Source organism: Solanum stenotomum, chromosome 9 (assembly GCF_019186545.1).
Source record: "Solanum stenotomum isolate F172 chromosome 9, ASM1918654v1, whole genome shotgun sequence".
NCBI lineage: Eukaryota > Viridiplantae > Streptophyta > Magnoliopsida > Solanales > Solanaceae > Solanum > Solanum stenotomum.
The window spans coordinates 14269085-14341173 of NC_064290.1; the positions used below are offsets into that span (position 1 = coordinate 14269085).

Consider the following 72089-nt stretch of genomic DNA (forward strand, 5'->3'; position numbering starts at 1 on the left):
ATAGTAAATAAGCAATTCTTGAATAGTGTGTTGCATGTATTGATAATTCTTTCGTTTAGAAGTCTTTTTAACGGTGGCCAACGTTAGAACTCGCCTTGTTGCTACTTGCCGGACCAAGGAGGTAATCAACAAGAAAAGAATTATCAACATAGATTTAGTGTGATACTATCTAATAGGCTAGTGTCGATTGGTGCGAAGTAATAACTAAGCCAAACATCGATTATGATGTCTAATATGAGGTAAAGGTAAGGGTTAGTAAATTATACACACGTAGTCGGACCAAGGTGCGGGGTGAAATTCTCTAGATGCCGGACCAAGGATTTAGAGATATCTAACTTATCACTTTGCATGTAATACAGTAGAAAAGGATAGATGTTACTAGGATTACTGCGTTATGAGATTGTGGGGAACACGTATACCCTAGTTATTTCTCTTATCTTGATAACAACCAAAGTTGAGTTTGATTATTGATTAGTTATTAAGTTCTTACTATTTGTTTCACACAAGCACAACTCCCCTTTTATTACCTGTTTGTGGAAATAATTTTACTAATTGAATATAATTGTTGGTTAAAGTAAAGTCTAAACCATTTTCCTCGTGGGATCGATCCCAACCTACAAGTTGGGTTCTTTACTTGATAACGATCGCTTATACTTCTGTAAGGAGGTGTAATTTGAGCGTATCAAATTTTGGCGCCGCTGCGGGGGATTCTGGCTTTTAGATTTATTTTTAACTACATTACTGAACGTTAGTCAAATATTTCCTAATTTTACTTTTTTCTTTTGTTTTTGTCTCTCTCAGGTTCGGACTCTAGTGTATGCCAAGTACACGGAGCCAAGGCGAACCACTTACTCCATACGATCCAGAGTTGAACAGAACTTTGCGAAGAATGAACAATCAAGGACTTCTAGTTAATCCTATCGTAGGAAATCTAGATGAAGCAGTTGAGTTACAACAGCCAAGAGTAGTTGGTGGGGAAAACCGGGGTCTAGCTGAAAATCAATTGGGAGATGCAGTGAGAGTGCATGGTCCACCAGGCCCACAACAACATGACAACTATCGGGGCAACATCGATATAGCAGACTCTGATGGACCCATTGTCCTACCCCCTCTACCTCTAGGGCACACATTTGTGGTGACTAGTAGTTTGATGCAGATGCTTACAGCAAGAGGCTTATTTTCAGGATCGCCATCGGAGGATCGACATGCTCACTTGGCCAAGCTAAGGGTGGTTTGCCAAAGTTGTGTAGGTAGACCAGACTTGGATATGAGTGTCATTGGATTACGAGTGTTCCCTCTGTCACTGACAAGCGATGCTGCAGTATGGTTCACTGAGCTTCCGTATAACTCAATATTCAGATGGGACCAACTAGCAGAACTGTTTAAAGCAAAGTACTATCCGGTGTCTAAGAAGCTCAATCACAAAGATAGGGTCAACAATTTTGTAGCATTACCTGGGGAGTTTGTGAGCAACTCATGGGACAGATTCACTACATTCGTAAGAGGTGTTCCAAATCACGTATTGATGATGAGTCGCTGAAGGAATATTTCTATCGAGGACAGGATGATAACAATAAAGCAGTTCTTGACACTATTGCTGGAGGTTCATATGGTGATTGTACATATGCACAGATTGCTGAAAAATTGGAGAGGATCTCTCGCAACAATAAAGCGTGGAGCACATAGAGGTCAGATACTGGGAGAAACACATTTGCCGTTCATAGTACAAATAATAACTCTGCAGACGATATTCGTGAAGAGATTGCCCAGATGAGGACCGAGTTGGGGTTGGTATTGAAGCATGTGAGCGGAGGACCAAAAAAGGTAAATGCTGTAAATTATTTAACTAGAACTCCACCACCAGCGGAAGAGTGTTACTATGAAGAGGATGCTTATGCTGTGAATAATCAGATGGGGGGTTTTCGACCAAATGCCCAAGGATCCAACACGGAAAATTGGCGCCAAGGTCAAGGAAACCAAGGTCGGAACTATGGAAATTACAACCGAGAGGGTCACTATGTCCGGGATGGAAACTTCAATCGTGACAACAACTACAACAGGAACAACTATGGCAACAGAAATGATCGGGTTGGACCTTATGTTCCCCCTTAAAATTGGGAATCTGGTGCTAGGGAAGCTGGAGGGAATATGATGCGTATTGAAGATATTCTATAGAAGATGATGAGAAGGTTCGATGCGACTGATGAGAATGTGAAGGAGATGAGCAACAACTTATCTGGTATTGGTCAAAAGGTTGATGCCCATGCAGTGTCAATAAAGCATCTAGAGCAGCAGATGACGCAGTTGTCTACTACAGTGAACCCGCGTCAACCTGACACTCTTCCTAGCAACACCATTCAGAATCCAAAGAATGATGGTCATTGTATGGCAATTACTATTCGAGGGGGTAAGCAAACCATAGATCCACCTATGCCGTCTGTGGTGGAAGTTGAGATTAGAAAAGAAGATGATGTGATAGAGGGTAGACCAGATTCTGAGAAAGCAACAGAGCAAGAGGTGGAGATATCTCAGAAAGTGGTTCCCATACCTAGACCTCCACCACCTTTTCCACAGAGGCTAGTGAAGAAGACTGAGGATGGTTAATATCGCCGGTTTATTACTATGTTGAAACAACTCTCTATTAATGTTCCTTTGATAGAAGCCTTGGAGCAAATGTCTGGGTATGCGAAGTTCATGAAAGATATGGTGACAAAGAAAAGATCTATGAGTTTTGAAGATGATAATAGATTGTAACATTGTAGCGCTATTGCTACAAGATCTTTTGTGCAGAAAAAGGAAGACTCTGGTGCTTTCACGATCCCATGTACTATAGGGTTGCTACACTTTGCTAAGGCATTATGTGATCTTGGTACTAGCATCAACCTCATGCCCTTGTCTATTTTCAAAAAGTTAGGTTTGGGGGACCTAAAGCCCACTGCAATGCGGTTACTAATGGCCGATCGAACTGTGAAAAGGCACATTGGTGTACTCCATGATGTGCTAGTGAAGGTGGAGTCTTTTATTTTTCCGGCAGATTTTGTGATTCTTGGGAGACCATTTCTTGCCACAGGGCGTGCGTTGGTTGATATGAAAAAGGGACAGATGAAGTTCAGACTGAACAATGAAGAAGCAACTTTCAATATCTGTAGGTCCATGAAGCAGAATGGTGAGCTCCAAACAGTATCTGCTATAACTTACACAGTGGAGAGTGGGTCAGAAGTGCAAATTGAAGAGCGACTAGGTGTTGAGGCACTAGCAGCAGTCATGATGAATTTCGATAGTGATGGTATTGAAGAGTATGATGAGTTGGTAGCCGCACTTGATAAGTGTGAATACCGGTCCAAACCAAAGAAGTATGAGCTAGACATGAAGAATCGCGAGTCCCCACCCACAAGACCATCTATTGTGGAGGCATCGAAATTGGAGCTTAAAGCTCTACCACTGCACTTGAGGTATGTATATTTAGGCGAAGAGAATACTTTGCCAGTCATCATTGCAGCAGATTTGAATGCAAGGCAAGTAGAGTGCTTGGTGACTGTATTAAAAAGGTTCAAGCGAGCGATTGGGTGGACTATTGCAGATATTATTGGGATCCCCCCCGGTATATGCTCTTACAAAATCCAGCTCATGCCTGATCATCAGCCCAGTGTTGAGCACTAGAGAAGATTAAATCCACCTATGCAAGAGGTAGTCAAAAAGGAGATCATCAAGTAGTTGGATGCGGGAGTTATTTATCCCATTTCAGATAGTAATTAGGTATGTCCTGTGCAGTGTGTGCAAAAAAAAGGTGGCATGACTGTGGTCCCAAATGAAAGAAATGAGTTTGTTCCAATGAGGCCTGTCACTGGATGGAGAGTTTGCATGGATTACCGGAAGTTGAATGCGTGGACCGAAAAAAACCATTTTCCTATGCCATTCATGGACAAGATGCTGGATAGACTTACAGGAAAGGGTTGGTATTGTTTTCTTGATGGGTATTCAGGCTACAATCAAATCTCTATAGCTCCAGAAGATCAAGAGAAGACCACCTTCACTTGCGCATATGGGACTTTTGCTTTCAAACGGATGCCATTTGGGTTATGCAATGCTCCATCAACTTTCCAGCGCTGTATGATGTCGATATTTTTTGATATGGTGGAGGATATTATTGAAGTGTTCATGGATGATTTTTCAGTTGTAGGTGAGTCTTTTGATCATTGTCTAGATCATCTGGCCGAGGTGCTTAAAAGGAGTGAAGACTGCAATTTGGTGCTTAATTGGGAGAAGTGTCACTTCATGGTTAAAGAAGGTATAGTGTTGGGACATCGAATTTCAGAGAAAGGTATTGAGGTTGATAGAGCTAAAGTTGAGGTAATAGAAAAGCTTTCGCCACCCATTTCAATAAAAGGTGTTAGAAGTTTTCTTGGGCATGCAGATTTTTATAGGAAATTCATCAAAGATTTCTTAAAAATTGCACATCCCTTGTGCAAACTGCTCGAGAAGAAGAGTAAGTTCTATTTTGATGATGCTTGTCTTAGAGCATTTGGAGAGCTGAAGGAAAAGTTGGTTATAGTACCTATCATTATTTCACCGAATTGGGGACAACCGTTTGAGGTAATGTGCGATGCGAGTGGAGTGGCGCTTGGTGTAGTATTGAGTCAAAGGCGCGAGAAAATTCTTCACCTTATTTACTATGCCAGCAAAGATCTAAATGTGGCCCAGAAGAATTATACTGTGACCGAACAAGAACTTTTTGCGGTGGTTTTTGCATTCGAAAAATTTCGATCCTACTTGCTTGGTACTAAGGTCATCGTGCATACTGACCATTCTGCATTGAGGTATTTGATTGCGAAAAAGGATGCAAAACCACGGTTGATTAGATGGGTATTGTTGCTGCAAGAGTTTGATTTTGTGGTAAAAGATAGAAAGGGAACCGAAAATCAAGTTGCCGACCACTTGTCCAGATTAGAGAAAGAGGCTATGCTAAAGCTTGGAGATAGGGCTGAAATTAATGATGTTTTTCCATATGAACAGGTATTGGCTGCTTCTAATGATTTGATTCTTTGGTTCGCAGACTTTGCTAATTATTTAGCGAGCGATATTGTGCCACCCAATTTGTCTTTTCACCAAAGGAAGAAGTTTATGCATGATGTGAAGAAATTCTTTTGGGATGAACCTTATTTGTATCGGAGTTGTGCTGATGGGATTATTCGTCGTTGTGTGCCTGAGGTTGAGATGTTGAGTGTACTTGAAGCATGTCATTCATCGCCCGTTGGTGGGCATCATAGTGGTATTCGGACTGCACATAAGATTTTGCAGTGTGGGTACTATTGGCCTACCATCCACCAAGATGCTCATGATTTCGTCAAGTCTTGTGATCGTTGCCAAAGAGATGGAGGTGATTTCAAAAAGGCAAGAGCTCCCTATGAATCCTATACTGGTGATAGAATTGTTTGATGTATGGGGCATTGATTTTATGGGTCCGTTTGTGAGTTCATATGGGATGAAGGACATTCTTGTTGCGGTTGATTATGTATCGAAGTGGGTGGAAGCAGTAGCGCTTTCCAACAACGAAGGTAAAAGTGTCACCGCATTCTTGAAAAAGAATATCTTCTCCAGATTTGGTACACTGAGGGCTATTATTAGCGATGGAAGCTCTCACTTTTGTAATAAGTTGTTGAAGGCACTACTTGAGAAATATGGTGTCCGTCACAATGTAGTCACTCCTTATCATCCACAGACTAGCGGTCAAGTTGAAGTGTCCAACAGAGAAATCAAACAGATATTGGCAAAGACTGTGAACGTCAATCGAACGGATTGGTCAAGGAAGCTTGATGATGCTCTATGGGCATATCGCACTGCACACAAGACCCCCATAGGTATGTCTCCTTACCGACTTGTATATGGGAAGTCTTGTCATTTACCAGTAGAGCTAGAACACAAGGCTATGTGGGCAATGAAGAAGTTAAATTTGGATTGGGGCACTGTATCTAATCAAAGGATGAATGACTTGAATGTGCTTGATGAGGTTCGCCTAAAAGCTTATGAAAGTTCAGTCTTATACAAAGAGAAGATGAAGAGGTATCATGATCAAAGAATTGAAAAGCGAGAATTTGTGGTTGGTGATCTTGTGCTGCTATTCAACTCTAGGTTGCGCCTATTTCCAGGCAAACTCAAGTCCAAGTGGACGGGCCATTTTTGCCCACAAAAGTGCTCTCGCATGGAGTAGTTGAGCTTGAAAATAAGGATGGAACAAGGTTTGTGGTGAACGGGCAAAGGATCAAGATCTATCTTGGAAATGCTGAAACTGTGCAAAAGGTGGTTGAGGCCTGCAATCTTGATGAAGTCTGAGTAATCAAGACACCTGCGTCGTGTCGCGACGTTAAATCAAGCGGTGCTTAGGAGGCAACCCAAGATGTACAATCTGGCCAACGATAGGGTTCTGTTTTCCATTTAGTAGTTTAGCTTTCTTTGATTACTTGCGTCTTTGTATCAATGTAGGTAGGTGTTTCAGTGTTTTAGTTCTTAGTGTTGGCTAGAATTAATATAGAGTCCATGTCTAAAAAGTGTCCAGAAAATGTAAAAAAATAATAGCCTATTGGTTGCTACATGTGCAGGTACACCACGCAATAAATCTGCAGAAAATGGTCTGGTGCAGAGGTCTACGGATCCCATCGACGGTCCGTCGATTGATCCACAGACCGTCAATGGTATCCGTAGATCCCAGGTAAGCCTTTAAATTTGTCCAAGTATAATAGTGATCTACGGTCCCTATCTACGAATTGTAGATCGACTCACAGACCATAGACGGGGTCTCGTGAGTCCAAACCCTAAGGTCGTCTGACCCGACTCGGACCCCCCTTACTTAAAAGCCCCCATGTTTCAAACCATTTCCCTTCCCTCCATTACTCCCAAAACCGTTTCACCCATTCTTTAAACTCCCTAAATCACTCCATAACTACCACATAATATCCTCCCTTCCATAAATTCCCAAAATCCCTTCCATACCAAAAACAACCCATCCCATAATCTAACAAAAAGGGTCCGGTGTTTGGTCAGTAACGAAGAGGTGACTCATTGGTCTTGCTAAGCATAGTATCATCACGTAATCACCCCACTCCCTGTTGCTTGTAAGGTAATAGACTTTTCCTTCACTTTGAATTTCGATTCATAAATTGAATATAGAGAGTCGGAAGTTGGGTCTTGACCTTGGGTAATTGTTAGATGAAAGTGCATGATAAACTTGAATCCTACAATGCCCTTGGAACGATATATAGTGATTGTATAACATTATTGTATGTGATCGTAAAAACTATATGTTAGTTTCGACGTAGGGTTCCACATCTAGTCTAAATTGTTGGGTATAATAATCGATCGAAATCTTAAGAATGACGAACTAGCATAATTTAAATTTGTAAATGCATGATGAGGTTGTGTTTATTTTGAAAACTAAGGCAAAAAATGTATGATACCTGGCACTGATTGCCTCCATGATACCCCGTCTACGGACCGTAGATCCATCTACGAACCGTAGATGGGGTTCGTAAATGGATGCACACGACAAATTCCACCAAGTGTGAAACCACGGAGGTGGACTACGGTCCGTAGGTCCATCTACGGACCATTTTGCACTTCCGTGGTTTCCATCTGCGACCTATATGTGAGTCCCCCTGATCCACGGACCATAGATCAGTCTACGAACCGTAGGTCTCCTCCGTGGATGACCACTGTAGTATCTGTCCAAAAAAAAAATTTTAGTTGAGGGTCGTTACCAATTCTAATAATTTCTTTTGCTGCGTATGGTTAGTTTTGGCACTAATATCGTTCCCGCAGGTACGATGGCACCCAAGAAGATGGTCACCTACTCAAAACGGGGCAAGTCCAAATCTATTGCCCCTAGTTTCTGGTTAATTGATGAGGACACCGACAACGACTCTGACCCAGCATATGTGCCTCTCAACCCTAGGGCTTCTCGCGCTACACCCAGAAGCACCCCCCGGAAGGTGCTCCCCGACGTAGTCACTGTCTCCCAGTATGATGAGGAGCACACACTGATCGGGTCACCAACTGGGGCTGCTTCCAGTTCAGAGGGACCTATGTCCAGGTCCGAGTCTGCCCATGCCTCAGGCTCCCAGTCTGCCCACTCTTCACAATCAGAGTCTGCCCATACCTCAAGCTCCCAGTCTGCCCACTCTTCACAATCAGAGTCTGCCCATGCTACAGGGTCCAATGCCAAATCATCCACAGGGTCTGGAGAGAATGACCAAGCAGCCTCGTCTGACGAGACAACTAGCTCAGAGTCCATACCTGCACCACGGAATGATGACCCCACTCCTGTAGCCGGCGAGCTGAATAGGTGGTGTGTAGAAGGTCAATGGCAAATCTATCGGGATGCTAAAATGGTCAATGACAAACAAAAGATGGCCCGACTAATTACAGAGGAGCGCAGAGTCCTTACGGGGAGCTTGCATACTGTTCCAGATATTCACCGGCTGTTCAACCTTCACAAGTGTGGCTAGATGGCTTGAGACCCAGGGACGTACAGCGAGGAGATTGTACGGGAGTTCTATGTTTCTTATGCTGCCACTCTTCGCGGTTCCATTTCCAAGCGGTCAAAGCCACTAGCTCAGGCTCCGCTCACTTTCACCTTGGTTCGAGGGTGTCCGGTGGACATATCATCTGCCACCATTAGCCGTTTTCTCTATGGTCCTACCACGGGCCACTCTTGGTCTCCTAACACTTCAGAGTTTGATTACCGTTGGGACATCGTACGGAGTGGCGCCTTCCAGAGGAACGCTGAGCAGCGAGAGGTTGTTCTACTACGGTTGGCCAGGTACATTGCTGCAGATGACGAGCGTGCGGAATGGGTCGCCGCTCCACGGTTGGGCATCCGGAAGGCCACATTAAATTTTGTGGCCAAGTTCTTCTGGCTGCTGGTACGTAACAGAGTGTCGCCTACAAACGCTGACAATCAAGTCATTTGGGACAGAGTGGTGATGGTTGCAGCATTAGTAGCAAAAGTAGAGATCGACTTTGTCCGCATGCTGCTGGCAGAGATTCACGAGAGAGCCTTCAGGACCTCCACTACTTACCCCTTCCCATGTTTGATTTTTCATTTGTGCAGGGACTCTGGAGTGCCGATCTAGCATTGTGAGAAGTTATTCCACCCTACAGGGGCATTGGATATCGGCCTTATTCGAGATGAGGCAAATGTGGCAGCACCTCGCAGAGAGCCCCAGATTGAGGTACCTCCCTTGGGTTTCGATTTTGCAGACCACACCGACACTGTCCCAGGCTTCTCTTCTCAGGCAGCTAGTATGGCTTCCCATGTAACGGCTATTAATGAATAAAAAGTGCTGGTCTGCTTTGTTAAATATTCCTTATGTATACGTAATTAATAATCCCAGAGGGAATCCGGTGAACCTCAAAAACTACTTAGTTAGAGATTGTTTGCTATTGCTTATGCCTCAGCAGAGAAGTAAAGTTCTGCTCTCCTCTCTTTCTCTTACGTATCTAGTTCTATAGCTTCACCCTTACTTTTACGATGTAAGGGCAGAACGTAATAGAAAAGCAAGGTGTGGCGGTAAGTCAAAACGGTCCCGGAAGAAGCTTCTTTTTATCGCTATAAGGCATAAGTAGTAAGGCAAGTAGTAGACCTATAAAGAGAAAAGGAAGCGCTATCCCTCCTACTTATGATTCAACATTTAGCTCGATCTATTCTAGATGTATTTTTTACATCAATGGCATCAGCTGGAGCTTGCACCGAATTGCTTACCCGCGGAACTCATTTAACCCGACCCTGCATAAGTACTTTCACCTCTAGGAAAAACTTCTGGGATGAGCCCTTCTACTCGTAATTTTTGTAATTTTGATAGTAGAGGGAAAATTATCGATCCCAGACCAGGCTCCGATCAAGGCTTATAAAAGCATCAACCTCATCCTAAAAGGACTCCTTGGCTCAAGACTTTTAGTCAAGAGGTCAGGTGTTAAGAAAGGTGGTGATGCGGCATTGGCATTTTCAGCAAATTCATCAGATAGCTTGCCTTCTTTTCGTTTACGTGGCTACATACTTGTAGCGATCAAAGGGCATATTTCTTTATATAAGGAAAAGGGAATTGTATGGGCCTTTGCTTCGAGAACAATCGCTTCGCAGCCTGCCTTTCCTGTGCTTCGATCTCTCATCGGGTTCAGAAGGGGATGGGAATGCAGATTTGGATGCCTCCTACCCTATGATAAAGAAGAGAGTTTCCCTAGAGCGTCAGCTTCTTGAGAAAGTCCCTTTGAAGATGGGGGAATAGGATCTCTTTCTCTTTCTGCGTCTACTGATGCTTTTGCAAAAAGGCTTTGGTTTGGCTTGTTTAATTGATTCGTACGTAATCCGACGTGGGCAAAGGAAAGTCAAGAGAAAGGGTGGTAGCTATTCTAGCAAGTCTTCTGTGGAGGAGTAGCACTAGGCTAGTCACTTATTAGACTAGTCTCGATTCCTCAAGGTTCTACGAGCTGTAATAGTCGTTGAAAAACCTCCCGTCCCGAGTGGGCTTAAGCCATGCCTTTACTAAAGAATTCTCGCCATCTCAGATAAAATCTAGTGTGGAGCCCAGGCTAGCCAACAATGAGAAATGCCTTCCTCTTTTTTGTTTATTTAGGTGACGTAGTCTTCTCCGATGAATGGAAAAGGTCGTAAAGGGCTAAGCTCAGGGAGGTTGGCATTCCGAAGTAAAGTGGGCTTTTCTCACACCGCATGGGGTCCTTTCCTACGCATATGCAACAAGCTCTTCCCTAATCTAGAGGGTTCTCACGCCAAGCTTCCTTTCTTTCGGGCAAGTCCAATTACAAACAAAAGAGAAGGTCGGTCCCGTCCCACGGGTTAGGTGCTTAGCTTAAGGTGGAAGTCCAAAGCTTAATAAGGCGGAAGGCGAAGCCGAGGCAAGAGCAAGGGTTGACAGAGAAGAATTCAATCTCCCCTATTTGTTCCATTCTCAATGGTTGGTCGGTTGGCCAGGATTGGTCAAGTGCGCTGGACGACACGGCATTCTCCTTTCAATAGTACCATCGACTGGAGACCGGATTGCTACCAGAGAGAGGAATGACTATAGGACTTTTGCCCCTTGGTTCGCTAGCTGACTTGCCAGCGCTTGGATTCTCGAACTCTAAGAGCGGTTGTTCACATCCGATTCGATGGCATCTGTCCGCTTTCTACCATTGCTACTTACTCGATGGACAAACTCAAGGAACTGCTTTGTTGGATCACATCATCCTGATCCAGCTTTGGGTGTCAGTCTTCTAATGTAAGCTCTCTGGCAGGCCAATCGATCTCTGCTTGATTGGCCCTAACTGCATGATCGATCTATGAAAAGCCGAACCAAATGGGAATCCTAGGTATAGGAGGGACAAGCTGGCGTGGGGGGAAAGCAAGCCCGGCAGGGTATGATGAAAAGCTCTCACCAGGATTGTCTTTCCAGATCGATTGATCAACATTTGATAGCTTAAAATACTTTTCGACAAGGAGAGAGTTCCAACAAAGACGCGATCTTCTGCAACGGAAGCTAACGTGGATGTTCCACCGGCACCGGGGTCACGATCATCGGAGCAATCAACGGAGTCTTTCCTTCAGTAACGGGGGAAATCCCTTATTATAAGGAAGCCGAAGATGTTCATTCTGATTACAAGGATGGCTTGTTGGAGATGTATAGTTGGATGTATAGTAGAAGTGGCCTTCCTGGGACAGGAGGCGAGAGTATGTATGTTCACATTTATCAAGTAGCATTGATGGATTTCTCTGGCAATCACAAGGATCAAGGCGAACCGCTTGCTGTATTTCCTGCTCTTTAAGCAGTTACGCCTAATCTCGCATATCCAGAATCTCAATAAAGATAGATGCAGGAATGGAATATCAACAACAACTTCCTCGTTGGCAGATCCGATGTTCTACCTTTCTAAAAAAAAAAAAGTACTAAAACTAGCTTTCCTCATCAATGCTTTAGGTAACAGATAGGCGAACAGATAAGGAATAAGATTGAGTGGGGTCTGTCGAGTCGGTGACTCTANGCGCCTGAACACCTTTCCTGCAAAACATGATAAAACACATAAAAACCAATATAAAAAGGCCCTAGACACACACAACTTGTAAGTGAAATGTATTAGAAATACCGTAAACTCACGGTATATCAACACCCTCAACTTAAATTCGTTGTTTGTCCTCAAGCGACGCACTAGAACTCTAAACGACACTTGTATAGAAGCAAGCATTTCTAACTCAAGCAATCACATGGCTCTCTACCTCCTCATTGTTCGGGTGCACATTCGTGTTCTTAGACTCGATAAGCCAACTCAAGTGGATCCAATCATGACACAGACCAACCAACTGACACACAACAGACACCTTCTCACTGTCACCCAGATACCAACTTTCCAACAATGGAACTAGTGCCCTTACTTCAAACGAAATCCTCTTTGAGCAAAAATTTGATTTCATTCATGGTACAAGGATTTATTCAACACTCACGCTCAGAAGTAATTTCAAATACAGTTCGTGCTTACTGCCATAAGCTTGCCCTTATTTTCACTGTTCAGACTCTTCAAACTAGACTCCAGGATCACTAAAGGACTTTATTGGCTTGTAACGTAGGCTCAGGGTCAGGTGTGGTACATTTTGGGTACTGTTTAGTGACTTTCTGCCCTCCTTATCATTACACTAGGCTTTTAACCTCTTTTTGCCCTACTTTTGTCATATTATTGTTTTACCGCTTTTCCTTGATTTTCTTCAACCACGAAAGTGACTTTAAACTTTGTAGCTAAATTCCTTTTTATTTAATTGCTCCTTTCTCTTTGAATAATTCACATCCTTTCAGTTTCCTCTTTCATAGCCACCCTCAACTTATGGATTTTCCGTTAGTTGAGGTTCACAATACCCGATGTCAAGTCAGGGCCAAGATTGAAGTTACTTTTTACATTAGCCACCCTCAACTTAGGCTTTTGGCCTAAGTCAAAGTGCACATGTCCAAGGAGGGACCGGGGCCAACATAGTAGAGTATGGGAAGGTGAGTTCGGGGTTTTAGAAAGAAATGGTTTATTTTTAGGCTCAAAGTTGGATCAAAGGGAACATTTATTTCATTTGGTTGAATCCTTCTAGGCAATTTATGGGTTTTTCAGAACAACGGCCTATGATCACGTCCTATCCTCTAGATTGAATGGTCTTAGCAGGACTAACCGGGCAAGTTCTAGTTTTGCACAAAACTGTTTGAACAGTCAACGATTCTCACCCACTCTTGGCACAAGTTTTATTATCAGATTATCAGACTACCCAGTTCAAGTTTCAGGTTTAATCATGCAATCAAGTCGATTGTTACTATGTCATACTCAGAGCCAACACAATCAGCAACTCGTAGCCTACTTCTAGCATACAACCCAGAATCTGACGGGTATCATTTTTCCTAAGCCATCATGTTTCGTTCTGTATCATGCTTCTACACACACAATCCTAAGACATGCCGGTTCAATAAAAATTAAACAGTCTCTTGGGGTAAAAGAACACAGGCAAGAAAACCCCAAGAGAGGATACATGAGTTGGGTTACTCAGGCTTCACCCTATCACTCATGATCCGTTTACCCCACCCCCAACAAAAGTAGATGCAAGTATCCACAATGCATACATAGACAGTAAAAGTGAATGGATTTGAGTGAAGCAAACCTGTGGCGCAAAGCGCCGGCGAATCATCAACAAGCAGGGGGATCCAATTTCCCGGAGCCCTCTGGAACATCAGTGGGGGCACCATCAGTAGTGCCCACCTCAGCAATCCTAGCACTCTCAGTAGTGCTCTCTATAAAACGCTCCGAACCATCAGTGGTGCTCACAACGCCTCTCAAAATGGGTTGATCCTCTGCAACTGGGGCTGAGCTCGATGCCCCTGCAGCTCTCTCACGCACCCTCTGCTGGCGCAACTCTTCGTCTGTGATCGAAGGCCTCCTAGCCTCCTTCTCCTGTCGACGCTATCTTTTCTGAGCTTTCTCTTCCTCCGTGCGATGAGAGTGGTGCCGCTTGCCCTTGGCATGTGTCGGTGCAGGACCCTCCTCGGTGATGCCACTGAATAGAGCATCCAACACTGTATCATCAGCCAGCGCAGTAGGGGCAGCCTGAGTCTCCACTGAAGTGCAGCAAGAATGGTATCAATATCAGTCCGGAGGCTGGCTATGTCAGCCTGCAAAGCAGATAAGTCTGTAGCCGGGACTGATCGCTCGAGGACGCGCAACTCAAAGGCGTCAAGCTGCTTATTAACCGCCATGACCTTACGGTCCATCATCCCCTCCATACTGCGCTCCAATCTAGCCTCGGACTCGGCAATCAACTTTTGCATCCTAGGCTGGATATGATGTAGTAGTGTGGCTATCTGCGCCTCTAACTTTTGTACTCTGGCCATAGGGACAACCGTCGCTCCTAACTGTGGTGTGGACTGGGAAGAACTAGGAGCCACACTCGCTGCCTGAGAAGAGGAGCCTGGGACAGTGTCGGTGTGGTCTGGGATAATGGGGTCACCGCCCTATGCCTGCCCCACAGTGTTTGCAAGATCGGAGCCCGGGGGGTACCTCAATCTGGGGCTCTCTGCGAGGTGCTGCCACATTTGCGTCATCCCTAATAAGGCCGATGTCCAATGCCCCTGTAGGGTGGACTAGCCTGTCGCTGTTCAACATTCCTGTGGAAAGTGCCACTCCACACGATGTCCCAGCGGTAATCAAATTCTGACGTGTTAGGAGACCAAGAGTGGCCTGTGGTAGGACCATAGAGAAAACGGCTAATGGTGGTGGGTGATATGTCTACCGGACACCCTCGAACCAAGGTGGAGGTGAGCGGGGCCTACGCTAGTGGCTTTGACCGCTTGGAAATGGACCCGCGGAGAGTGGCAGCATAGGAAGCATAGAACTACCGGACAATCTCCTCGCTATATGTCCCTAGGTCTCGAGCCATCCAGTCACACTTGGGTGAATATCTGGCACAGTATGCAAGCTCCCCGTGAGGACTCTGCGCTCCTCTTCAATTAATCGGGCCATTTTTTGTTTGTCATTCACCATTTTTGCATCCCTGTAGATTTGCCATTGACCCTCGACATACCACTTATTCAACTCCCCTGCTACCGGAGCGGGTTCATCATTCCTTGGTGCAGGAATGACCTCTGAACTAGTTGCCTCATCAGACGAGGCTGCTTGGTCATTTTCTCCAGACCCTGTGGACGATTTGGCGTTGGACCCTGTAGCATGGACAGACTCTGATTGTGATGATTGGGAGCTTGAAGCATGGGTAGACTCAGATCCGGACATGGGTCCTTCCGAACTGAAAGCAGCCCCAGTTGGTGACCCGATCAGTGTGTACTCCTCATCAGACTGGGAGACAGTGACTACGTCGGGGATCACCTTCCGGGGGGTGTTCCTGGTGCTGCGCGAGAGGCCCTAGGGTTGAGAGGCACATATGCGGGGTCAAAGTCGTTCTCGGTGTCCTCATCAATCAACCGGAAGCTAGGGGCAACCGATTTGGACTTGCCCCGTTTCGAGTAGGTGACCATCTTCTTGGGTGCCATCGTACCTGCAGGAACGTCATTAGTGCCAAAACTAACCATATGAGGCAAAAGAACTTATTTAGAGTTGGTAACGACCCAAACTAAGTCCACAAAAAAAAATATGACAGATGCTACAGAAGTCATCCACGGAAGAGACCTACGGTCCGTAGACTAATCTACGGTCCGTGGATCTCTTCCGTGGATCAGGATGCCTGAAATATAGGTCGCAGATAAAAACCACGGAAGTGCAGAACGGTCCGTAGATGGATCTACGGACCGTAGTCCACATCCGTAGTTTTGCACTTGCTGAAAATTTGCAGGTGCAATCAAATGACGAACCCCATCTACGGTCCGTAGATGGGGTATCGTGGAAGCAATCAGTGCCAGGTATCATACATTTTTGGCATTTGGTTTCAACATTAACACAACCTAGTCATGCATATACACAATTGAAATATGCTAGGTCGTCATTCTTAAGATTCCTACCGAATTTTATGCCCAACAAATTAGACTAGATGTGGAGCCCTAAGTCGAAACTAGCATATAGTATTTACGATCACATAAACTCATATCACAATTAATGTTATACAATCACTGTCTATCATTCCAAGGGCATTGTACTACTCAAGTTTATCATGCAATATCATCCAGCAATTACCCAAGGTCAAGACCCACTCCCGACCCTCTATATTCAATCTATGAATTGAAATTCAAAGTGAAGAGAAAGTCTATTACCTTACAAACAACAAGGAGTGGGGTGATTGCGTGATAGTACTATGATTTAGCAAGACCAAGGAGTCACATTTTCGTCACTGACCAAACACCGGACCCTTGTTATCAGATTGTGGAGTGGGTTGATTATGGTATGAAAAGGGTTTTGGGAATATATGGAAGGGCGGATATTATGTGGTGGTTATGGAGTGATTTAGGGAGTTTAAAGAGTGGGAGAAACGGTTGTGGGAGCAATGGAGGGAAGGGAAATGATTTGAAACAATGGGGGTTTTAAGTAATGGGGGTCTGGGTCGGGTCAGTAAACTGTAGGGTGTGGACTCACGAGACCCCGTCTACGGTCCGTGAGTCGATCTACGGTCCGTAGATCAGGACCGTAGATCACAATTATACTAGGACAATGTTAGGGACTTACCTGGGATCTACGGATACCATTGACGGTCGGTGGATCAATCGACGAACCGTCGATGGGGTCCGTAGACCTTTGCACCAGACCATTTTCTGCAGATTTCTTGTGTGGTGTACCTGCACATGAAGCAACCAATAGGCTATTTTTTTTTTAAATTTTCTAGACACTTTTTTTAGACACGGACCCTATATTACTTCTAGCCAACACTAAGAACTAAAATACTGAAACCCCTACCTATATTGATACAAAAACGCAAGTAATCAAAGAAAGCTAAACTACATTATGTAAAACAGAACCCTATTGTTGGCTAGATTTTACATCTTGGGTTGCCTCCCAAGCAGCGCTTGATTTAACGTCGCGGCACGACGCAGGTATCTTGATTATTCAGACTTCATCAAGATTGCAGGTCTCAATCACTTCTTGCACAGTTTCAGCATTTCCCAGATAGATCTTTATTCTTTGTCCGTTCACCACAAACCTTGTTCCATCCTTATTTTCAAGTTCAACCACTCCATGCGAGAGCACTTTTGTGAGCAAAAATGGCCCAGTCCATTTGGACTTGAGTTTGCCTGGAAACAAGCGCAACCTAGAGTTGAATAGCAACACACGATCTCCAACCATAAATTCTCTCTTTTCAATTCTTTGATCATGATACCTCTTCATCTTCTCTTTGTACAAGGCTGAACTTTCATAAGCTTTTAGGCGAAACTCATCAAGCACGTTCAAGTCGTTCATCTTTTGATTAGATGTAATGCCCCAATCCAAGTTTAACTTCTTCATTGCCCACATCGCCTTGTGCTCTAGCTCTACTGGTAAATGACAAGACTTCCCATATACAAGTTGGTAAGGCGACATACATATGGGGGTCTTGTATGCAGTGCGATATGCCCATAGAGCATCATCAAACTTCCTTGACCAATCAGTTCGATTGGCGTTCACAGTCTTCGCCAATATCTGCTTTTATTTCTCTGTTGGACACCTCAACTTGACCGCTAGTCTGTGGATGATAAGGAGTGGCTACATTGTGACGGACACCATATTTCTCAAGTAGTGTTTTGAACAACTTGTTACAAAAGTGAGAGCCTCCATCGCTAATAATAGCCCTTGGTGTACCAAATCTGGAGAAGATATTCTTTTTCAAGAATGTGGTGACACTTTTACCTTCGTTGTTGGGAAGTGTTACTGCTTCCACCCACTTCGATACATAATCAACCGCGACCAGAATATACTTCATCCCATATGAACTCACAAATGGGCCCATGAAATCAATGCCCCATACATCAAACAATTCGATCACCAATATGGGATTCATAGGGAGCTCTTGCCTCTTTGAAATCCCTCCATCTCTTTGGCACCGATCACAAGACTTGACGAAATCATGAGCATCTTGGTGGAAGGTAGGCCAATAGTACCCACACTGCAAAATCTTATGTGCAGTCCGAATACCACTATGATGCCCACCAACAGGTGATGAATGGCATGCTTCAAGTACACTCAGCATTTCAACCTCAGGCACACAGCGACGAATAATCCCATCAGTACAACTACGATACAAATAAGGTTCATCCCAATAGAATTTCTTCACATCATGCATAAATTTCTTTCTTTGGTGAAAAGACAAATCGGGTGGCACAATGTCGCTTGCCAAATAATTAGCAAAGTCTGCGAGCTAAGGAATCAAATCATTAGAAGCAGCCAATACCTGTTCTTCCGGAAACACATCATTAATTTCAGCCCTATCTCCAAGCTTTAGCATGGCCTCTTCCTCTAATCTGGACAAGTGATCGGCAACTTGATTTTCGGTTCCCTTTCTATCTTTTACCACAAAATCAAACTCTTGCAGCAACAATACCCATCTGATCAATCGTGGTTTTGCATCCTTTTTCGCCATCAAATACCGCAATGCAGAATGGTTAGTATGCACGATGACCTTAGTACCAAGCAAGTAGGAACGAAATTTTTCGAATGCAAAAACCACCGCAAGAAGTTCTTGTTCGGTCACTGTATAATTCTTCTGAGCCACATTCAGAGCTTTGCTAGCATAGTAAATAGGGTGAAGAATTTTCTCACGCCTTTGACCTAATACAACACCAAGCGCCACTCCACTCGCATCACACATTACCTCAAACGGTTATTCCCAATCTGGTGAAATAATGATAGGTGTTGTAACCAACTTTTCCTTCAACTCTCCAAATGCTCTAAGACAAGCATCATCAAAGCAGAACTTATTCTCCTTCTCGAGCAGTTTGCACAAGGGATATGCAATTTTTGAGAAATCTTTGATGAATCTCCTATAAAAACCTGCATGCCCAAGAAAACTTCTAACACCTTTTACAGAGATAGGTGGTGGAAGATTTTCTGTTACCTCGACTTTAGCTCTATCAACCTCAATACCTTTATCTAAAATTCGATGACCCAACACTATGCCTTCTTTTACCATGAAATGACATTTCTCCCAATTCAGCACCAAGTTGCAGTTTTCACATCTTTTGAGCACCTCGGCCAGATGTTCTAGACAACGATCAAACGAATCACCTACAACTGAAAAATCATCCATGAACACTTCAATAGTGTCCTCCACCATATCAGAAAATATCGACATCATACATCTCTGGAAGGTCGCTGGAGATTGCACAATCCGAATGACATCCGTTTGAAAGCAAAAGTCCTATATGGGCAAGTGAAGGTGGTCTTTTCTTGGTCTTCAGGAGCTATAGAAATTTGATTGTAGCCCGAATACCCATCAAGAAAACAATACCAACCCTTGCCTGCAAGCCTATCTAACATCTGGTCCATGAATGGCATAGGAAAGTGGTCTTTCTCTGTCCACGCATTCAGCTTCCGATAATCCATGCAAACTCTCCACCTAGTAACAGGCCTCATTGGAACAAGCTCATTTCGTTCATTTGGAACCACATGCATACCACATTTCTTTGGTACACACTGCACAGGACAAACCTAATTACTATCTGAGATGGGATAAATAACTCCCGCATCCAGCCACTTGATGATCTCCTTTTTGACTACCTCTTGCATAGGTGGATTTAATCTTCTCTGGTGCTCAACACTGGGCTTATGATCTGGCATGAGTTGGATTTTGTGAGAACAGATACCGGGGGGAATCCCAATGATATCTGTAATAGTCCACCCAATCGCTCGCTTGAACTTCTTTAATACAGTCACCAAACACTCTACTTGCCTTGTATTCAAATCTGTTGCAATGATGACCGGCAAAGTATTCTCTTCGCCTAAATATACATACCTCAAGTGCGGTGGTAGAGCTTTAAGCTCCAATTTTGGTGCCTCCACAATAGATGGTCTTGTGGGTGGGGACTCGCGATTCTTCATGTCTAGCTCATACTTCTTTGGTTTGGATCGGTATTCAAACTTATCAAGTGCGGCTACCAACTCATCATATTCTTCAATACCATCACTATCAAAATTCATCATGACTGCTGCTAGTGCCTCAACACCTAATCGCTCTTCAATTTGCACTTCTGACCCACCCTCAACCATGTACGTTATAGCAGATACTGTTTGTAGCTCACCATTCTGCTTCATGGATCTACAGATATTGAAAGTTGCTTCTTCATTGTTCAGTCTGAACTTCATCTGTCCCTTTTCCATATCAACTAGCGCACACCCTGTGGCAAGAAATGGTCTCCCAAGGATGATGGGAACCTCAAAATCAACCTCACAGTCAAGGATCACAAAATCCGCCGAAAAGATGAAAGACTTTACTTTCACTAGCACATCAAGGAGCACACCTATGGGTCTCTTCACAGTCCGATCAGCCATCAGTAACCGCATTGCAGTGGGCTTTGGATCCCCTAGACCCAACTTCTTGTAAATAGATAAAGGCATAAGGTTGATGCTAGCACCTAGATCACACAATGCCTTAGCAAAGTGTAATAACCCTATAGTACATGGGATCGTGAAGGCACCAAGGTCTTCCTTCTTCTGCACCAGGGATCTTGTAGCAATAGCACTACAATGCTGCAATCTATCATCATCTTCAAAACTCACATACCTTTTCTTTGTCACCATATCTTTCATGAATTTTGCATATCCAGGCATTTGCTCCAAGGCTTCTATCAAAGGGACATTGATAGAAAGCAGTTTCAACATAGTGATAAACCTGCGATATTTCCCATCTTCAGTCTTCTTCACTAACCTTTGAGGAAAAGGTGGTGGAGGTCTAGGTATGGGAACCACTTTCTGAGGTATCTCCACTTCTTGTTCTGTCACAACCTCTGACTCCTCTCTAACTTTCACCACATCATCTTCTTTTCTATTCTCAACTTCTACCACAGACGGCATAGGTGGATCTATGGTTTGCTTACCTCCTCGATTGGTAATTGCCATACAATGTCCATCATTCTTTGGATTCTAGATGGTGTTGCTAGGAAGAGTGCCAGGTTGATGCGGGTTCACTGTAGTGGACAACTGCGTCATCTGCTGCTCTAGGTGCTTTATTGACACTGCATGGGCATCAACCTTTTGACCAATACCAGATAAGTCGTTTCTCATCTCCTTCACATTCTCATCAGTAGCATCAAACCTTCTCATCATCTTCTGCAGCATATCTTCAATACGCGTCATATTACTTCCAACTTCCCTAGCACTAGATTCCCAATTTTGACAGGGGACATAAGGTCCAACCCGATCGTTTCTGTTGCCATAGTTATTCCTGTTGTAGTTGTTGTCGCGATTGAAGTTCCCATCTCGGACGTAGTGACCCTCTCGGTTGTAATTTCCATAGTTCCGACCTTGGTTCCCTTGACCTTGGCGCCAATTTTCCGTGTTGGATCCTTGGGCGTTTGGTCGAAAACCCCCCGTCTGATCATTCACCGCATAAGTGTCCTTTTCATAGTAACACTCCTCAACTGGTGGTGGAGTTCTAGTTAAGTAATTTACAACATTTACCTTTTCTGCTCCTCCACTCACATGCTTCAATACCAACCCCAACTTTGTCCTCATCTGAGCCATCTCCTCACGAATATCATCTGCAGAGTTAACAGTAGCATTATGAACAGCAAATGTGTTTCTCCCAGTATCTGACCTTCTAGTGCTCCACGTTTTATTGTTGCGAGAGATCCTCTCCAATTTTTCAGCAATCTGTGCGTATGTACAATCACCATATGAACCTCCAGCAATAGTGTCAAGTACTGCTTTATTGTTATCATCCTGTCCTCGATAGAAATATTCCTTCAGTGACTCATCATCAATACGGTGATTTGGGACACTTCTAACGAAAGTAGTGAATCTGTCCCATGAGCTACTCACAGACTCTCCAGGTAATGCCACAAAATTGTTGACCCGATCTTTGTGATTTAGCTTCTTAGATACTGGATAGTACTTTGCTTTAAATACCTCTGCTAGTTGGTCCCATGTGAAAATTGAGTTATAAGGAAGCTCAGTGAACCATACTGCAGCGTCGCCCGTCAGTGACAGAGGGAACACTCGTAACCCAATGACGTTCATATCCAAGTCTGGTCTGCCTACACAACTTTTGCAAACCACCCTGAGCTTGGCTAAGTGAGCATGTGGATCCTCTGATGGCGATCCTGAAAATAAACCACTTGCTGTAAGCATCTGCATCAAACTACTAGTCACCACAAATGTGTGCCCTAGTGGTAGAGGAGGTAGGACGATGGGTCCATCGGAATCTGCTATGTCGACGTTGCCCCGATAGTTGTCATGGTGTTGTGGGCCTGGTGGACCATGCACTCTCATTGCATCTCCCAATTGATTTTCAGCTAGACCCCGGTTTTCCCCACCAACTACTCTTGGCTGCTGTAACTTAACTGCTTCATCTAGATTTCCTCCGATAGGGTGAACTGGAAGTCCTTGATTGTTAATTCTTCGCAAAGTTCTGTTCAACTCTGGGTCGTACGGAGTAAGTGGTTCGTCTTGGCTCCGTGTACTTGGCATACACTAGAGTGGGAACCTGAGAGAGACAAAAACAAAGAAAAAGTAAAATTAGGAAATATTTGACTAACGTTCAATATTGTAGTTAAAACTAACTTTAAAAGCCAGATTCCCCGGCAGCGACGCCAAAATTTGATACGCTCAAATTACACCTCCTTTCAGAAGCATAAGCGATCGTTATCAAGTAAAGAACCCAACTTGTAGGTTGGGATCGATCCCACGAGGAAAATGGTTTAGACTTTACTTTTAACCGACAACTATATTCGATTAGTCAAATTATTTCCAGAAACAGGTAATAAAAAGGGGGGTTTGTGCTTGTGTAAAACAAATAGTAATAAGTAATATTGTAATCAATAATTAAACTCAACTTTGGTTGTTATCAAGATAAGAGAAATAACTAGGGTATACGTGTTCCCCATAATCTCATAACGCAGTAATCCTAGTAATAGCAATCCTTTTCTAGTGTATTACATGCAAAGTGATAAGTTAGGTATCTCTAAATCCTTGGTCCGGCATCTAGAGAATTTCACCCCGCACCTTGGTCCGGCTACGTGTGTATAATTTACTAACCCTTACCTTTACCTCATATTAGACATCATAATCGATGTTTGGCTTAGTTATTACTTCGCACCAATCGACACTAGCCTATTAGATAGTATCACACTAAATCTATGTTGATAATTCTTTTCTTGTTAATTACCTCCTTGGTCCGGCAAGTAGTAACAAGGCGAGTTCTAACGTTGGCCACCGTTAAAAAGACTTCTAAACGAAAGAATTATCAATGCATGCAAAATACTAGTCAAGAATTGCTTATTTACTATTCATACTTTGTTAATTGATCATGGTTCCCACAACCCTAGTTGTGGATTTAGTTACTCATATTAGCAAGAACACAATTCATAATTGTAGATGGAGAAATCATGAACTTACGTAAAGAGAATAATAAACCCAGAAAATTAACTTGAATTGCAAAGCCAAAATCTTCAAAACGAACTTGGGAAATCAATAATTGCTAGGGTTGCAAATTAATCTCCAAAGTTACAAAGCAAAAATAGAATAATAGTGTCTAACCCCCAAAAACGAGGTTTACATGTCCTATTTATAGAAAACAAATCCTAAATAAAAAAGGAAACAAATTAAGGAAAGTTTTGTTCAGGTACGCGTCTTCGATCCACGAGACTGACTTACGGACCGTCGATTGATCTACGGTCCGTAAGTCCCTTCCGTCACTCGGGACTTAGAAAATATTTCAGCATCCAACAATCAGCTTCTCTGAAGCAAACGACGGACCAGCAGCACGGACCGTAGATCGACCTACGGTCCGTCAATCCCTTCCGTAGCTCCATACTTAGCATCTTCAAAAATCAGGTACTGGAACCCTCGCAGTCTCACTCTACGGATCAACAGTACGGTCCGTAGATCAATCTACGGACCGTCAATGGGCACTGTGGTTCCACACTTGGTCAGATTTCCCTGATTTGTCCTCAACACATTCCTGCTGATCTACGGTCATCACCTACGGACCGTGAATGGACTTACGGTTCGTAGATGACCTCCGTGGATGCCTTTTTCTGCATTTCCTTCAGCAATCTCTAAACTTCCGCGCCTGAACACCTTTCCTGCAAAACATGATAAAACACATAAAAACCAATATAAAAAGGCCCTAGACACACACAACTTGTAAGTGAAATGTATTAGAAATACCGTAAACTCACGGTATATCAATCAGCTCCGGGCATAGACCTATCTGCTTTGCAGGCTGACTTAGCCAGCCTCCGGACTGACGTTGATGCCCTTCTTGCTGCACCTTCAGTTGAGACTCAAGCTACTCCTACTGCACTGGCTAATGATACAGTGCTAGAGGCCCTATTCAGTGGGACCGTTGAGGAGGGGCCTGCACTGACACATGCCAAGGGCAAGCGCACCGCTCTATCGCACGGAGGAAGAGAAAGCTCAGAAAAGACAGCGTCAGGAGGAGAAGGTGGCTAGGAGGGCTTCGATTGCAGACGAAGAGTTGCGCCAGTAGAGGGTGCGTGAAAGAGCTGTAGGGGCATCGAGCTCTGCCCCAGTTGCAGAGGTTCAGCCTATTTTGAAAAATGTTACGAGCACCACTGATGGTGCGGTGAGATTGATAGAGAGAACTACTGAGAGTGTTATGATTGCAAATGTGGGTACTAGAGTGATAGCTCCAGCCACGAAGTTAGGGAGTGGCTTGGTGGTAGTGATGTTGTCGTGAAGACTAGCGGTTCGCTCATAGAGGTTTATGGGTTTGTATGAGAGGATAGTTGGTTTGATTACATTGTTGAACTTAGGGCTTTGATCGAGTTGTTTGCGAGTAGGAGTGGTTTTTCTCCTTACTAAAATGAGTAATGTGATAAAAAGTTAATGCGACGACCATAGTCACTTCAACAAAGCCAGAATAATGATTGTTTTTCTTAGAGTAGTAGCTACTTTGATGGGGGAGACCCGTGGAATTCTCTTTTCAATGAGGGTCTCCATGTGAAAGGGGTGGGTGGATTGAGTTTTGGGCTTAGTGCCCACAGTCTCATTACTCCTGATGGAATTTGGGGGGTTTGGGGGAATCCAGCTGCTTTAATAGAGTCGTAGAGGTAGAGTTATGGCGGGTTGGTATGTTAATCTTAATGGCTGAAGTAGGTGGGCAATGGGATTTTGGAAAGTGCTTCCCTGACTCACTTTTGTAATTATTTTTCATGTTTTTATTTGAAATTGTTATATCATAGGTGGTAGCTTCCCGGCCATTGTTGTGCCATAATTTCTCAGGGGTTGTGCTAAGGAACTAATTACCTGATTATGGGTCATATGATTGTACATTTTGTAGTGATTTGTGATATACCGTGAGTTTACGGTATTTCTAATACATTTCACTTACAAGTTGTGTGTGTCTAGGGCCTTTTTATATTGGTTTTTATGTGTTTTTATCATGTTTTGCAGGAAAGGTGTTCAGGCGCGGAAGTTTAGAGACAGCTGAAGGAAATGCAGAAAAAGGGCATCCACGGAGGTGATCTACGGACCGTAGGTCCATTCACGGTCCGTAGGTTATGACCGTAGATCAGCAGGCATGGTATTGAGGACAAATCAGGGAAATCTGACCAAGTGTGGAACCACGGTGCCCATTGACGGTTCGTAGATTGATCTACGGACCGTACTGTTGATCCGTAGAGTGATACTGCGAGGGTTCCAGTACCTGATTTTTGAAGATTCTAAGTATGGAGCTACGGAGGGGATTGACGGACCGTAGGTCGATCTACGGTCCGTACTGCTGGTCCGTCGTTTGCTTCAGAGAAGCTGATTTTTGGAAGCTGAAATATTTTCTAAGTCCCGATTGACGGAAGGGACTTACGGACCGTAGATCCATCGACGGTCCGTAAGTCGGTCTCGTGGATTGAAGACGCGTACCTGAACAAAACTTTCCTTAATTTGTTTCCTTTTTTATTTAGGATTTGTTTTCTATAAATAGGACATGTAAACCTCGTTTTTGGGGGTTAGACACTATTATTCTAGTTTTACTTTGTAACTTTGGAGATTAATTTGCAACTCTAGCAATTATTGATTTCCCAAGTTCGTTTTGAAGATTTTGGCTTTGCAATTCAAGTTAAATTTCTGGGTTTATTATTCTCTTTACGTAAGTTCATGATTTCTTCATCTACAATTATAAATTGTGTTCTTGCCAATATGAGTAACTAAATCCACAACTAGGGTTGTGGGAACCATGAGCGATTAACAAAGTATGAATAGTAAATAAGCAATTCTTGAATAGTGTGTTGCATGTATTGATAATTCTTTCGTTTAGAAGTCTTTTTAACGGTGGCCAACGTTAGAACTCGCCTTGTTGCTACTTGCCGGACCAAGGAGGTAATCAACAAGAAAAGAATTATCAACATAGATTTAGTGTGATACTATCTAATAGGTTAGTGTCGATTGGTGCGAAGTAATAACTAAGTCAAACATCGATTATGATGTCTAATATGAGGTAAAGGTAAGGGTTAGTAAATTATACACACGTAGTCGGACCAAGATGCGGGGTGAAATTCTCTAGATGCCGGACCAAGGATTTAGAAATACCTAACTTATCACTTTGCATGTAATACACTAGAAAAGGATAGATGTTATTAGGATTACTGCGTTATGAGATTGTGGGGAACACGTATACCCTAGTTATTTCTCTTATCTTGATAACAACCAAAGTTGAGTTTGATTATTGATTACTTATTAAGTTCTTACTATTTGTTTCACACAAGCACAACCCCTCTTTTATTACCTGTTTCTGGAAATAATTTGACTAATTGAATATAATTGTTGATTAAAGTAAAGTCTAAACCATTTTCCTCGTGGGATCGATCCCAACCTACAAGTTGGGTTCTTTACTTGATAACGATCACTTATACTTCTGTAAGGAGGTGTAATTTGAGTGTATCAATTTGCCTTTAACTAGTATGTTGATTCCCTGCAGCTTGTCCGTTATGCTAGAATCTTTCTTCCTTTTTGGGAAGGCAGCCACTTTCCATTCCTATTTGGGCTCCTTTGTGGTTTGAGTTGCTTTTTGGGTGTTGACGGGTAGATTTAGTAGACAACAATTACAACTCTTTCGAGTATGGCCAAGTTTCCCACAACTAGTGCACATAATATCATCCCCTTCATAGATGATGTTTTGTTTGTGGCATCCAATTATGACTTCGGTCTTTAGAGGGACTTCCAGATGAAATTGAATGCAAATGCATGTATCGACCCCTCAACGTTGCAAAGGTGCATGTTTCAATTTTCAGTAGTTCCCCCAATCTCTTTCTCACCTTCTCTAGTACTTCCTTATGTAGAATTTTGTGGGGAATTGAGGCAGTCTAGCCCAGATTGCAGTGTGGGTTAGTGTTGATGCTTCCAGGACAAAGTTTGGTTCCCATCACTTAACAGAGAGGAAGTGTCCTGCTATAAACCAAGGGCCTCCATGCAGGGCTGTTTGCAGTTTTTCACTTTGTGGAATTTCGCTACAAAATAATCTGAACCCAGGTCAATCAAAGTAAGGGATTTTGATATTTAATCGACTTGGGTTCAGATAGCTTCCACGTATATGTTAGTTTTATTTTTAGTTAGGTGTGAGACAACTTCTTCTAGAATACTTTGATTATGACTGAGAGGCTCCAAGGTTCATATATTCTTTGTTTATCTTCCTCTGTTAGCACGATTTCGTCTAAGGAGGTGGGGGAGTTCTTCTCTCCACAATGGATGCTTTTATAAAGTAAATTGTGTTAAGGGTCTTTGTTAATTAGTACATCTTTGAAGGATTATTGATGTTGCTTTTGCCAATTTTTCGTTATCATAGCAGAGAGTCCGTCTAGTGGTTCTGGTGGATCCAGTGAGATCGAAGTTGGTTGCTTCGTGGTTTAGTGGGTGAACATGACCATAATCTAGGAGAGAGTCTTTCTTCTAGTGAGAATTAATATTTTATGCATGTATACTGTAAAATCTCACTAAATTAATACTCGATAAATTAATAATCTCTCTAAGATAATATTTATTTCCAGTCCTGACTTGGGTCAATGAAACAAAATCACTCATCTTGATAAGGTAATAAGATAATATATTTTCAGAAAACTCTTATATAAATATATGGTCCCATTAATATTATAAATTAATAATTCTTTAAAAGTATAAATATATCTTAGATAATTTAATTGTGTTTTATTTTTTATTAAAATTTAAATGTAGTTGAAGCTCATCTCTAACTTTTCTTATTACATCCAAAAGTTCTGGTGTTGTCTTTTCGAACTGCACCATAAAATTATGAAGAGTTTTGGATGTGATAAGTGTTTCATTACACGTAACTACTTCCAAATGTATTGTATCATTTTCAACTTCATCAGCAACATTGATGTGTTCATTATACTTTATGTATGATAAATTTATTTTTGTAGGTGAATTCAATAAATATGATACATAAATTAGTAAGATACAATGATTTTGTTGCAATCAAAATCAACCTTAATTGAATCTCAAAACACACTTTAAATTAATAAATATTAATTTATCAATTAATAATATCTCTACAAAATAATAATATTTTATAGTCTCATCTATATTAATTTAGTTAGATTTTACTATACATATCTTTTCCTAGAATTGAAATTCTTGGTAAGCCCCACTAATTCCTTAACCGTGGGGATCTTTTGTTATTTCCTTCAAGTCAAACTTTGTATAATTATTAGGCAAAAGGCTATGGTGGACCCTTGTACTTATGTCAATTTATATTTTGGATCCTTCTACTTAATTATTTGTCAACTGAACTTTTATACTCAATAAAACACAATTTAACAAATCTCTCTGACCATTGACAAGACTTATGTGGCATTAGAATGTCTGAGTTGGCAAACGTGTGTAACTACGCGCCTCTTAAGGCGAGTGAATAGCATTTTTGGGTTAAAAATATTAAAATTATAAAAGAATTTTTTTTAAAAAAAAACATTTAATCAAAAAGTCTTTACTTCTTCACCACTACCCCTCCCTTTTCGGCCATTTTCATCGCCTGGCCAATTTTTTTTTCCTTCTCCACAATTTATTAACATCTATTTAGCAAATCTTGGGCATCTCCTTGAGTCCATTGATTCACCGCAGAGGGAGAAAGCGGACCAGCGCTCACCGGAGACCACTGAATTGCAGTGGAGTGAGAGAGAGATACGACACTTGTGGTGCACGCCAAAGACCACTGTTTCGCAGTGGAGTGAGAGAGAGAGGCGGCATTGGTCAGTGGAGAGGAGAACGAGGTGGGTGAGGTTGTGAGGTCATGGCGGCAAAAAGGTTTTTCAGCCAGATCTGGTGGTGCGGTGGCTTAGGTTGTTGGTTTTGTGGAGGTTGGAGAAGGAAAGAAAATGATGATGGTGTGCTGCGGAGATGAAGACGGGTGTGGGAGAGAGTATATATGATTTCACCGGCAAAAGTGGCGACGACGGCGGCATGGCTTTCTCCGGTAGATTTTGATCGTGAAACAGTTAAAATGGGGAGAATCGGATGTATGGAGTTTTACTTTAAAAAATGCCAAAAATAAATTAAAATGTTATTATTTTACCTTTTGTTAAATAATTTTGGTTAATAATTTTTAAAAATAGTTATGAAATAATTATGATATGACATTAATTATTTGACATGGACATGACATGTCATGTAATTATGTAAAGGAGAGTGAGTTACACACATGGTTGGAGGGGTTTAAAAGTCTCATTTTAATTGAGTTTAAGAGTTTAGTTGACAAATGATTAAGTAGAAGTGTCCAGAATACAAATTGATACAAGTACAATGGACCACTACAATGTCTATAACCACTTTCTCAAAAAATTATTTTCCTTGCTTTTGTTCTGTCTACTTCTGTGTAATAACACATGTCTTACTCTTTGCTTAATAGGTTGGTTCTAGATCAGGCCACCATGTTTTCTTCTTTAAATTTTTATGTTTCATTATTTTATATAAATAGAAAATTATGTCAAAAGTATTATAAATCATAATAATTAATAGCTTAAAATATTTAAAAACATATAAAAAAAAATTGTTAACTCTCAAAAATTTCATCTATACCAAATAAATTGGGATAAAGGAAAAATATATATTATGTAAAATACATAATATATATATATATATATATATATATATATATATATAAATCACAATAATTAACAAGTTAAATATTAAAAAAAAACTTATTAAAAAGTTGGTTAAGTTTTGAAATTTCATTTGTATCACATAAATAAGGACAAAGAGGGTGATATCTATATAACGACAAAAGTATATTAAAATTTGATTGACTCTCAAATTCATCCGTGTCACTTAAATTGGCACAAAAGGAGTAACATATATCATAAAAAGATTGTGCATAAAATCTATTATAATTGGTAATAATGAACAACTTAAAATATTTAAAAACATACTAAAATTGGTTGACTTCAAACTTCATATGTATTACATGAATTAAAACAGAAAGAGTAACAAATATTGGGCCTCGTGATGGCATAGGGTCCCGTATCTAGTTAAACCAATAAATACAATATGACTTGTGAGTTGCCTTGAAAAAATAGGAAAGTAATAATAGTAAAAAATTTAGGAATCACATAGCGTAAGGAGCATATTACATTTTATCCCTACTTTTTTCCAATTTACAAAAAATTTCTAAAACTACTGTCATCCGAATACATCACATTTGATACATTATACAACTAGTTTGTTGAGATTAAAAAGGAAATTCAATGTCAGTTCCACAAATCATGCAAATTAAATCGATGTCAATCTCTAAAAAATAACAGCTTCAAACAATTCAAATTTCAAATTTTCTTCTCTCAAATCTCTCCCAAATAGTAACAGATTAAAAAAATCAACAATTTTATATAGTTATGTATCATATATAAAAAAAAACTATGAATATGATATACGCTGATTTTTATATAAAATAATGTTGCAGATACTTAACAACATGTAATACATCACAACATCTGATACATAACTATGTTATACACATAACAAAGTTATGTGTCATATACATAACTATGAATATGATACAAACAAATTTTGTTATAAAATATTAGCGTTTATGTATCATCAGTAATATTTGATAATGTCTACAGATACATAACCTTCTACTACTTGAATAAGACTGGGTGTATGTATCGGTAGTAAAAGATAACAAAATTTATAATAGTTGTGTATCCAATACATAACTATATACGATACATACTAATTTGTGTTTCAATAAATTAGGGTTATGTATCAAAATTAATAATTTAAAATGATATATTGTACATGATAAAATTGTAATGTATCATAAAGGTAAAACGAACGAATTATACATTAATTTAAGAATCAAAATCCACTTAATACATAAAAAAGATCTGCTGAAATCAACTAAAAATAAAAAAATCAACAATTCAATCTGCGAAAAGTAAAAAAAAATATGATGAAGAAATCCTTCTACACTTTCTCATTTGCTCTATATCAACTCTTGTAGCTTTTTTTCACTTTCAACAATGGTGTCAATCATGGATCTCGACTCAAAGTCCTTACCGGAGCCACCAACAACTCTTGATAAAATTGTAATGTACCATAATGTTGAAACAAATGCATTATACATTAATTTAAGAAATAAAAACAACTAGATACATTAAAAACTGAACCCATATGTATCAGAAAAAGATGAACAACAAAAAATCGAAAAAAAGTCATCAATCTGTTCTGCTGAAAGAAAAAAAAATGATGAATAAATCCTTCTACACTTCCTTTTCTTTTGCTTTGTATCAGTTTTCGTAGCTTTTTTTTCACTTTCAACAATGGCGTCACCCATGGATCTCGATCCAAAGCCCTTATCAGAGCCACCAACAACTTGACCTTTTCCTCCCTTTTGTGGGCGTTTTTTTCCACAATCAATTTTGAAGTTGAAAATGTATCATTCTTTGACTAAATTTGTAGGTGATAAGCTAAAAAATTAAAAATAAAAATCGTCTGATGAAGTGGAAAGAAAAAAATGGATGAAGAAGAACTACCTATTCAATTACTTGCAATCATAAATCAGAAAGATAAAAGATTTGAAATTCAAAAATAGAGTGATGGAGATAATTGGTGATACCATGAAGTGATTTTAGGCGTGCAAAAAGGAAAAAAAATATCTTTGGGTGATAGTTTACAGTGATATATCCGGAAAAGTAAGAGAAATTGTGGAAAACAAGATATTTTTGTAATTTTTTAGAATGATAGGAAATAATAGAAAATATGGTAAAAAGGATGTGTAGTTAGGTAATTTTTCCCTAATACTTTGTTCATTTTAAATTGTCTATTTTGAATTTACATGCTTTTTAAAGAAATTATGATTAAAACAATTATTTTATTACAGTATTCATAAAAATTGATATATAGTTTTATCTCTTGGAAAATAAGTATCTAATGTTGAGAATAAAACATGATTTTTTTACTTTTTTCTAGATATATTAAAAGTGAAAATCTATTTTTTAGAATATTAGACACGTAAAGTTAAGTGAATGGAGGTTTTTAGAATATTAGACACGTGGAGTTAAGTGAATGGAGGGAATATTAAATAATTAATAACTATGATCACATGATCATGCATTGAATTCTGCTTTAGCTTGTTCACTAATTCACACAAATATTCATCACATATGAAGATTGACATTTTACTCTCAAACCCACTGTTCGATCACAAGCTTATTAAGTAGTTCAATCACAAGTTAAATAACTATAATATAATATACTTTATATTAAAAATTTCTAAAACGTCTTCCAATGGACTCCTGTTGTTGGGATAGGGCACAAGGGAATTAACAAATTAAAGGTATCATTATTAGTTATTATCAAGGTAGCAATTAGAATATTCAAGTTAAAGATAAATAAAAACAAAGGGTATTTTCGATATGGAGGGAAAAAAATATTTCATGATATAGTTTAATTTTTTTTTAAAATAATAATTTATACTTGACGGGTGATTCAAATGCATTATGTATGTAATAGTTAGCAAAATAGTGAAAAGTTGATCTTATAATTTTGTTGTTCTTGCCTGGTGATTTAATTTTGAGTGGCTAAATTATAATTAATTATTAGCTTCTGGTTTTAATTATCAGTCTTGTTACCAAATTTTTATGTAATGTTGCATGCATGAGTGATTTATATGTTGAGAAAGATTAGTGGATAGAAAGGGTGTGATTTTCCTTGTAAGAAATAAAGAGCTAATAGAAATATGGCATGCATTTGATGTGAAGTCTATTATCAATAGCAAGTTAGTTTGATACTATTTTTTTCGTTCATTTTTATTTGTCCAGTATCGACTTGAATATAATAAATTTAACGTTTTGGTAATGACTATATAGTTAAAAATAAGAGTAAATTAGGATTTAAGTAATAAATTATGTTTTGATTTTTTAAAATTGAACAAGTAAAAATGGACATTTATTTTTAATACACTGGACAAGTGAATGAACGGATGGAGTAATATAGATCAATATTGAAATGCTTTTTATTGTGCTTTAAATCTTGTTTTCTATCTCCTAATATATATGATCAAGGAGGTAATACATGCATTTCACCATGACCTTAATTTCCTCATGAATTAAGGGGAGATTAGATGGGTTGTGAGGACACTAACTCTAACATAAATGCTTTGATACACAAATTCATGAAGCACTAGTGTATGATTGGGATATATTTTTGGTAGACAAATTATATCTTATTCTACTATTTAACGTAATTGTTTTAATATACGTTACTTGAGTTGAGGTTTTTTACTTTTTTTTTCGTTTTTATAATATTCTATCTACCTCCCTTCATAAGGTAACGATAAAATTTGCATACATTCTATCATACTCTACTCGTAAAATTACATCAGGTATATTATATTAGTGGTTGGTATATATGAAGTTTTACATAGTCAATTGTTATATGAGAGAGAGAGAGAGAGAATTAATCAACTAATTAAATTAATTGTCTCATTTTAGTGTATATTTGGCTTTTGTACTAGCTAGTTCTGGCCAGCAATCGATCGGCAGAAACTGATGAACTCATAGTCAAAAGTGAACAGAGAAAGACTGCAAGGTATAAAGAATATTGCAGTTATGTTAGCCTGCACGTTAATTAAAATTAAGATGAACTAACGAGGGTCGTGATGGAGTGGTAAATACGTGCTGCTTCATCTTTAGTTAATTATTAGAGAGTGTTTTCCCTCCACTCTAGAACTTTCCGGTGAGTAGACTCACATGTGAATACAGAACACCATAGGAACCAAAAAAAAAAAATTAAGATGAAACTAAAACAGCCCATTTTTCATTTTAGTTTGTTAATAATAAAATGATAAGTATTGGAGTATCTTTTAAAAAAATTAGAAATAATTAAATTTTAAATTCCTCATTTTACACTTAATTAATTAAATATAATTTATAATCACATTAATATTTCAAAAGTGTTTCCTTCTCATTTTAAAAACTAGGTATGCAGAAGGAATCAAATAGAATGTCAGCATCCACCACTTTGTTTCATTTATTTGTCTCATAATTACTTCAAATTTGACTATTACTATTGTATATAGTTATTTAATTATAAGAATAGTATGGAAAAAAAAACATACTATAAAACTTTATTAATTTTTTAAAATGAACGAGTAAAGATAAATTTTAATTTTTAGTATAAGATCAAATAAAATGAAACGGAATAGTGATGACTATTTTAATTAGTTGTAAAAAATTGAGTTCCCGGCCCGTACGTCTTCTCTATATAAAGGTGTGGGATGAAGTAATATTGAAACTCACTTATATATTCTTATTCAAATTCAAATTCAAATTAACTCACTAATTAATTGATTAAGTTGATAAGTAGAAAAAATGTGGAAGCTAAAAACAGCACAAGGGGAAGGATTATGGCTAACAAGCAGCAATAATTATATTGGAAGACAACATTGGGAATATGATGAAGAAGGTGGAACTCTTCAAGAAAGAGCTCTTGTTGATGAAATGCGTCAAAATTTCACAAAAAATAGATTCCTTCATAAACAAAGTGCCGATTTACTCATGCGTATGCAGGTCTGTTCACTTTTACGTGTCCACTATACTGAAAATATGTGTTTATTTGTCACTTTTAACATGTCAAGACGTACAGAAACGTTATTATTTTATTTATTTTTTCATGTTTTACCCTAGCTAAGGAAAGAGAATGGATGTGGAGCAATTGGAGGAAGAGTGAAGTTAGAAGAATCAAAAGATGTAACAGAAGAAGCAGTGAAAATTAGATTGAGAAGAAGTATAAGTTATTACTCAACAATTCAAGCACATGATGGGCATTGGCCGGCTGAATCTGCCGGCCCTTTATTCTTCCTACCCCCTTTGGTAATTACTACTTTAAAAAAATTTACTTAGGACCTATCAAAGTCATTAAATATTTTAGGACATAAATTAAAAGACTAGTTTTCACCTTTTTTTATTATTTCGAAATTATTCTCTTAGAAAATGTATGACTCAATCAACTAGTGATATTGTTCACTTTGAGTCTAAGCTTACACAGCTTTAAAACGTGTTATTAGAATTTAGGGGGTAAGGCATGCTTACTTATATACCCAACATTTTTCATGTGTTTTGTAGTTGTGGAATTTTTTATCTTAAGTTGGGGTGTTGTCACATACACCCCTTCTTATGGACTCAGTGGCTGAGGTTTACCCCCACCGCATGGGATTTGTTAGATTCAGCACTGAGATTTGCCCCCACTTTATCAGGGTTTGTCTAAATTCAGTTGAATTATGGCTCATACCGATAAGGCTGACACAAGAACGGTCCAGCCCGCTAGTGATATATTGTCTGTTGTAGCCTGTAGGCCTAGATCCGCACTGCTTTAAAATGCATCAGTAGTGGATAAGCTTTTGCTTACTTATATACCCATATCTCATGTGTTTTGCAAATGTAAAATTTCTTATCTTAAGAAGAGGTGTCACATAAAGAAGTTATGAACATATTAAAAAGAAGGATAAATATGAAGAAAAAAAAAGGGTCCCAACAATACAATTCTCTTAAACTTTGAAAATTTCACAAAAAAAAAATTCCAACAATTCACTTAATATAAACGAGAATAGGATTACTTGCTACTTACAAATTTTGAATAGTAGTAACACGTACTTGTGCAGGTAATGGCATTGTATGTGACTGGAGATATGAATGTTGTTTTATCACCAGCTCATCAAATGGAGATTAAACGCTACACTTACAATCATCAGGTCTTCTCTTGATTTTGAAATTTTATACTATAAGATTTTGTGATTTTTATACAAATTTTGGAAATAATTTTTATTTATATATTAATAATAAAGTTAAATGTGGACAGAACGAAGATGGAGGTTGGGGATTTCATATAGAAGGACATAGCACAATGTTTGGGACAGTATTTAATTATGTAGCACTAAGATTACTAGGAGAAGATTGTGAAAATAATTCATTGGCTAAAGGACGTAAATGGATCCTTGATCACGCTGGTGCTGTTGCTACTCCTTCTTGGGGAAAGTTTTGGCTCGCGGTATATATGTTATTTTATATTTGTGTTGATCGAAGATATATCAAATAATATTTCATATCATCTTAATATATAAGAAAAACATATCTTATATTAACGAATTTACTAATTTCAGGTGCTTGGAGTATATGAGTGGGATGGGTGCAACCCAATGCCACCGGAATTTTGGATCATGCCTACATTATTTCCTATTCATCCAGGTTAATTTCTATATTATATTATAAATTTTAAAAACAAGAAGGGAATTAAAAATAAATTGATTTTGTTATTTGTAATGCAGGAAAAATGTTGTGCTATGCTCGTTTGGTGTACATGCCTATGTCCTACTTATATGGAAAGAGATTTGTTGGAAGGATAACTAGTTTGGTGCAATCTATAAGAGATGAAATTTACATTCAACCTTACCATCAAATTGATTGGAATAAATCAAGGAATACATGTGCTAAGGTTTGTGGAAAACTATTATACTTTTTTTTGTTTTATTGGAGTTACGTTATTTGGTTAATATAATAATTTTGTCCGGAAAATCATGGCTGGAGTTTCTTCTCTTTAATGAGTCATACAATTAGTCAAACTTCAAAGAGAGTACCAAACATAGAGTGAAAATTAATAATAAAAAAAAAGGACCTTTTGTTGAAATCAATTACGATCACTAGTCAAAATATACAAAACATACACATTGAATATGTATATTATATGAATATTTATGTATTTTTTATGCATACAACATGTATATAATATACTTAGAGCGGCCCAAAAATGTAACTATCCCAAAAAAATTAATTTCATCATTTGCAATTCATTTTCTTTTGGATGAGAGAGAAGTGAATCGAGTATAGAAAGTATAAAATAACCATAGTTGTGCCAATTGACCTAGCTAGACATTATTGTTATAAAAATGAATATAATTAATTGTAAAAGCATTAAATAATATATGTTTTTTTCTTATTTATGATGATAATAATAGGAGGATCTTTACTATCCACATCCACTTATACAAGATACACTTTGGGGGTTCCTTCATCACTTTGCTGAGCCAATGTTAAAAAGATGGCCATTTAACAAGTTGAGAGAAAAGGCTTTGAAAGTTGCCATGGATCATATTCACTACGAGGACCAAACTAGTAGATACATTTGCATTGGATGTGTCGAAAAGGTATGCATGTAACTTACAAAATTTGTACCCCCTCCCTTCCATTTGTGGTGATGTTCACCTGGTACCGAGTTTAAGAAAAAAATAAGAATTTAAAATTTATAATCTAAAATAAATTTTAGATATACAAAATTTGTTTCGATTGAATTGTCTAGAATTTCTGCAAGGAGCTCTATTCCAGAAGAAGCACTGGCTCTTATTGAAATTTACCTTTCGGCCATTACAACATTACAATCAGCTTCTTATTGACTTATTTAAGTGATTAAAGGTTAAAATAACTTTTAAACATATTTGTAATAATTGGATTAAATAAAAAAAGTGTTTTTAAGCACTTGTTTTTAAGTCATAAGCCCATCCAAATAGGTTCATATTCCCTTTGTTTCAATATAAGTGTCGTTTTAGGCAAAATTAGGTTAAGTAAGAAATCAATAACTACAATGTGTAGTTTACTAAATTACTCATATTTAATAAATGTCTCTTGAAAACTGAATACTATTGAAAAGAAGGAGTATAAGGATATAACTGAAAAAGACATATGTCTCTATCCAACAATATTTGTCCACTATTGATTTTGCACACTTCTTAAGAAACTATAAATTAAATATAAGTGTAATTTTACTATATCACTCTTTGAATATAATAAATACAATGTCCTGATAAATGTAAAGAGAAATGACTATAATTGATAAGACTAAATTAGGAACTAAGTATAAAACTATCCATTGATTTCATAAAGTGGACAAGTATTGTTTGACATCCCAAAATAGTTTAGTAGACAACTATTATTGAACGAAGGGAGTACAATTTTTTATTTTGAATTTCTAAAATGATAGGAGTACTTAAGTGGGAAACAGAGGAAGCAATTGTGTGGCTATAAACTATCTCTATAAAATTAAGTTACTTTTAAAAATAAAAACATGATATTCTTTTCGAACCGACTAAAAAAAATAATGCCCTCATATATTAGAACATAGAGATTAATTAGTTAGAGTAATTAGCTTCTAAACACTAGTGATCTAATATATAGTCATCTAAAAAAAAAACTACAACATGATAAAATTTATATTACAACCGTGTTAAATTAACATAATAAAAATATAATAATTGTTTTGTTAGGTTTTATGTCTTACGGCTTGTTGGGTGGAAGATCCAAATTCAGAAGCATATAAACGTCACCTTGCTCGATTACCAGATTATTATTGGATATCTGAAGATGGTTTAAAATTTCAGGTTATTTTTCCATATATACCCTTTCGATTTTTTATGGTTCTAATACAAATATCGAACCCCGAACGACAAAATTAAATAATTAGCTAATTAAAATTAGTACAATATGGTTTGCATGCAGTCCTTTGGTTGTCAAACTTGGGATGCAGTATTTTCAATCCAAGCAATCTTATCAAGTGATGTGGCTGAAGAATTTGGGCCAACACTCAAGAAAGCAAATAATTTTCTAAAAGCATCACAGGTTATATAATTAATTATTAATTCTTTCTTCATAGTAATAAATAAATTAGGATAAAATGTTACATCATAATTATCTGAAAAAAATAATTTATTTTGAATTATTATTATTTAATTTTTAGGTGAGGGAGAATCCTAGTGGGGACTTTAAAAAAATGTATAGGCACATATCTAAAGGTGGTTGGCCATTTTCCATGCAAGATCATGGTTGGCAAGTCTCTGATTGCACTTCTGAAGGATTAAAGGTAATTCTTAATTTTCAACTATTTAAAGTGTGGTTCATCTCGCATTACAATAAAAGAGATATTTAATGATAATAATTTTTTTTATTATCTCAATAGTTAAGTCAATGTTATTATATTCAGAATCGCTAAGTCATTTAGCGACATTTATATAGAATATTGATTATAAATATCTGACAATAATATTATTGCATCTAACTTTAATATAGTGGCGATTATGTTATTATCGATACATTCTTTATTTGTTATAATATGGTGTGGCCTAATAAAGTGAAATAAAAATCATGGAATATTAAGGTTCAAGTCTTAGCAAATGGCAAAATTGTTAGTATTCCTTCCATTTTTCAACTCATGTAATACAAAAAAATTTTTTAATCGGTACTTAAAAAAAATGACATATTTATATATTCAAAAATAATTTATTAACTTTCTGCTTCTTATTTTATTCTTTGTGCAAGTTTGTTTTATAGCTACACAAATATTATAACACGTTGTGTGCAATTATTTTGCAGTGTGCACTTTTATTTTCACAAATGCCTACACAACTTGTTGGGGAAAAATTCGATGCTGAGCGCTTATATGATGCAGTAAATGTGATTTTGTCTCTCCAGGTAAAAGCAAATCTTGATTTAGTTATATATTATTATCGATGATTAAATTGTTTGAACATATATAGTTTAATTTGTAACCAAGAAACTATAATTTAAATGTTTTCTTGGTAATATATTTAGTTCATGATCAAATGATTTAATGTGCTACTTTAATCAACCTTTCTTGCTATTATTAATTGTAAATATTAATAATGTAGAGCGAAAATGGGGGTTTTCCAGCTTGGGAGCCTCAACGTGCCTATCGCTGGTTGGAGGTAACATACTCAAAGTCCTTTTCTTAACTACTATAGCGTGTTAAATTGTACAAATATCTATGTGTGTATAACTTAAATTCTATTCGAATTCCCAAGCTCATATATACTGTTGCTAAAGGTGTTAATTGTTTAGTTTTGTATACTTATAGGTTAATTTATTTGATTAACTATTTAACCTTTTTTTTTCTTGTCAGAAATTTAATCCTACGGAATTTTTTGAGGATACCATAATTGAAAGAGAGTAAGTACTCTATGCTACTCTATCTCTAAAATTCTACATTTATTAGAAAATATTAAATATATCTTCAACAATATTTTAATTATAAGATTAATATATGTTAATTAATGAATATATGAAGGTATGTGGAATGCACTTCATCATCAATCCAAGCTTTATCATTATTTAAAAAATTGCACCCTGGACATCGAAGGAAGGAAATTGATGTTGCAATTACAAAAGGCTTACAATACATTGAAAATACACAAAATCCTGATGGCTCTTGGTAAATATATATCCTTCGTCGAAAAAATCATACTACATATTAACTTTTAGATATATTTAACGAAATTTCTGACTTTGCTGCTGCTTATATAGGACGGGTTGTTGGGGAATTTGTTATACATATGGAACATGGTTTGCAGTGGATGGATTAATAGCTTGTGGAAGAACCTATTCTACTAGTCATGCCCTTCAAAAAGCTTGTCAATTTTTGTTGTCAAAACAATTGTTAGATGGTGGATGGGGTGAGAGTTACCTTTCAAATTCAAACAAGGTAACAAATATAATTTATTATATTTACTTCTATTTTTTAAATATAAGGTACAAACACTAAAAAAAATAAAATTGTATTGATCTTTTGTTTCTTTGAATTAAGAGTTGTTAATTAATTTGTTTGATTAAAAGGTTTATACAAACATTGAAGGGGATAAGTCAAATTTGGTGCAAACTTCATGGGCATTGTTAGCTCTCATTAACGCTGGACAGGTTTGTTGTTAAAAATTATTATATGTCTTATTTTTCACTCACAATTCAACAAATTCATAATGGGATAATTATGGATCTGAACCATTCAACATATAATATATAAAACACATTGATAGTGTATATGTGTTGTATATACTGAGGCCTTAGCTTATTGATAAGCTAGTTGACCAAAGACCAACAAGAATTGTGGTGGAGTGATAAGTATTCATTCATCTTTAACTAGAGATCTCGGATCCAAATCCCCCTAGGTACAGAATTGCCTTTGATAGGAAGTGTTTTACCCCTCAATATGGGACTTTCTGGCACGAATCCGAATTTAGTGGGGGCTCTAATGTAGACACCGGACACTGGATGGGAAACAAAAAAAAAACTAGTTGACAGAAGAATATATATATATATATATATATCGTTTTAACGATCCCTAACACTCTCTTTGGTTTTTTGTTGTTCGTCAGGGGGAAATTGATCCATCACCAATACATTGTGGAATAAGATTGTTAATAAATTCACAAATGGAAGATGGTGACTATCCACAACAGGTAACAATTAGTTGCCTTATAAAATGATAATTTTAACATTTGCATGTGTATAGACTATAGAGACTAATGATATTTATTTTGTTATAATTGTTTTGCAGGGAGTAACAGGGGCATTCATGAAGAATTGCACCTTAAACTATGCATCATACAGAAATATATTCCCAATATGGGCTCTTGCACAATATCACAAACGTCTTCTCATCAAACTCAACTAGAAAATTTTTATTTTACTAATTCAATATGTATACTAAATAATTGTACTTCTATTTTATTTTTTCATGTATTTTCATCTTTGCTAAAAAGAGGTGGATCACAAAATATACATGCTCTGCTCCTCTTTCTCTTTTTTTTTTGGCAAAAGTACTCATTACCCCCCTGAACTTGAAGCTTTTTATACGGTGTATACCTAAACTAAATTCCGTTTTAATTACCCCCGAACTTGTTTATTCCTCCGTCGCGTACACCTTTTTCGTCCACCTGGCGTAGAAATTGACAACAATCTCTACTAGGCGCGTGAGGAAGTGATTTTTTGCCACATCACAACGCTACAGCGATAAAAAAAACGTAAAATCTTCATTTTTCTTTAATATTTGGCATATTTTAAACGAAAAATAGGGTAAAATGTAAATAAAAAGTAAAGGAAACAAAGATTAACACTTACTTGGTAAGAATTTCAGACAAATTTGAAATTTAATCGACCAACTTCACGTCTAGAAAAACCCAAATCCAAAAGGAGTTCCGCGAAATCAGCCCTTATTCAAAAATAACTTTTAAACAATGAATTTTAAATTTAAGAAATTTATTTTTTGCAATATTAATTTATCCAAGTGGCTATTATTTATCCAGGTGGAAATCCACATCACCAATTTAAACAGCTGTCGCGCGCGTGTAGTCCCAACAGGAGTAGGTGGACGAAAAAGGTGTACGCGACGGAGAAATAAACAAGTTCGGGGGTAATTAAAACGAAATTTAGTTTAGATGTACACTGTATAAAAAGCTTCAAGTTCAGGGGGGTAATGAGTACTTCTGCCTTTTTTTTTTACTTGCCTCCTTTTGGCAATTGGTTTTTAGCTTGACCTCGTGGAAGCTCTATGAAGTAATACATTTTTTATGCTTAAAAGTTAAAATATCAACTTAATGTTGATAAACGAGTAACATTGTATGTGTCTATGAACTTAGTACACATTTAAATAATCATAAAGTTGAATAATACCAACATTATTTGGCCATGAAAATTTCACTTTTTTCCACTGAAAAGAAAAAGTATGAGTAATTCTCCAATTTTGAAGACATTATATCTCAATCAAAATCAAAAACCTTATTTGGGGAATCATTTGCAGAACTCGCCATTTTTCAAATTTAGTTCCTCGTTAGTCCGACAAGCAAAATTTGTCTGCAAACAGAAAGATGCATCCAACCACTTGTTTCCTTAATTATTTGGAAATTCAAGCCCACAAAATTGTTAAGGTAGCTAATACACAACATTTCTAATGAATTACAACTTGACTCGCAGCAGTCTCTAGACCAACTCCAGGTCCAATAGATGCAAGCATTACGATTTACGACCAACACAGCAGCAATAGTTGAAGTGCCAGAAATCAGGTGGATAAGTTCCTCATACAGCCAGTACACAATGTAGTCTTTACCTAGAATTTGAAGTTCCAGAAAATCTTTGAGAAGCTATCTTTTTTTTTCTTCCAATGAAAGAGTTTGACAAAACGAACTTCAGAAGCAGAAAATCTATGCTACAGACATAGTCATTATCTGACGAGCAAGACCAGGATCTTGTTGCAAGAGCTCCCTAAGGTTATTCTCCACCTCCGCCATGTGCTTTTCCAAATACTCTTTAGAAGTCTGTCCAACAAGCAATTTCTATTAACATCCCTTGACTGGTGTATCCGGTTTATGTTCCCGGACAATCAAGCAAATGGAAAAGTATAATAAATAGCAGTATTTACTAGAAACAAAAATGGATAGACGTCAGAAAATAAAGAGCTATGTACCCTATAAGTTAGAAGAACAGAAATATGGAAACCAACATTTGGTACAAAGGAAATAACCGATAGATGCTATAGGTTCCTTATAAGACTAACATGGACTTACTTTTTGTTGTTTTTGAACTGTAAATTATGCAGTTCTATAATACTATTACTTATTTCGATAAAAGATGCAAGAATATTGTTTTAATGATTTTTCAGAAGTTAAGATTGACAACAGTCTAATGTTGATTGAGGTAAATGACAAAATGAAAGTGAGTAGCAAAATGCTGAATTGAAAAAGGAATTTGAGAACACCTGCAAAGAGGCAATTGCAGTTTCACCATCCTTGAGTTTTTGCTCTTGCTCATTCATTAACACAGCCTTTGGCTCTAAGACAAACCTGAACATAAAAGATTGTTCAGAGTGAGATAAGTACAAAAGCAGAGAAATTTGAGAATTCCAGGACAATAATGTATATGATCCACATATCCTTTTCCTTTTTTCAGATAACAGCAACATGATAGACTTCGGTTCAAAACTTACGTTCTTCCTGCAACAAAAGATAGAAAACAATTGAAACACAACATTATTAGAATTCTGTTCAATTTAATTTCAGAAGTGATATTTCAAGACTAACAAATCACTCAATTAACCAGTGTTATGAAAGGCGATCGCCTTTCAAAGGCGACAAGGCACGGCGAGGCGAAGGGTCATCGCCTATTTCCGGCAAGGTGAGGCGACTTCGGAAAGGCGTGCCATGGCGACGGAAAGGCGTAAGGCGACGTGGTGTGGCGATGCAATAGGCGTCGCCTTTTTATTTTTTTAAGGTCTGACTTAATAATTAAAACCCAAAATTAGGGTTTTTTTGGGTATTTTTGCAAACTTGACCTTCGCAAGACACTCCTCCTCTTCTCCTCAAATTTTGCAATTTTTTGCGATTGCTGCTCCATTGTGGAGACTTCTTCTTCGCGAATCGCAATCGCAACTACTGCTTCTTCTCAGGTACGAAATCTTCTCTCTAGTTCTTCTCTTCTTCTCTTCTAGTTCTTCTCTTCTTTTCTTCTTCTTCTTCTCTACTCTCTAGTCTCTACGCTGTTTTTTTTCGTGGAACTACTCTGTTTTTTTTTTTGGTGGAACTTCTCTATTTTTCAATATTTAGAGTTTGAGACTATGCTCAGTTCTGTACTTCTGTGGTAGACTGTAGTGCTCTGCTCACTGGACTGGAATCTGCCTATATTTTTAAAAAAAATTCTTCTATAATTATTTCTTCCCTACTTAATTTAGTTTTATATTAATTAATATAGTATTTATTTGTCCACAAATAGTGAATTCAATGGCGTCGGATGCTAACAAAAAGAGGGACATTGCTAATGAATGTTATTGTTATTAAGATTTTGGATATTTATATATGCAATTAAATATTTTACATTTTCAGTATTAATTGGCGCCTCAATTCAAAAAGGCGAGCGCCTCGCTGCGAGGTGAGGCGAGGTAGGCCCTTGTCGCCGTTCGTCGTCCAAAACACTGCAATTAACTAAATCTCACTCCCAAATTGGTTGGTATCGACTATAAGAGATCTTCTATGATTACTGCACTGTCTTTGAGGCTAAATGAGTCCAACATCAAATAATTTTCTTTCAGGTAAATTGAATTCTTTAAAATTAGAGGTTTTCTGTTTGAGAATTGATAACATTGTATTCTTCAGCATTAAGGATATGTTGGGGACCTTTAGAAAATCAGAAAAGAACAAAAAGCATAGTACTTACAAGGACCTAAGAATTCTAGAAGTTGATCTGGATCCTCTAATCCTATCTCTTTACACCAAAAATATTTTTTTTTGAGAATGGTAACTTTTTTTTCTATTTATCCACAGGTATACTACATCAAAGTAGCCCCTCTTCCAAAAGCATTACAAACTAGACTGACTCCATCTGTGCTTTTTGTCACAAATAGTCTAAAACATCAAAAAGTTCTTCTGCCTGTACTAAGACTTTCTGTTTACACCAAAAATAATAAAGAGCTATACAATTCATCTTGAAATTCTGCACATTGTTCTTCTTGCCCTCAAAACATCTTTGATTCCTTTCTTTCCACACTGTCCACCATATACAAGCTGGGACAATCCTCCATCTCTCCTCCTTAATTGTAGTATTGCCAATATTGATCCAACAATTTAGGAGTTGTGCTATGTTTCTTGGTTTCACCCAAGTGATCTTTCTAAGGCTGCTGAATATTCTCCATAATTGATCTGTCCATTTGCAATGCAAAAAGAGATGGTTGACTGTCTCTTCCTGTTCCTCACACAAATAGCATCTTGAGCATAGTTGGAACTTCCTCTTCTTTATATTCTCTTGTGTCAGCACTGCTTCCTTTGCTAGTAACCATGTGAAACAGTTTACCTTGTATGGGATTTTAGGTCTCCATATCATCCGCCATGGCCATAGCTCCATCCTATCATTTGAATTTGATTGATTAAGATCTTTGTAAGCTGACTTGACACTGAAAACCCCTTTGCTACCAATCTTCCACACAACCTTGTCTTCTTCCCTAGTCAAATTGCTAAATTGTGCCATTGTATCATGGAAGGCCACTATGTTCCCCATCTCCCAATCATTTAGATTCCTCCTAAGATGTAAGTTCCACCCCTGTCCTGTCCACATTTTAGCCACAGTTGCATTTTGTTGAAGGCTTAGTGTATATAAATCTGGGAATAATTGTTTCAGGGTTCTTTGGGCTATCCATCTGTCCTCCCAAAATGACACCTTCATTCCATTACCCACCTGGAATCTGATTCTAGAAAGGAACAGAGGCCAAAGATTTCTTATTGATCTCCAGATACCACATCCATATGGTGTAGTTACCATCTTTGTCATCCACCTATTCTCCATTTCATATTTTGCCCTGATCACCTCTCTCCATAGCATATTCTCTCCTGTCATCTATGCTTACGTTACTACACCAAAATCCATCCTCCCCATATTTACATTTAATCAAATCTTTCCACAAAGCTTGCCTCTCCTCAGTATCTCCACAGCCATTTCATCAAAAGACTGTTGTTATGCTTCCTCAAATCACTGATGCCCAAGCTACCTTTATCTTTTCTATGCAAAACTGTCACCCACTTGACCAAATTGTACCCTTTGTTCTCTTTGGAGCCATGCCAAAGGAAATCTCTCCTAAGTTTGTCCAATTTCTTAGCCACTTTTGTCGGTATAGTGAAAAGAGACATACATATGTTGGGAGAGAATCTAGAACAGAGTTGATAAGGATGTGTCTACCACCAAAAGACATGTATTGAGCCTTCCATATGGCTAGTTTTTTTTAAGTCTTCTCGACTATGCTGTCCCATATCTCCAAATTTGTGTTTATTACCTAAAGGCATACCCAAATAGGTTGTGGGCAATTTCTCCACTCTGCAAACCAGAGGTTTTCTGAATGTCTCACTTTTCCTTCACTGATAAAAGATATCTAACCCGACCAAAAAGTCTCATGCTGAATACTGAACCTAACATAATTTAACAAAATAAATCTTAATCCCTGCTAAATGGTAGATTTATGGATCTTTTACTTCCATTATGTTTAGTTCTTAACTAAATCCTCATTGATTTCATGAAATTGTATGTATTTTGGAACACCTTCCCTCCATTTGATTTGTATGTCACGTTCCTTTTAAGAACCTTCAATCATCATAGTGTCACATCTATGGACCAATGCATTTGGAGGTCTATATAAGACATTGGCCAAACCAGCCTCTCATCTTAGCCACGCTACGCGCTTGGGTGTGATAATTTTCTAAGCTTGTTCAACATTGTATGACAATAGATGCATCTTCATAGAAGAATATTCAACCACACTCGTCATGCAGATATATTGGTTTTTGAAGGACCCATATCCACTTTAATGTAACATTGTTGGTTTCAAAACTGTTCTTAGAACTTCCTTTCCAATTTGTTAGGTATTTATCATATCGCCATTCACGACATTTGGGTTCTTTCATAGTCATTTGAGTATAACTTTCCAATATATCAACACCATACTCGTCGTGCAAATATATTGAGTTTTTGAGGACCCATATCCACTTTAATGAAAGTTGTTGATCTCACGATTGTTCTTTAGAACTTCCTTTCCAATTTGTAGATACGTTTTAGAAAGTTAACATTTTATAGACAACAATACACCAATGGTGTATCTCAGTAGTAATTACATCAGGAGTAAACAACAAGCAAAACCAAAAGATCTATCATTTATACCCCTCCTAAACTATCTAAAAAGTGAGTAATAGCCTCCACCTCTTTGGGGAGGACATGATTACACCAAAAATAATGTGTGGGTTGGACAACACTCTCTAAAACAGTTGCATCCTGAGATTTATAATCTAAACCAACAGAAGGAAGCAACAGTAGCAGAAGTCAAAGACAACCAAGGATGGAACCTATCTTTTAGGAGAAGGTTGAATGACTGGGAAATAGACAAATTAGCAGATTTCTACAAGTCTTTGGAGCAGGCGAATAACCTTGACACAAAGGAGGATAGTTTACAATGGTTGAGGGCCAACAATGGGAAGTTCACAATAAAATCAGCTTATAGACGTCTTGACAGGCTAGCTGAAATGTTGTTACCATGGCCTTGGAAGATGATATGGAAAATTAAGGTACCTCACAAGGTGGCTTGTTTCACCTGGTTGGTAGCTAGGGAAGCAATACTAACTCAGGACAGACAATCCAATGAAAAGGGGAAGACAATTATGCTCCCAGTATTTTTTTTGTGAAATAGAAACAGAGACAACAAACCATCTCTTCATCCATTGCAAAGTGATAGAGAAATTGTGGCAGATTTTCTAGCATGCTGGAATAGAGAAGGGAATACATCAGGTCACAAGGAGAGATGGAAAGATGGAAGATTGTCTCGGCTTGCATCTAGTGGATAATTTGGAAGGAAAGGAACCAGAGATGCTTCGAAAACAAGAGCATCCCTTTCCAGAGTTTGAAGTAGAACTGTCTTACAATTTGTAGGTATTTTATCAAATCTCCATTAACCAAATTTGGGCTCTTTCATAGTCATCTGAGTATAACTTTGATCACTTTGTGCTTATTATTGTGTTTTTGGTGTAGGATGAAAATGAAAAATGTTGGAGCTAAAACAAGTGATTTGGAGCTTTGAAGTCCGAGTAAAAGCCCAAAGAAATGATTCCGGAGCAAGTCCAAGTTTCGAGGATGGAATGCACGCGGAAAAATGGAAGAAAAACAACATCGGCACATTTTGTCCATGTGCGACGCGCCTATTTTCGCTTGCCGAGCAGTCAAGTCCCTGAAACAAAGGCCCTACACAATGCACCAAGGTGGTTTGCAGCTGAGTTCTATAATTCATCCGTCTTAAGGGTATTTTCTCTCGGGCTCTAATAGATACTTTATATAAGCGTCTTAAACATGATTTTGAGGGGAATTAACATTGTTACGCAGATCAAGGGCTAAGAGTATTATTTGTAGGTCTTATCTTTCTTCGCCTTATTTTTTCATCATCGCCACATGTTATTCATCAATTCTTGTCATTGTATTGGAATCATAGTCCTAGGGTTTTGGCACTGATATGAAAGCTAACGTTTGAAGATCATTCACAATTATTGGTTTGTCCGTTATTGGATTATTTATTTATTCTTGCTCTTAATTACTTGATTGCCTGGCCATTATCGAATACTATTTGTGGCTCGCTAATTGAACTGGAGAGAGGGGATGGAAAGCGTAATAAGAATAAATAGAGCATGTTCGTGAACCTATAGACAGAGGATTGTTTCGCTAGAGTGGATAGAGATATACCCTTTGGCCTTTAGCCTCACTTAGTTGAATACAGAGATTTAAATACATTCGGCTATTGCCTGACGACCGTAGAGATATAGGCGTTGGTGTAGCTTGAATAGGCATGTGAGCAATTCGAGAGATACTCATAAAGATAATATTAGCGTGCAATTAGTAACTCGTGAAATCAATTGGTGTGACAATCGAAAGACTTCACTGGATTGTTAGATTTCATAGCCTTAGACCTCTCTCTCATCTGATAAAACCAAATTGTCCTAGCATTGCATCAGCTTTACTGTTTTCTCTTAGTTAAATAATTAGTATAATGAACTCCAAAACTGTTGATTTCTCTAATAGTTGAAATAGGAATTCAAATTAGACCGTCAATCCTAGAAGTCTCTGTCAATCCTAGAAGTCTCTGTCAATCCTAGAAGTCTCTAGGAGAAAACAATATTTGGACTCAAATTTTATATTTACTTGTACAACTGTGTATACTTGTGTGTGAGTTGGCCACAACAATATACAATGTGATATCTAAGAGAACTAGTTCTGCTAAGCCCTAGTTTACCGTCGATTCTTTTATTAAAATAGAAACCAATAGTTTGCTACTGTATCCATTAATGTGTTTGACCTGCCAAGCTAGAAAAAGAATACACCAGTCATTGGGAACCGCTCCAGTTATTTGCTTGAGGCACGAAGTGAGAATAGAAAAGAAAGAACAAAATTTTCAGACTATCGATGAAGTCATCAAAACTAGCTTATCACTAGAGCACCAATTTAAACCAATTTTTACTTCTTTTTTTGGAGCTTACCTATGGCTTTGTATGTATTGGTATCATCAGACAGCTGTTTCAGTTCCTCCAATGTCAAATAAGCACGCTTCTTCTCGGTTTCTTTGTTTCGAATCTGGGTTTGAACCTACAAGCCAAAACAACTATTTGCTTTAGATCAACAATACATTAATATCTCAATCAAGCAATTCAAGTATGCCCAATTTTAGTTCCTTTCAGATTTCATTGAACTCTTAACATATCTTTTCCCATTTCATTTCCTCAGGATACAAATCCGAAGAAGCAAACAATCAGTAAATTAATCCATTTCTCGCTTAAGAGCAATAAAAACGTTTTTTTTTTTCAAATTTCAAATCGATCTCACAGACAAAAGTTGATATTTTTCACAATTCTACGAACATGAAACTGAGTAAAAGACACATGTAAATGCAAATAAGAACTAACCTGCTTCAATTTCCCGGTAGTCTCTATCATTCGACCCTGAATTTCAATAAAAGCCTGTTGAATAAAAAAAAACAAATAATCAGAAGTAAAATTAGAGGGAAAAAAAAAACAGAAATTGTGAAATGAAAAAGGATATTTACAGTTCTATTTGCTTCGTCCGCCATTTTTCAACTGCAATTCCAAGTGCAGATACAAAAACTGAAGCCCTAGAATATAATTCTACTTTCTGAAAACAGCCGAGTGAGCTTGATAGAGCAAGAGACGAACAGTAAAAGGTATGTCGCTGCCTATAATTTGGGTTAACTTCCGGCCCAATGCCTATTCTGGCCCATAATTTGTAGAAACTAAGCATATGGCCCTATAAAAGTTAATTAATTACAGACATATATTAATGAAAAAAAATTACCCGGATAAGCAAATATATATTATTTAATTAGCTAACATAGTTATAGTTTGAATTAATTATGGCTTGCAACTTAATTTTAGCTAAATTTGCGTCGCCTCTCTCCTCTCTTCCTCTCTCTCGCCTCTCTCCTTATTTATACATATACAAATACAAATTTTACATATAAATATACAATTATATGACAGATATACAAATACAATTAGTATCTCTCCACTCTCTGGCCTCTCTCACTCGTTTCTCTCCCAATCTCGCTCACTAGATATACAAATACATATGTATACCCGTTACATATATATAATTTATCGTACAAAATACATGTACAATTCGCTTCTCTCCACTCTCTGCCCTCTCTCGCTCGCCTCTCTCCCAATCTCACTCGTCAGATATACAAATACATATGTATATCAGTTACATATATATAATTATTTTGACAGATATACATATACAACTCGTCTCTCTACTCTCTCTCTCTCGGCCGCCTCTCTCCTTCCTCTCCCAATCTCGCTCGTCACTCTCCTCTCTATAACATGTAGCTATGAATTGTAATTAGCAAACTATAGATATGAGGCATAATTAAGCTATTTTTGAGTGACTATATGTGAAAATTCCCTTATATTCACTTACCTTTAATATTCCCTTTTTGAGAAAAAAACCCAAAATAGTCCCTCATCTTTACATTAAGACTCAAAATCATCCTTAAGTTTTCATATGGAGCATTAATAGTTCCTCATGTTTGCAATATTGGTGCACTTTTGGTCCTTCTCCAAAATTTTGCTTATTTTTTAACATTGATTTTATCCATAATTTATGTTTGGAATGTTCAATCGTCATTTTATATATTTAGTAGAAATAATAACTCGACGTGGTAGAATGTGAGAAGAAAAATACTTTATTTTGTTTAGTAGAAATCGTATTGTAGGTAAAGTCAAGAAGTTCATCACGACAATTTCACGTGCAATAGTACAATTTTTTCTTTTCTTACAATGTCATATGTTAAAATGTTATTAGTTTAGTTGCAGTAATATTTCTTCTGAACAGAACAAGGTGTTCTTCTTCTCACATCCTCTCACATAAAATTATTATTTCTACTAAATATATAAAAAAGACGATTGGGCATTCCTTACATAAAATTGTGGACAAAATTAATGTTAAAAAATATGCAAAAGTTTAGGGGAGGACCAAAAGTGCACCAATATTGCAAACATGAGGGACTATTAGTGCTCCATGAGAACACTCAAGGATGACTTTGAGTCTTAACCCAAAGATGAGGGACTATTTTGGACCTTTTCTCTTCCCTTTTTTGTAGCTTTAATTTAATTATTAAAGGGAAAAGGGACTGATATACCCCTCAACTTTGTCATTTTAAGCTGATATATTATTTTCCTCTAATAGAAGTGAAAAAATTAATTTAAAATATATATATAATCTATATGGGGTATATTTGATCCTCCTCACACGTTTTATTTTATTTTTTTTGTTTCAATGACTAATTTAAATTTATTATTTTTATGGTCAAACTTATTTATGTTCCACTAATTTTCTTGTAAAATTTATCATAGATGCCCCAATATTTTTTTACAGATACAAAAACTAAATTATAATATAGTCGGAAAAAATAGTTTTAAATTATAATATAGCCATAAAAAATTAGATTTTAAAACTATTTTCTTTACACTAAAGAATGAAAGAACAAATAAAAAAAGAATAAGAAACTCAAATAATGATAATCAAAGAAGTCAAAAAACAATTTATGTATGGAAAAGATTAAAATATACCTTGAACTTTGTTAGAAGGATCATATATACCCTTACATAATTTTTTTAAAAAAATTAAAAAGTCAAAAATATAAATTTAAAACTATTTTTTCACTTCTGTTAGATGAAGCGTATATATGAACTCTTTTTGTAACAGTAGGGGTATATTGGAGTCATTTGTATAATGGTAAGGGTATATACGAGTCACTTTCATAACAAGGAGTCGAGGAGTATATCAACTCTAAATGACAAAGTTGATGGGTATATCATGCCACTTTTGTTTTTTTATTTTTCTAGTTCGTTTTTTTTTTCTTTTTTTATTTCTTTGTTCAATTAAATTATTTTAAACTTTATTTCTTTTTTATATCGTAATCTGATTTATACTAAACATTTATTTCATATACTTTCTTTCTTCTTCTCTTTTTCTTTTTTCTCAGTTATTTCTTTATTCTTTATGTTTTCTCTACTTTTTTTTCTAGTTTCTTTTTTTTATGCATTTTGTTCTTTTATTTTTTCAATTTATTTTATTATTTTCTTTTCTTTTTACATAATTTAATTCACACTCAATTTTTATTTTATATTCTCCTTTTTTTATTTTTTTCTCATATATTTCTTTATTCGCTTATTTTCTCAAAAAGAATCCTGCTTTTATTTTTCTCTTTTTTCCCCTTTTTCTTTTTTTTTTGGTTCCTTTTATTTTTTTTCATTATTTTATAATTTCTTTATTTTATGTTCCTTTTCTTTTCTCCTTTTTTTGTAATTATTTCTTCTTCTTCTTTTTTTTATCATTTTCTTGCTTTTTCATTCATTTTTTCTCAAATCATAATATTCTTTATTTTTTCGCCACAATTTAATTTCATATTTTTGATCATTCTATATTTTATTTTTATTTTTCTTTCAATTAAGTTTCTTTTCATTTTTGTTTCTAATTTGTTTTTTTTTCATTTGCTTCAATACTATCATAGTTTATCTATACACTTTCATGGTATCATTGATGTATATTTCAATACTTTAGTGAGACCTCCATAATACCATCACAGTATATCTATATACAAATATGGTATCATTGAGATTCAGTCCGTAATGATATCACCATATTATATCTATATATCTTTCAATCATCGTTTGGAGGTGCAAGATAGAAGTTAAATTAAAAGAAAAATGAAAAAGTAACACAGGAAAAACATAGAGTTAATATCACGAAAGCTTGTTTGATGCAATTACAACAGAACTATAAGCATTTATAGATATATTGACGTAGAAGTATGCCAACTAAGTACATAAAAGTTTACCCTTAAAAATATCTAATTGGAACAAATTAACCTAAACAATGACTAATAAAATTGTCCATCCGATAGTAAAGGGTCTTAGATACAACTTGTAAAGTTATCCTCCCATGCAATTTATAGGCCAACGAAATTAATCATTGTAGATCAAATTTCTAGGAGTTTTAGAGATCAATCTCTCAACGTATTGAAGCATAGCTCCCTACCTTCATGAGTTAATACAAATATTTGCGTAAATTTATTCTCCCAAAATCTCATTTATGAAATTGCACTTAGGTATGTTGATTGATGAGCCATATGAAATGACACAATTAATTACTTCTAAAAAGTATTGAGTTACAAATTACTATATATTCATAGATGAAAAAAATAATTGTTTGGACCATGATTAAGCCTTTTTGTACACCTTATATGTAATGTAAGACAACATAATACGTAAGAGAATGATAAATAAAAGTTCGTTGAATTGAGATGATCGCATGTGAACAACAATATAATTGTTATACAATATTAGAAATATAATATCAATTATGTAGCATATGTGTAATATTACAATCATAAATTACTTGCTTGCTAGCTATTATTGAATTCTCATAAGAAGATCAAACTCCCTATCTTTAAAAGTTGTGCTTTAGGTTTGAATGTTCTTCATTTTTGTTCTAAAATTCATTGTTCACTCATAAAATAAGTATGAAATAAGTCAAACTGAACTTTGGTTTAAGATTTATAACTTGTATTAGCAGAATGAATTTCAAACAATGCATTTGAAATACATTTGGACATTGCAAATCACCTCTCTCATTGGCCATATATATTGTGGAAACTGCATCCAAGAAATGATTGAACACTTGAAATACATATGAAAACATAGACATATATAAGATTGACACTAACAAATCTCATTAATGATCTTGGTTACTGTAATAAAATGAACGTTAATAACCTATTGGATGGTGAAAATGATATATGTTCAGAGGTTTAGAGCTTAAAAGAAATTGTGGATACCATTGAAAAATATAATGTTGATGATATAGTTGAAGATGGAACAATACCTTTGGAACCAGTTACGCGTAAGGAAACACTCATCGCATTTAGAAATCTTCACAATTTTATGTACAGTTTGAAAAGACAACACCGAAACTTTTGAATGCAATAAGAAAAGTTAGAGATCAGCTTTAACTAAATTTAAATTTTAATAAAAAACAGAATACAATATAATCATATTTCACTGAATTGTCTAAGATATATTTGTACTTTTTAAAGATTATAGTTAGGCACTATACACTCAGAGGGGGATGAGAGAACATTATTTACTATGAAAATCATTTTAAACTAAACACGTTTAGTATCACTTATTATGATTCTGATTCATCAAGCTAATAATAACTCTTCAATCCAAAACGTTCAACTCAAGTTTCATCATCTCTTCATTTATTAGAGAATTCCAAATTCATCAAAAAAAAAATAAAAATGAAACCCAACTCTATTACATAGGGAGTAATAAGAAGCAAGACACATCTTAATTAATTCTAAGAAGCAAGGCACATCTAATTAAACATAAAAAGATAAAAATCACATAAGATATAACGTAAATATTACTACTTATGAATAAAACAAAGTTGCACACTTGAAATTCATTTCTTGTTCTGTCACGGTAATACGGTATTCTTAAATTCTTTGATCAATATGTTGGGATATAAATGAAAGTATATTACTTTGATACATATGTTGGGATTTAAAATTATTAATATTTTTTCTTATGGTGAAAATAAGCATTACATCTTGAAGACGTTCAACAATGCCTTATTCACGATTTCTTTAAAACATATGTGAATCCCGTTGAATATCATAAATTAATATTGAATTCGAATTTGAAATCCCAACAATTTCAAAGAAGTGGTTTAAAAGTTATCCCACTGTTATGGAGGAGTACCTCTTCAAACTAATAAATAAAGAAAATTAATTGGTTATTTTTTTTTTCTTTTGACTTCCTCTTGTCTATTTCTTTTTTAACAAAATCACCCGACACTTTGTCATTCAAATTTGACATAAAAATAGAGGGGAGGGGTGTGGGGAGAATCTAGAGTTATGGAGAGGTTAGTGGAAGACTCTAGAATTCCCTAGATCTTTTCTTAGATGACTCTAGAATGCCTTTGAAAATATCTTAGAATGCTTTGAATTCTCTAGACTAGAAGATAATTTTAGAAGAAAGACTAGACTGTAAACAAGTAGGGACTTGTGTAGTAACTTGTTTTTTCACTTTATCCCCTAGAAAGTAGTATAAATAGATGAAATCTCATTTGTAAATTATCCAACAAATTGTAAGCAACGATATACAAAATCTTCTTTAAAAAGCACTCTTAGTCTTTTTTTCATTCTCTTAGCTATCTTAGTTTCATTCTCTTAGCGATCTTAGTTTCAAAGGGCTTACTTGAACTTACAAGATCGTGAAAGATTCGTGAGTAAGTTTTCAAGTGCCACACGGAGCTTTAGTGAGACTCTAAGATCGTGACACTAGGTTCACTACACCAAATTTCATAGTTTAGTAGTTTATTAGCTGAAAATGTTATAGTTTTAAAAAGAGAAAAAGACTTCATCGTCTTCCACTTCTTCTCTTTCACCTTTTTTTTCCTTTTTTTTCCATTACGCTATGCCAGACAGTCTAGGTTCATTACGACAAATTTCATGGTTTAACAGTTTATTGGCTAAAAATGTTATCTTTTAAGGTTTTTTAACGATATTGTAGGTAAATACAATGATCTACCTGAAACTGTGAAGAAATTTAGCAAATTTTGGTGGGGTTATCGGGACGGTCCAAACCACTTCCGAAATTTTCAAATTTCCAAGGTTGAAAACATAGATGGATCTCGACGAAAATGCGTCGATACTATAGCCGGTGGAATAATCATTAGGGTAATCTCTATATCATTAAAAAAATACTTTATTAGTTTATTATTCTTATGTATACTATTCTTTTTTTGCAGTTTGTTGTACTGGTACCCGTACACGTAGATTTGTCTGTGCTTTCTATGTCCCAATTTTTGTGGCACTAATAGAATTTCAAAGTTCAACCAAATTTTAATATTTCTTTTAAATGTTTCAAGTTGTTAATTATTGTGATTTATAGTAACTTTTATGTAATTTTCAAATAATATATGTTATTCTCGCTATCCCTATTTATGTAGCATTGATAGAATTTTGAGAATCATATAAAAATTTATGTCTTTTTAAAAATTGCTAATTATTCCCTTAATTCTACTACAACATGATCCAATTTCTTGGGACTTGAGACTTCTCCCGCAAGAGTTCTCACTTCTGATAATACCTTCTGCATCAATTCACGCAATTATCCCACCCCATTGTTACTAGATCCTTCAATTGATCTTATGTTCTTTGTCATTGTTGTCAAGAAAAATGTTGCTCTGATACTAATATTACCTCAATTGCAGGAATCAACTAAGATTCGAGGATTGAGAGAAGTAACTACTGAAGAACAGTTAAGAACAATGAAAAAATAGAGAAGAAGGGGAATATAGATTTTAAGAGAGAAATGACTTGTATTGTATATTCATGATGAATTCTCCTTTACAATGCAGAACTATATAGGATTTACAATTGAATTAGCTGAAAGAAAAATATCTACTAACTGTTTCAATGGAACAGTAACAATGTAACAGTATTCTAACAACTTTGACTAACCCGATAGTAACTAACTAATTGCTGATGTGACTCAACTAATTTCCTGAATTTTCGTTATCTATCATAATCTAAATATGTGTAACATTTTGATTTTTGTCTCTTCCTTCATTCACTTTCAGCCAGAGTAGTTAAAAGAATTTCAAACGATTGTTTGCTAATTATAGTGAAAAAGAGGAAAATTAAAATTCACCCCTCTTATAGAATGATAATTGTGGCATCATTGAACATGCTTTAGTCTTAAAAAAAATCAGTCAGTGTGAATGAAAAGATAGAAATGTAAAATTTTTTAATCAACTACAAGAGCATCAACAATGTAGCTAAGATCAAAGTTGTAGCATTAAAACGATTTACCATGCATGCAATGACATTTCAACCATAAAGGAGGGAAGAAGATATGTATCATACATACAACAACATTTTCAGTCTGGACTTTTGCGGGACCATATATGACTCCTGAATAAACAAGCATAATTGACATTCCTTCAAATGCAACATTATGAAAAATGCACAATCAACCAAAGTTGAAGCCACACGTGGATTGTGGACCCTTTCTTAAAGTAAAGGCTAAAATAATCAAAAGGAAAAAAATCTGTCAAAAGTGACAGGTCCCTCTAAAAAGATGGTCTTAAATAAAATAAAAATATAACTAAAAGTTAATAATGGAGTCTACATATATTAAATGCTTACTTATATCCAAGAGAAAAAGTTTTGGATTTCTTTTTCTCTTCTCCAAAGGAGAGAGAAGATTAACATTCAAATCATTCTTCTTCTTTTTTCTAGATCGGAAATTTCATTAATATCAAGTTATATTGAAGACTTAGTGTTCAATTTTTTGAGACAATGTTATTGAATGATACACAAAAGTCTACATAGAAAATTGTGTCATCTTGAGCATTCTGCACAAGATAAAGCAATACTTTGCTTTCAAGTTGTGTATAAAATATTTATATATATGTATAATGAGAATTATTAATGAACAACTTCTCATTCTATTTAAAATTTTAGAAAGAAAATATCATTGTACAAATATAAATAATATTGAGAAACAAAGAGAGTAAAAGAAATAAGTTCATAGATCTATATATTTTGTAACTTTACTTGAATAAAATGTGAACGTCTCTGGAGAGTAAAAGATCAACAATGGTGTATTTTTGTTTTGGAGTTTTTACTTTGCTTGGTTTAGATATGATATGAAAAGATCCTAATTAAAGATGGAAAATAATACTCTCTTTCCCTCTATTTTTATTGTACTATATAAAAGTTTATCTTTATTTTGATTTTGTTTCATTTGATTTCATTTGCAAAGTACACATATTGGCCCACAATTCACGTGTCGAAAAATGAATGGAGCCTCACACAACTTTGGTTGGTTGGGTCTCTACCATGATAAAAAATTTCCAACGTTATCAGCATTAATTTTTGATTTCTCATACTCCGTACAGAAGAATTTTCCATTACACAAGGTAGGGCCAAAGCCAAAAAAACAAACAAATAGTAACATGACAAGATCAAGAGATAATAAAGGAGGATGCTATATTTATCCAGCACTTAAGGAGTAGAGACACAACTTGGGCTTTGAATTACTTGTAGATCAAAAGAGGCTTTAACTCTAGACCCGAACTTGCTTAGATAATACTATGAGGAAAAATGTTCAAACATGAAATATCTACATCAAAATCTTGGATAGACGAACATAATGCACTAGAGTGACAATTGATACAAAATATTTTGGTGAAATACTTCAGCTCATCCAGAACCGAAAGCTAATAAGTGTCGAACAATTACAAATTTATATATAGAGAATAACATAAATGCAACTACCTTTGAAAAATAAAATGAATCTAATTTTGAGTCCATATGAAAAGGTACACGGTAAAGTATGATTGTCAGCAGAGTGGTTGGTTGTATCGTTCTCGGGCACAATATAAGGTATCCCTACTTTCTCACATTTAATCATTTAAATAAACAGAAAATTGTGTAACACATCAATGGTAGAACTATCATACCTTTGTCTGTTGATACTGATATTTAGTGATCCTATACACAATTAAAAACATAATTGTACATATATTAATCCCCATAAAAGCCAATTGTTTCACCTTCACTCTATACGTTACCTGCAATTTCGCTCTCAATAGTTCAATATACAATAAACGTGGATGTTCAAAAGAGGGAATAAATTACTTTTATTTTTAACCACTATGCATTCACATACCATGTCAACAAATACACTATTTTTCTTCGTTGATGCCATCACCATGATAGATGCCCTCATGGGCGACTACGATATGATATAACAAAGGTTGCTCATTACAAGCTGCAATAATAACAATATGATAAACACATTAGTGAGGAACATTAAAAAGTGTTTAAAAATAGCCTAAAGGGGATTCAATATCTACGACATGCTCATTGTTTGACAATATGGCGATAATACAAATTGTGCTCCAATGTCCAAAACAGATAATTCAAATTGTGATACAACGTCCAAATAGACTTCAGAACTTGGTCTAATTAATTGGCTATAAGTGTAGCGCAAATCAATAATTGTGGCACACCATGTGTTCTATGCTATAAATCCATAATGCAGAGAGAAAGAGACTAAAAGGCTTTATAATCGGTGCTCTAGAAAACATGAAGTGAGTTACTCACGCGCACACCAAGTGAGGGCACTCCACCAACCATCATACCACAAGTCACATTTTGTATCATCGTGTCACTACTTCCTTGTCATTTTCGCTCCTAAAGAATAGCAAGTAATACCTACGAAGGGTGGAGAGACCCGTCCACTCAATAATTTTAGAGTTGAAGATCTCTGAGTTGGAATTCAATAATCTAAGAAATGTTCATCTGTCCACAGCTACCAACTTCTACTAAGGCTAGCCATAATGTAATATGAATAAGAGACTTGGAAGAAACAAGTAGAATGAAGTATTCTCAAGTGGAAACGCCACGCCAGGCACAACTTTGAGAATCAAAATTTTACTGTCCTTTGGAAGACCTATTCAAGAGGCTCCTAAGGCCCGAGCGGATCTAATACTTTTGACACTAAAATAATCGTATTTTTAAATGAATCAGAACTCTGATATCCTTTCTATTTAAGAAGCTCCCTAGGCTTGATACGATCTAAGATTTAAACTTGATGAGTTCAACCTATACGGATCTTAACACTTGTAACACATAAATAATTGTAATTGTAAAATTATGAGTTCAGATTTAGTACCTATTAGACTTTTCCAACTGTTACTAGTATGGTAGTTGAAGAGTGTTAAGAGTTTGAAACTCTATTTAAGAAGAAGCAACAGAGAGACCCAAAATAACTCTTTCATCTTGAACAATTTTATACAATAGCTTAGATGAGTTGAGGAAAATAAATATTTTTAAGGAACATTCATCAAGATATAGAGGTAAATTCAAAGCTAAGAAACTCAAGCATAACTAAGATGTAAAAAAGTAGGGGAGCTACAAATGATAATAGTGGAAAAAATCCAAGATTATTTTACTCTAACTAGATTAAGAAGAAACAACGGAGAGACCCAAAATAATTCTTTCATAAGGTGATTTATTTTTCAGAACAGTAGAAGGTATCTTATTCAGTACATATACAACAGCTTCCACACACAAACCCCAAAATTTATCAGGTAAACTACTTTGGAATTTAATTGCTCTTGCAGTCTCTAGAATGTGCCTATGTTTCCTTTCCACAACACCATTTTGTTGAGGTGTGTAAGGGTATGAACTTTGATGGATAATTCCATATTTTTGGAACAACTCCTTACATCCATAATGTAACACTCCGTATCCTAGATAGACCAAAATGCAGATTTTGAAAAGTTGCAGGTGCAACCCACGGTTGCCATCCACGGACCTTAGGTCAGACCACGGCACGTGCTGGTGGTCTGTGGTTCACCACTGCAACCCCTCCCCCTTGCTCAGAAAATCGGCTAAGTCTCGATCCACGGACAAACCCACGGTCCGTGGATCAAGACTCATTTACCCAGCCTTTGACACAAACTACGGTCGATCAACATGGACCGTCGTTTAATGCACGATCCATAGGTCCGACCGTAGATGAGGGTCAGCAGCTAGTTAGAGGAAAATGATTGATTGGTTCAACTTAAAATGGTCATAACTCTTAGAAAAAATGAATTATATGTCCTATGACCTATGATATGATAGATAATTAAATTTTCTTTCCAATGCCACGAAGTTTGCTAAAATCTGACCTCCGAGGTAAAAGTTATGCTCGTTTTAGTGAAGACCTGTCGGACAGACTTGACCGACGGACCCAAACGACGGCCAGTAGATCAAACGATGGACCATCGTTCCTTCCTTGGATGGGCTTTACCAGAATTAAGTTTGGGTTGTTTTGGTCCTTTTCCTATTTCGTTAGACCCTAAGCTACGTCGTTTAGACCCTAAATTATGAGGTTTTAGTCAGTTTAAGCCTAGAAACATAACTAGAACTTACCTAAGTCAAATCATTAATAATAACTTAGAAAATTAGAACGCTAAGAGGAGAAAGAAGTCAAGAACCCTAGTTCAAGAACGCATCAAGTTTTCTTCAGTTCCAGTCTCGAAATCGAAAGATTTCTCTGTGGAATTCATTATCAGGTATGTGGGATTTCACTAGTGGGTTCCTTTCACTCATTAGGTCCCTAGTTTTTAGTCAGTTTCTTGATTTCCTTATTATGACTAGACCTAGGGTTTCTTGAATGTTAGAATTATTGGTTTTCTAGCTGTTAGAATGATCCAAATCAGATTAGTATGTTAATATTCAGTTTATTGCATGAATTTCAGAACCCTAGCTATGTATTTCTTTAGTTCTTGAATTACACATGCTAGGTCAGATATTTCAGTATTGAGTTATACATGCCTCAGTTTATGAATGCATAATTATCAGATTAATTGTTGCATTCTCAGTTTGCATGTTCAGTTTGAGCTATCCAGTAACTTACAGAAATTCAGTCATAGTGTGTTAATCACTTAATCCATTGGGAATAGCATAATACCGAGTTGGACTAGGGTTCAGCGTACCCAAATAGTCCCAGAACTACTAGCCACGTAGGTTGTTAGTCCCCTCTGTGGGCATCATTTCAGTGATCACGCCAGCATGCCTCTATACCTCTGGCAGGGTATATTGGAACCTCTCGATGAGGCGTATACATCACACTCCACATTTAGCTCATGTGATTTTATTATCGGTTATTAGTAGCTCCCACAGTTCAGTCAGATTCTATTGCATTGACCATTTATCAGCATAATCAGTATTAAGTTTCAGCATGTTATAAATTGGTCACTGCATTCAGTTATCTCAGCATTTAGTATTTGTATCCTATTCAGATTATGTCATTGCTTATTTGCTTTGTTCAATTATATGTTATTTCAACTGTATTCTATCCTGCACGTTCAGTACCTTTCAAGTACTGACGCATACGTGCACTACATCTTCTTGTGATGTAGGTTCAGGTTATCAGCATCCAGATCACGTTTAGATCGGTTCTCGATCTCCAGTTCAGCAGAATCAGTTGTGAGTCCTCATTCTCCGAGGACAATAGTCATGAGTCTTTTTTCAGTATTATTTTTAGTCCTTTAGTTTCAGTTTTGCTAGACTTAGTTGGGGCCTGTCCTAGCATTTCTAGTCAGTTAGAGGCTATTTTCAGACATAGTTAGATTCAGCTTAATATTGAGTTAATATCATCTTTTTATTAAACTCATCAATTATCATTTATATCAGTTATAGTATATGGGTATTCCCCATCTTTTCATTTTTATTTATGATTTAGCTTCCGCATCAGTTTATTATCTTTAGTATGCTCATAATCAGGCCAACAGGGTTAACTTTAGATCACTTGTGGTCCTAGGTCCCGTGTCTGCGTCTCGGAGAGTGACACATAATTAAAGAACTCGGTCCCACTATCAGACCTTACCATTTTGACCTTACTACTAAATTGAGTTTCTATTTGAACAAAGAAACTATTTAATAAAGTAAGCACATCAAATTTAAGTCTCATAAAAAAAATCCAAGGCTACCTAGAATGGTCATCAGCAATAGTTAAAAAATATTAGGGTTGGACATTCGGTATTTCAGTTTTATTTTTTTTTTCAATTTTTGATTCTTGTATAAAGTGTATCAAACACCGAACCGAATTAATGTTATTTCAATTTTTGTTATGGGCTTGCTGGTGGTCGTCGGAAGTGGAAAGTGATCGATGGTCGGCTCACGGCTGGCTCCTGACTGTGTGGAAATTGGAAAGGTCGGCTACTGTGCTGCGGCGCGTGTTGGTCGACTGGCGGCTGGTGCGTGCTACTGCTGGTCGCCGGAACTTGGAAGTGGGAACAGTCGCTGCTGTTGTAGTCTGTAGACGTGGGAACTGGGATGGTCACTTTTGACCTTTGGGAACGATAGTCTGTAAGTGTAAAGTGGAAAACCTGAAAAGTAACAGAAGTTTGAAAAGACAAACTTTTGATTTGACCTACTTTTGCTTTTTATTTTAAATTATACTATTTATTATTTAATATTAATAATTAATATAATATATTAATATATTATAATATAATGTATTTCGGTAAACTAAAATACCGAATAACACAAAAATTACATATCGAAAATTGAATCGAAATACCAAAAAATACAAAAACATATACCGAATCGAAAACCAAAATATCGAAATCGAAATAATTAGATTCGATGTTTCAGTTTTTTTGTGTTTATGCTCAGCCCTAAAAAATATCTCATTCCATAATGTGTTTCCAACTTATATGGTTGCCAAACATCCCTATGTAGTAATTGAAAAACAGAAGTAGACCTACTAGTGCTATGTGGAAAAAGGAAGTCTGGTTTGTTTTACAAGGGGGCAAACTTCACAGTCAGGCACAACAAAAGACTCAAAACTCTGAAACATAGGTATATTTCTTAAGACCTTCATGGGCACATGACACATCATGTTATGCCATGTCATTGCACCAATGTCCTGTGTTGCAACAACCAAACACTTATTGATCCTTCCTTTATTATTGCTTGTTTGTGAATGTAAAATGTATAGACCTTTTTCCTCCTTACCAATCCCCCTCAAATTCCCAAATGTTAGATCATGAAACGCACAATAGTTGGGAAAGAATGTTGCACCACAGTTCAATTCTTTAGTCATTTTTGAAATTGACAAAAGATTAAACTGAAATGCTGGCACACATAGTATATTCTTAAGAACATCACCTCCTCCTAAGTGATAATCTCCAGCATGTGATACCCTGGCTGAATCACTTGTGGGTAAGTGAACATGTTATGCATTTTCTATGAAACATGTACCTTGTAAGTGAGCAAGATTCCCTATCATATGGTTAGAGACACCTATGTCAACTACCCATTTCATGGGAAGCTCTTTGGTAGGAAAGCAATTACCTGCCATATTAGCACTGCCACTAGTGTTGCCTCCAGTGTCTTCAATACTAGGCTTGTTGATCATGTGAATGAGTTGCTGGTGTTGATAAGGTGGTCGACCTGGCCACTCCTACTGACCTTGCCAACCATGTTGACCTGCACTATTAGAAGAAAAAGTGTTATCTAGAAGAGGGCTTATTACTGCATTTGCATTTACTCGTTTCATCCCCTTAAAATCAGTTGGGTATTCATAAAGTCTGTAATAGTCAAGCTTGACATGTCCTGTGAGGTGAAAATAGTCACACTTCATAAGTTTGTAACAATCAGCTCGAATGTGTCCTTTCATATGGCAATGATCACAATATGAATTAGGATTGTAAAGCTTCTTCGATTTAGTTGTGGATCCAGTATCACCTTGGATAAACATGACAGTTAGAGTCAAGTGATCATTAAACACTCTAGTCGATCCTGCAACAAGACGCTGACTCTCATCGTGATTAATCATCACATAGACTTGATTCACATTAGGAACATGTTGCATCTTTAAAATTTGTCTCCTAGCTTGGCTGTAGTTGTCATTTAGTCTCATTAGAAACTGCAGTACCCTTTGATATTGCAGGTGTTCGAGAAACTCACTAGATTTAGAGCAATTACATGAAGGTGGGGGCATAAAAGAGTCATACTCGTCCCAAAGATCTTTAAGTTTGGAATAATAAACTGATACTGAAGAAACACCTTGAACAAAGGTGAAAATTTCCTTATGCAACTGAAAAGTCTTAAAACTGTTGATTTTATCAAATTGTTCACGTAAATCTTTTCAAATTAGGTGTGTTTAGAACAGAAAAGAATACCTCCAAGCAGATCTTTGCTGACATTACACATGATCTACGATACGATGATGACATTACAACGATCCCATAATTGCGCCAAATCTCCTGCAAATTGATCACGTTGAACAAGTCCATCAATAAATCCCAATTTATTTTTTTGAAGCAATGCCAATTTCATTGCCCTATTCCACAAGGTATATTTATCAGATCCAGTGAGCATGATTCATGATACAAAAAAAAAGGATGATGATGATCGATTGTAACTGGTGGCATCAAACCAACGGATTCAGCTCCAGCTGATGAGATTAACATCGAAAAAAGAAGAAAAAAGAGTTGCAAATACAAAACTCCAACAATTTTTCACTGCATGTGGATGAATCTAGCTACAAATTTTTTACAATTCTCCACTACGTGTGGATGAATCTCCTTTGATTTGCTCTCATGAATGCTCTGATACCATGTAAACAAACTAATGCAAGAGTATGAGTGAGGGAGAAAAAATTTACAAGAAGAAAAAAGAAAAATATCTTGCATTGAACTCAACAGAATTGAACTTATTACATTTATACACACTATCTTACTGACTATTCAACTAACATAATTAATCTAGTAGCTAATTAACTAATAGAACTTTCTAGTAGCTAATTAACAGAAATAGAATCTTTCAGTAACTAACTAACATAACTGGTCAGTTAGGGTACATCAATGTAATTTCATAGCTCCTTCACACAAATCAAGAGATGATACTTGCAATACTAAAGGATACTTTTCAACATTGACGGGGCATAACAAGTTTACTTTCTAGGTGTTGGTTGGTTCATATGTTTCAGCCTTAATAAATCCAATATAGATAAATTTGCATTCTAAATCTGCATGCAAATTAAGGCAATAGAAACTAAGTTGTCAAGTTAACCAAGATATAAATAACATTTGAAAAGAAAAGAGTGACAAAGCAGAATTCATCGACAACTTCGCTTTTACACCTCAACAAGACTTTGCCCACTTTAAACACCCGTAATAGGATTGTATTGTGTCATTTTGACAATCAACAAACAAATTAAGAAGAATGTAATATACTCGTTGATAATGTTGCAGAGCAAACAACTAATTAAATGATTACTTGTAGCATTTTAAGTAAAGAAAAAAATTATTTTGAAAACCAAGAGATGATACTTGCAATACTACGGGTACTTTCCAACATTGACAGGGCATAACAAGTTTACTTTCTAGATGTTGGTTGGTTCATATGTTTCATCCTCAACAAATTCAATATAGATAAATTTGCATTCTAAATCTGCATACAAATTAAGGCAATAGAAACTAAGTTGTCAAGTTAACCAAGATATAAATAACATTTGAAAAGAAAAGAGTGACAAAGCAAAATCCATCGATAACTTCGCTTTTACACCTCAACAAGACTTTGCCACTTTAAACACGCATAGTAGGATTGTATTGTGTTATTTTGACAATCAACAAACAAATTAAGAAGAATGTAATATACTCGTTGATAATGTTGCAGAGCAAACAACTAATTAAAAGATTACTTGTAGCATTTTACGTAAATAAAAAAATTATTTTGAAAATCTATTTTTTTTAAATAGACCCCCCCACCTATATATATATATATATATATATATATATATATATATATATATATATTTAAGACTCTATATTACATCATATAAATCTATTAATTGGGAATTACAAATACACAGGGTGGATCCACATGGACCTGTCTGAGAGCTCAAGCACCTATTAATCTCGTATCGAACTATATATACTTATATATAAATTAAGACAATATCGTATAAAATAAAAGGCAACCATCCATTAACCTCGTATCGAACTATATATACTTATAATTAAATTAAGACAGTATCGTATAAAATAAAATGCAATCACCCAGTAAATAAATAGTTTAATTGGTGTGGTGGTTGTAAGTGGGTGTTCAGGATCATAATATTGCTTCTATGGTTTGAGTTTGATTCTCTCTAAGAGCGATGCTTTTATTTTAAAATCCAGCTCTTTTCTTTTTACCTTTTTATTTCAATTAAACTTCTTCTTTTCTCCCTGTTCTTTTTTTCCTTTCATAAACTATCCTTTTTTGCTAACTTTTCTTAAACAAAATCTTATACAAAATTCCTTCTTCCTTTTTCAAGATAATCTTATTTTAGTTTTTCTTATTGATTTATTTTCACTATCATATTTAAAAATAATTATCTTTCTTATAACAAGTGTTAAATTTGTACATTTATATTTTATGATTGATAGCTTAAAAAGTATAAATTTTAGAAATCACATAGTTTTAATATAAAATTACAATCTATCCCTATTTAGTTTGTAATTACATTAATCCTTGAAAAAGTAAAACAAATCGGATACATAATATGTAGCTCAGATACATTATAAAATAAATCGGATACATAATATATGTAGCTCGGATACATTAAAAACTAGCTCGGATACATTATAAAATAATTTAGAATTAGGAGAGAAATAAGGGATTTTAGAGGTTTTTAAAAATATAAGGGAACATTAGAAATAAGGGAAACATAAAACGTGTATTTCAATAATTTTTCCTAAAAAGTAACCATGATCTTAAAACCTTGAATTGGTCACTGCTCATGTCTATTATGCAACTTAGTCTCCAAAAATATGAACAATCGTGATCTTCCATTTCTATTAACTCTTTCTTTCTCATCAGTCTAATTAGGAAAAATGAAAAGGGAAGGAAAAAAAATAATTTGTTCTAGTGCATTCATTTCAGTTCTCCAATTCAAAAGTGAAAAAATCCTCCTTCTCGTTGGTTTGCCTTTTTGGTAATTACAATTGTATGTGAAGATATATTGTTTCTCCTTTTTTTTTTCTTGAACCAATCCAAAGATTTCGATTGACTATTGCATTGAAAAAAAAATAACGCCCTCATTGAGGAATTTTAGCTCGCAATTACGCTCTTTGATTGATACACGTTTATGTTAAAAATAGTGAGCACCCATAGCCATAAAATTCTGAATCCGCCATTGCTAATACAACAACTTAATTACTAGTGATAACATATTCAAATTAATTTATTTAATTTGAATTTTATTTGTTTTTATTTTTGTATTTAATATTGGAAAGAGAAAATAAAAGACATATTTTTTAATGGAAGTTACCAAGGTAATTATCTAACTACAATTTAAGAATTTTAATTTTACAAATCTTTCAAAAAGGTAATAATCTCAACTATTACTTGAAATTCCATTTTTTTTTCTCCATAATCTCCAAGAAGCTGATAAACCCACGTATTTTTTCGTTTTTCAAATGCAAATCGTGTTTGAATTGGTCTATACTACTAAATCATCAACTCCTTTTCAACTTAAGTTTGATACTCTTTATTCAACTTTTTTTTTTTCCAATTTCATTATCGATTTATGTTGTGTTTTATCTTTCAAAATTGAAATTATGAAGAAAAATTTGAAAGTTTTTGCTACCCAGAAAAAGAGAACCAAAATCAAATTATCTTTTTTGTTCAATTTTTTCATTAACTGTATCGTTCTCATTTGTTCATCTTGTCTTTATTTTTAAATTTACTATTTATATTAACTAAACACATTTAATAACTTCAATTTTTTCAGCAATTGTTATTTGTATGCATGTGTTTTTGTTGAATTTATTACTTACGGTATAGTATTAGATTTTCAACCTTGACCTCAATCTAATATATCCTTGTTGTTTCATATATTATGTTGATATTAAATCTGGTATTAAAAACAAGTTTTTAAATTTTTTAAATAACTTGTTGTTGTCTGAATTTTTTAAAAATCAGGTTACTTATATTTTATATAATACATATATATTAAGACATCAATTTTATATACTTCTTTAATTGAAAGAAAATCATTGATAGCAAGTTAGTAACGAATTTATATATATATATATATATATATATATATATATATATATATATTTTGAAACCTGAAAATATATCAATATCATATAATTCAATAATTTTTTTTTTTGAACATCACATATCATACCAAATTGATACACCTAGATCAATTCAAAAAAATTTAAACCATCAAAATCACTTTATAAACAAATTATATACACAAATAGTTGTGAAAAAATATTAGTCTTACATACATGTAAGATTATTCGCTTCGGTTCAGGAATTTTTCAATTTTTATTATAAATTAAAAAGACCATCTCAATTGTTTGGAACGGTTATACACTTAAATAAAAATCTACGATTTTAATTTTTATTGAAAAAAATAATATAAATCAATTTGATACAATTAGGTTTAATCGATTCGATCGATTTTTCATATTCTTTTGACACACCTACTTTCTATAATTAGTCAAATGTACTTTTTTCACAAACATGTTCTCCTAAATAAGTTTTGTAAATAACTCTTTTCAAAAGATGCCTAAACGCCCAAAGCATCTCTAATTTTATTTATTTTAAAAACATCTAAGTTATGGAAAGAGAAAGTTTGTCTTTTGATATTGAAATTCAAAAATGAGACTTTATTTTTAATTAAAGAAAAGGACTTAACCGTGTGCTGCTGACTCGAAACGTGTGGACTATTTAAGCTCTTCGTCAACTGTGAAGATCACATACATGATGACATAATAATAATTATAAGAAAAATATTACACGTTTCATGCCTTTGAAAAGGTCAATTTTGCTTTTATATGTATTTTAGTTAAGTGTTTAGACATAGAACTTGTGATTATTTTTTTAAAAAAATAATAATATATTTTTAAAAATAATAATATATATTTTTTAAAAAAATAATATATTTTTTTAAAGTTGAAAATTAAAATTGTGTTTGTCTATTGTACACAAAAATAACAGATTCAGTGAAATTCCATAATTTGGGTATGGTGTAGAGTGGTTAGAGGTAGGAAGTCTCAATCGTCTAAAATGGAAACTTCTTCTTTACTTTTTCAGAGTATATCATTATTTTGAAATAAAAATAAGGTTTATGAAACACTTTATTGTCTCTTTAGACCTATATTTTGATCAGTAAGACAAATGATCGAGTTATTTTCCAGAACACTAATGCGATGTATACACAGATTTTATCATTATCTTGTAAAGGTAGAACGGATGTTATCGAAATATGTTTGGATAGGAACACTAACTAGAATTATTTTAAATTTTTGTGAGTGATTTGAAATGCAAATTATAACAACTATTCAACCAAAAAAAATTGAATTGCCAAAAATTGTAACTATTTCCAAAAAATAAAAATCATCCATGGCCAGACGGACCCTAGGTATAATCGTTTGTAACTGTTCATGACTTCAATTGCATAGCGTTTCGAGTTTGGACATAACTTCAATTGAAATACTTCTTGAAAATCAATATTTATTTATATGTTTGTTTATTATTCCAATTTCAAAATTAAAATTTTGATTTGAATAAAATTGAAGTATGATTTTATTCGCAGATTCTTAACTTTTCTAAAAATAAAGTAAATTCATGTATATACAGAAAGTATGAGATACTCGTTTTAAAACTTTAAATTCAAATATGATTTGGGACACAATTTTTTTCTTCTTCATTTGATCAACTGTTTCAACTTCAATTTAAAATAGAGAATTTGAAGTTGAAAAATTGATTTTTAAGAGTATCTCAAGTGAAATAATGATTTTCACCTATTAAAACTTCTAAGTTTTTATTTTTTCGAAGTCTGCTTCATGTCCTAACACAACAATTTCCAAATATATTACTAACACTCTTTTGCAACTTTACTTTAAAATACTCTCTATTTTTTCAACTACAACTAAAATTATTCATATAAAATTAATTATTTGCAAGTTAAAATTTCATCATTAAAATTTGAGAAGCTAAGG

The 72089-nt window shown here is 35.9% G+C and overlaps 2 protein-coding genes across 3 annotated transcripts; one reads left to right on the forward strand and one right to left on the reverse strand.

Annotated features, from left to right (window-relative positions):
• The first annotated feature begins 29861 nt into the window (after positions 1–29861).
• LOC125877043 (lupeol synthase-like) lies at positions 29862–42214 on the forward strand. The gene is made up of 19 exons (XM_049558347.1): positions 29862–29868; positions 34960–35162; positions 35280–35465; positions 36254–36343; positions 36451–36639; positions 36752–36836; positions 36917–37083; positions 37604–37792; positions 38906–39019; positions 39138–39257; positions 39376–39498; positions 40008–40106; positions 40304–40360; positions 40555–40601; positions 40720–40863; positions 40956–41133; positions 41265–41345; positions 41801–41884; positions 41983–42214. Exons 2-19 carry the CDS (start codon positions 34965–34967, stop codon positions 42097–42099), a joined length of 2268 nt encoding a protein of 755 aa, XP_049414304.1. The 5' UTR covers positions 29862–29868; positions 34960–34964; the 3' UTR covers positions 42100–42214.
• Positions 42215–43292: 1078 nt separating this feature from the next.
• Positions 43293–51205, reverse strand: LOC125876965 (uncharacterized). Of its 2 annotated transcripts, none has more exons than XR_007447564.1 (6): positions 51031–51205; positions 50891–50944; positions 50468–50573; positions 44179–44413; positions 43638–43738; positions 43293–43530 (listed from the first exon to the last, which is right to left on the reverse strand). XR_007447564.1 is itself a non-coding variant. In XM_049558256.1 (6 exons), the coding sequence occupies exons 1-6, from the start codon at positions 51052–51054 to the stop codon at positions 43625–43627; spliced, it is 390 nt and encodes a 129-aa protein (XP_049414213.1). In that variant the 5' UTR covers positions 51055–51205; the 3' UTR covers positions 43595–43624. The 2 variants fall into 2 exon arrangements, 1 of the variants encoding a protein (XP_049414213.1); XM_049558256.1 differs by lacking the exon at positions 43293–43530 and having other exon boundaries at positions 43595–43738; positions 44179–44263; positions 44407–44413.
• Positions 51206–72089: the final 20884 nt, after the last annotated feature.

Excerpts from the sequence above, each read along its gene's own strand:
- LOC125876965 (XM_049558256.1), bottom strand. The coding sequence starts at position 51,054 with ATGGCGGACGAAGCAAATAGAACT. Across the intron at positions 50,945-51,030 it reads CGGACGAAGCAAATAGAACT|GCTTTTATTGAAATTCAGGG; the intron begins GTAAATATCCTT and ends TTTATTCAACAG. Across the intron at positions 43,739-44,178 it reads CTGCAATTGCCTCTTTGCAG|ACTTCTAAAGAGTATTTGGA; the intron begins GTGTTCTCAAAT and ends CTTGTTGGACAG.
- LOC125877043 (XM_049558347.1), top strand. The coding sequence starts at position 34,965 with ATGTGGAAGCTAAAAACAGCACAAGGGGAAGGATTATGGCTAACAAGC. Across the intron at positions 35,163-35,279 it reads ATTTACTCATGCGTATGCAG|CTAAGGAAAGAGAATGGATG; the intron begins GTCTGTTCACTT and ends GTTTTACCCTAG. Across the intron at positions 37,084-37,603 it reads CAAGGAATACATGTGCTAAG|GAGGATCTTTACTATCCACA; the intron begins GTTTGTGGAAAA and ends TGATAATAATAG.